Source organism: Vicia villosa, linkage group LG3, assembly GCF_029867415.1.
Source record: "Vicia villosa cultivar HV-30 ecotype Madison, WI linkage group LG3, Vvil1.0, whole genome shotgun sequence".
Lineage (NCBI taxonomy): Eukaryota > Viridiplantae > Streptophyta > Magnoliopsida > Fabales > Fabaceae > Vicia > Vicia villosa.
This window is the reverse complement of record NC_081182.1, coordinates 194,149,116-194,221,204: the sequence shown is the minus strand read 5'-3', so window position 1 is coordinate 194,221,204 and position 72,089 is coordinate 194,149,116. Positions and strand designations below refer to the sequence as shown.

At 34.2% G+C, this 72,089-nt stretch overlaps 3 protein-coding genes, 1 long non-coding RNA gene and 1 pseudogene across 4 annotated transcripts; all 5 read left to right on the top strand.

The window, feature by feature from the left end:
- Positions 1-30,947: 30,947 nt before the first annotated feature.
- Positions 30,948-31,953, top strand: LOC131659641 (F-box/FBD/LRR-repeat protein At1g51370-like; annotated as a pseudogene).
- Positions 31,954-38,364: 6,411 nt separating this feature from the next.
- On the top strand, positions 38,365-40,129 carry LOC131593195 (uncharacterized). Its single transcript, XR_009280776.1, has 3 exons — positions 38,365-38,536; positions 39,102-39,152; positions 40,053-40,129. It is a non-coding gene; the product is annotated as an uncharacterized LOC131593195 (long non-coding RNA).
- A 383-nt stretch (positions 40,130-40,512) lies between these two features.
- On the top strand, positions 40,513-43,887 carry LOC131659640 (uncharacterized). Its single transcript, XM_058928800.1, has 3 exons — positions 40,513-41,975; positions 42,159-43,046; positions 43,137-43,887. The coding sequence occupies exons 1-3, from the start codon at positions 40,513-40,515 to the stop codon at positions 43,885-43,887; spliced, it is 3,102 nt and encodes a 1,033-aa protein (XP_058784783.1).
- Positions 43,888-44,366: 479 nt separating this feature from the next.
- Positions 44,367-45,671, top strand: LOC131659639 (uncharacterized). The gene is made up of 3 exons (XM_058928799.1): positions 44,367-45,186; positions 45,277-45,524; positions 45,609-45,671. Exons 1-3 carry the CDS (start codon positions 44,367-44,369, stop codon positions 45,669-45,671), a joined length of 1,131 nt encoding a protein of 376 aa, XP_058784782.1.
- Positions 45,657-47,871, top strand: LOC131593192 (uncharacterized). Its single transcript, XM_058865472.1, has 5 exons — positions 45,657-45,812; positions 45,909-46,001; positions 46,088-46,195; positions 46,291-46,653; positions 47,523-47,871. Exons 1-5 carry the CDS (start codon positions 45,723-45,725, stop codon positions 47,667-47,669), a joined length of 801 nt encoding a protein of 266 aa, XP_058721455.1. The 5' UTR covers positions 45,657-45,722; the 3' UTR covers positions 47,670-47,871.
- The last annotated feature ends 24,218 nt before the right edge of the window (positions 47,872-72,089 follow it).

Genomic DNA, 72,089 nt, shown 5'->3' with positions numbered 1-72,089 from the left:
CAACTTCACCAATGCTACCATCACCAAGTATATGCAAGATCATTTTGATAAGTCGACAGAAGAAGTTTCTGACGAAGAGCATGTTGCTTTCCTCACCTACTGGCTATCATACTATCTGTTTTGTCCAGGATCAGTTCAGATTGCTAAAGCTTACATACCTTTGGCTATTCAGATTCATGAAGGTCGAAAGGTCTCTTTAGGTAAGCTTATTCTCGCTTATCTTTACCATACTTTAAGCATAGCATCTCTAAGGATCAAACGCCTGCACGAAACCCCAAAACAACTCTCTCTGTCAGGACCTTATTGGCTCTTGCAACATTGGTTGAATGCCACTTTCGAGTCACACGTTGGCTATACTGTCTCTCGATCTATTCTTGAGGTCATGTATGACAGGAGGGTTGAAGGTATCAAACTTGCTTTTCAAACTCCTCAAGATGAGTCTAACAGGCCTAACCTTCTCAAATATGTGAGATTGTTTTCTGATTGTAAAACATTCATAGCTTCTATGGCCCCTTTCTCCAACAGATGTTTTGGGCCAACTTGGTTTAAGGCTGTTTTCCCTGGAAATACTCCAACCCTTCGAGCTCAATTAAATTCTATTTGGGCTGCTTTTCTGACTCCAACGTTTCTCTCTTACCGTATTGAGTCGACAGGAAAGTGCTATAGGTTTGTAAGTTATCAACCAAATTTGGTCTCTCGGCAATTTGGTTTGAGCCAGATGCTACCCAAAAGCCTGTATTCCCATGACAAAGACATTTGTTATTCTGGTCGACCGTTCACGGCTCGTCAACATCTTGACTGTTTAAAGTTTCATAATAAACAATCTTTGGAACATCCAACTTTCACTTTTCAAAACTCTTACTTCACAACTAAAGAGTTCAGTGAGTGGTGGTCTGAATACTACCAACTATTTGATGGAGATTCTTTTATCAAGAAACTGAATGTTGCATTCGACAAGTTGGAGGATCAACTTACGATAAGTAAGTATTTTTTTTTATTGTTAATAGCAATGTTCTAATTTCAAATTTAGACCTTTCAGGGCCTGACCCTACCACTCAAGTCGGAGTCTCTGCTCCTAAATTAGGTCAAAAACGTCCCAGTACGTCGAGCAACACCACCACCAAGAAGAATAAAACTGTTAGAAAGGTATTTGTCTTGACCTTTACTCTTTCATCAATACTATTTCAACCTTTGTTGATTGTCATTTTTTCTCTTTAGTTGATAGTCTCTGCTGACTCAGAGGAAACTACCTCTCTACCAAATCATGAAAGTGACATTTTTTCACAACCCCCGCTTCCGACTCCACCAAAGCAACGGAAAATTATTAAAAACATTCCCAAAGTGGTTGTCGAACCTCAAACAGCTCCAACAATTTCTTCGTATCAAATTCTTACTGAGGTAACTTAACATTCTCTTCCAATATATTTCTTTCAATATCTCTGTTTTCTAACACTTTTCTTGAATAGAATGCACCAACTGTCGACCATACTCAGGAGAAAATTGTCGAAGTTGCTGAAAAAATTGCTGAAGCTACTCCTGACTCCAATCCTTTTAGCCCTCAAAGGACTGATGCTTTTGGAAGCAACACTGATTCGGCTAACACTCCAGGTCGAAGTCGAACAGATCCTCAGGACAAACCCATCGTCGAACAGACTCCTACCACAAAAATTGCTGAAGATGTCCCTCGACCAGAACATAATGCAGCTTCTCAGTCAAAACAACATTCTATTGCTGACGATACTAACTCCAACATTTCTCTTAGTCAGGAAGAGATTCTAAACTTGAAGAAGACTAATCCTTTGGAGGCTCTCTTTCGACTTCAGAAGCTGCGACCAAGCTCTTTTGAGATTCCTGCTCAATCGACCAATCCTGATGCTGAGATTGATGCTTCCCTTGTCGAAGCTATATGCCAGCTGAAAGCCCATCTGAACGAACCTGAGTTTCTCGCTGTTCTTGAGAGTTCTGAACATCTTGGTGGAGAAATTCCTAAGATCTTAGATTTATTGATTAAAGCTTCTCTTCCACCAGTTGTTGTTCAATTCTTCTTTGATTTTGAGGCGTACTTCGACCAACTTTGGAGGGACCTTATGACGAAGAAGAACATTGCCCTTCAGGCAAAGAACAAAGAGCGTGAAATGGAGAGAGAATGGGATGCCAGTACAGCTTCGACCAAAAAGGTTGAAGAATTTCAGGAGAAAACTTTAAGGTTTTCTGATAAGCAGGGAGAGATCGACAACAAGATTGCTGATTACAAAGCTCAAATTGATGAACTCAACAAAAAGATTCAAAATCTTGAGCAAGAGAAAATCAGTTTGGCTCAAACTGAAGAGGTCCCTTCGCCTGAAATTATTAACCAAGAAGTCTTGAAAGGACTTGGTCATGGTGAGAATGCACTCAAGTTGGAAAGTAACATTCGACAGCTTAAACAAAACCTGTCTCGACTTGACTCTAAGATTGATTTTGAGTCAACCAAGTTAGCCTATTTTAGGAATAATTTCCCTGCTTTGTAATTTCATTTTTTACTGACTGGCTATAATTTTGTAATGACCGCCAATGTGCTTTATAAGAACCTTTTGTAATGATTGGCCAAATTTTTAGCCATTTTAATATAATCTCTTAGTTTTTATTCTCTTATGTGAATTTCTTGAAGTATAGGTTTATATTTTTTCAAATATTTACCATTTATCCTCAAGATTCGACCATCTGAATTTAGTTCTTCAATTTCATATGCATTGTTTGAAAACACTTGCAAAATTTTAAACGGTCCTTCCCAACTTGGGGACCATTTACCCAATAACTTATCCCTTTGATCCATGGGCAGGATAACTTTCCATACATAATTACCTACCATGAATGTCTTCTCTTTGAATTTCTTGTTGTAAGCCTTCGCTACTTTTTCCTTTTGTCTTATTAACCTATCCAACGCTATTAGCCTTTCTTCGTCTAATTATACTAATTCATCTAACATCATATTCCAGTATTCGTCAGACGAGAGACTGTTTTGTCGTTGAATTCTTGTTGACTGTAGGTGAATTTCTGCAGGCAATACAGCATCATGCCCAAATGTCAAACGAAATGGGGTAGTCTTTATTGCTTCCTTTGGTGACGTCCGACAAGCCCAAAGGATTTGGTCGAGCGTTTGATGCCAATTTCTTGGCTTTTTCCCCACATGCTTCTTTATCAAATTTATAATAACTTTATTAGCAGCTTCGACCTGACCATTGGCCTGAGCGTAATATGGAGTGGATGTTAGCAATTTAAATCCTGTCTCTGCTGCAAAAGCTTGCATCTTTCGACCAACAAAAACTGATCCTTGATCAGTAGTAATAGTTTCTGGAATCCCATATCTGTAGATAATCTGTTTTTGTATGAAACTAATTACTGCTTCTTGATCAGCATTAACTAGTGGGATTGCCTCTATCCATTTAGTAAAATAATCTATTCCTACTAAAATGAATCTTTGTTGCTTAGAAGATGCAGGTTTGATTTCTCCTATTAAATCCAAAGCCCATCCTCTAAAAGGCCAAGGCTTGACAATGGCATGCAATTCACTGGTTGGAACATGTTGAATGCCTGGAAATTATCTGGCACTCTTGGCATCCTCTTGCATATTCAATACAGTCTTTTAGCATTGTCGGCCTATATAAACCTTGTCTAAACAACAGCCATTTCATCTTATGGCCTGACTGATGAGCTCCACAAACACCACTATGAACCTCTGACACAGCCAAATATGCTTCAGCTTCACTTAAGCATTTCAACAATACACCCTCAGCTGTTTTCTTGTATAAATCATTTCCTAATATCATATAGTTTAGAGCTCTATATTTAATCTTTCGATCAGTTCCTCCGACTGGATTATTTAGGTATTGGACCAATGGGTTTCTCCAATCAGCATCAGTCATATTGTCGATGGCAAAAATTTCCAAGGCATACAAATCTTTACTTTCAACTTTACTTTCAACATTATCACCTACCCCCTCGAATTTTGACGTCGACAATTGACCTAACTTGTCTAATACTTCATGGGTTTCTTTATTCTTGATCTCGACCATATCTTCTAACTTGTCTTTAGAAACTCTATACCCAGAAGCAATTTGTGCCAATTCATTGGGAATGTAATTGTTAGATCTTGGTACATGCAAGATCTCAACATGTTCGAATTTTTCTAATAAGCGTATCACAATTGCATAATACGTTATTAGATTTTCTTTGATGCATTTATACTCTTTTTTGATTTGTCGAATTATTAGCTCAGAATCACCTCGAATCTCAATTCGTGTTGCCCCTAAATCTATTAGGGCCTTCAAACCAGTTATCAAGGCTTCATATTCGACCTCATTGTTGGAGCATATTTCTTTCATTTTATAATGGAACTTTGTTGGAAGTCCTTTGGGAGAAATAATCAAAACTCCAATGCCTGATCCATTTTTGTGACTAGAACCGTCAAAAAATAGTTTCCAGTTAGTTTGTTCGACTTGATTTACAGACAATTCGACTAACCCATGGTCGACAATAAAATCAGCCACAACTTGTCCTTTCATAGCTTTTAAAGGAACATATGTTAAGGAAAATTCAGTTAGCGCCAAGGCCCACTTACCAATTCGACTATGCAAAATTGGTTTAGACAACATATTTTTAATAACATCAAAATGAGAGGACACATACACATCAACAGGCTTTATATATTGCTTAAGTTTGTTACATGAGAAATACAAGCATAAGCATAATTTTTCAATATCATTATACCTAGTTTCAGCATCTACTAGGGTTCGACTTAGATAATATATAGCTCTTTCGACGCCATTATCATCCTCTTGGGCTAACATACTCCCAATTGTCGAGCCTGATGCAGCTATGTACAATTTCATACTTTATGTCCTATTGGTGGGTAACAAAATAGGAGGCTTAGTTAAATAAGCTTTTATTTGGTCGAATGCCTGTTGATGTTCTTGCTCCCATTTGAATTGATCTTGGTTCTTGAGCTTCACAAGTGGTGAAAATATCTTCGTTTTGCCACTTAGATTTGAGATGAATCTCCTCAAGAAATTAATCTTCCCCAACAATGACTGGAGTTGTTTCTTTGTTTCTGGCGCCTTTAGCTCCAAGATTGCTTTCGTCTTATTTTGGTTTATCTCAATGCCTTTCTTGTAAACCACGAAGCCCAGGAAATCCCCTGCATGTACACCAAAAGCACATTTTAAAGGGTTCATTTTGAGTCCATATTTCCTCATTCGTTCAAAAGATTGTCGAAGATGGTCTAAGTGACCATTTTCAGAGTTAGATTTTATTACAATATCATCAATATAAACCTGTATAAACTTGTCAATAAAATCATGAAACATGGAATTCATGGCTCGTTGGTATGTAGCTCCAGCATTTTTTAAACCAAAGGGCATTACTACCCATTCATAAGTTCCTAAAGCACATGGGCATCGAAACGCCGTCTTAGGTACATCTTCGTCAGCTATAAAAATTTGGTTATAACCTGAATATCCATCCAATAAGCTGGGATATTCAAATCCGGCTGCAGAGTCGACTAACATTTCAGCAACCGGCATGGGATATTCATCTTTAGGGGTAGCCTTATTTAAATCTCTGAAATCTATGCATATACGAAGGCTACCATTTTTCTTTATGACAGGCACTATATTAGCTAACCATTCGACATACCTCGCAGTTCGAATAAACTTGCTTCTCAGCAATCTTTCAATTTCTACTTTGATTTTTTCCATAACCTCTGGCGCAAATCTTCTAGGAAGCTGCTTGATAGGTTTTTTACCTGGGTTTAAAGGTAGTCGATGTTCCACCACCTGTCGACCCAAACCAGGCATTTCGTGATAATCCCAAGCAAAACAATCTTTGTATTCTCTTAGGAGTCGAATCAACTTGGTTTTTAAACAACTTGCAAGCTTCGTGCTCACATATGTGGGCCTTTTAATGATCCCATCACCCAAATCGACTTCTTCTAGGGGATCTTGAGCTTGCATTCTTTTGACTGATCCTAATGGATCCATTTCGAAACCTAAAGGTTCATCATCGTATATCCCATCAAGTCGTTCGACTTGGTGATCGACTTCAGGACTGTCCTCATTTTTTACCAACATGGCCTCAATAGCCATATTTTTCTCTAATTCGGCTTCTAAAGCCGTTCTTTCTTTGTTTTCGGCCAAATAAGCCGTTATTCGAGCCAGGTATTCTGACTCAGTGGTCATCATCTTTGACTGATGTCCTCTGCTCTAGAGGACTTTCATGGTTCAATGGTTCATTAGGGTCTTCTTTATTCCAAATGAAACCATAATTTGGGTCTAAGTTCAAATACTTAGACACACTTTCATCAGAAGAATACACCTCTTCTGCTTTGTAGCAAGGAGCTACATTTGCCAGATGCTGGTCGAAGTGTCTACGACCACTTTCAGTTTTGTAATAACTTTGGTCAGCTTCAATATTCTCCACTATACCATCTGGTCTCCAAATGGCCACACGCTGATGTAAGGTGGAAGGAACTGCCCCTATTCCATGGATCCATTCTCGACCCAACAGCAGTTTAAAATTTGCCTGCGACGCAATCACCATAAAGATGGTTGATCTGACAGTCGAACCAACATCTAGTTTTACTTGAATCACTCCAAGTATTCCACTTGTCTTGCCCTCATAATTAGACAACACCATATTATGGGGCCTTAAATCTTTGTCAGATTTACCCACTTTCTGAAGTGAGGAATAAGGCATTAAGTTTACAGCAGCCCCACCATCGACAAACACTTTGTTTATTGGAACATCATCCACTTTCGCCCTTATGAATAAAGGCTTCAAATGATACATCATTCCTCGACCTGGCCTCTCAAACACAGCCTTTTGCTCTTCTACCACTCCTTTTCCCATTACATAGTAACAGACAGGTGTTTCTTCCACATTCTCGTCAGGAAGAAAATCATCTTCGTTCTCAGATACCTCAGATACTCTGTCGAACTCTGCTGGAAGTACAGAGACAATTCCACAGTCGATTAGCAACTCATCTGACTCTATGTCAAAGTTGTCGTCGACCTCTTCGTCCGACAGTGGAGAATACTCAGGCTCTTTTTCTGTATTGAGGATCGGAGCATTCCTGCAGCCAGTCTTTCATTTGCTATTTTAGCCTGCTCTTCAGTCAACTTCCTGTGAAAAGGCTTTGGCTGATAGTGAGAAAATCCTGCCTGCACCATTTTTGAATTTTCCTGTCCATTCTTATGGCTTCTTTGGTAACGCCTCCACTGCGTTCGAGTCATGGGATTCTTTCCTTTGTAGTTTGGAGATATGTAATCTTTTCTTTTAGATCCACTATCCGTCCAAGAGCCTTCAGCATTGGTTCCATCGCCTTGAATCTGCCATTCTAGGCGTTTACCTCTGAAGTTAATGGGTTTCACCCATTTGTCTTCAGGGACATCCGTCTTGGGACAGAAAGTCCTTGGTTTTTCAAACATCTTCCTGTATTCTCCAGCCCTTCGACCACTGTTTTCTCCTGTGTACATGAATTGACGATTCTTGCCTCGACGAGGATCAAACCTCACTTTGTTTGCAGCATCGACATTGAAAACAGCATCACACCTTGGGCATAATCCAACTTGAGTGTTGTTATTGTGGCATCTCTCAAGGAATTTCAAAAGACTTTCTTTTGGTTCAGGATAAACCATGTTCAAAACTTTGCCATCAGTAGCGCCGTTTTGCTTTCTAACTAAACCATCAGTAGTCTCGACCATCATCACATCAGCAAGCTCAGTATAGTGAGCCTCTTCGATTTGCAAAGGATCAATATCAACTTGCATTGATGACTTTGGCTTTTCTCCAAACTGTAACATTCCTTCTTTCAAAGATTTTTGCACCAAATCCCTGAAAAGGACACATTGAGAAGTTTTATGACCCAAGAAATTATGAAATTTACAAAATCCTCTTTTTTTCTTTTGTTCAAGAGGAGGATTTTTAAGTCCTGGGGGTACTATGATTTGCCCATCAGAAACCAACAAATCAAATATTTCATCACATTTTGTTATATCAAATGAATACGTTTTACTAGAAAATTTTTCATTTTTACTTTCAATCAGATTTTTATCTTTTGAGGCTTGAGCAATTTACAGATATATGGTGGCCCTGGCTTTAATTCAGCCACGTTGACCTCTCCCTCTTCGTATTCACTGTCGCTATTAAAGTCGAACTCACTTGTAGTAACATAAGCTATCTTTTCTTTCTTATGATATTTACTAGCTCTGGCTTTTTCAGCTTTTAGCCTTTCGACCTGGCGTACTCTATCTGCCAGTTGTGCCATATCTCTCAAATGTTGGGTGTCTAATTTCTTCCTTATGGAATAATCTAACCCACCTGCAGCCATTTCGACTAACTCATGTTCAGGAATTTGTGTGAAACATCTAGCTTTCAGTAACCTAAAACGGTTTAGATAGCCATCGACTGGTTCTGTACCCTTTCGCCTAACTCCAGCTAATTCTTTCAAACTAATTTTCGACTGTCCCATATAAAATTGTTCATGGAACAATCGTTCTAATTGGTTCCATGAGAACAAATATTGTGGAGATAAGGTCGTGAACCAAGTAAATGCATTTTTGGTTAAAGAACTTGGAAAATACTTCATCTTTAGATTTTCATTGTTTGCTATTTCTCCAGCCTCTGTCTGGAACCTAGCAATATGTTCGACTGTCGACTCGCCAGTCTCACCAGCAAATTTGGTGAATTTTGGGACTTTCCACCCCCTAGGCAATTCTGTTTGCCTTACATATTCTGACAACGGGGAAACGAAATTTGGTCTATGCAAACCTACATTTATTCCATTCTGAACTAAAATTTGTTCGACTACATTAGAGATATTATTGTGCCCAACATTGACATCTTGCTGGATGTTCCTAAGAACCTGGTCAGCATCTTGATGCCTTTGTACTATTCTAGGGATCTCTTGCTCAATTTGATCTCCTTGTCCTATAGGTTCGACCCCTCTCACATTCGACCCTTGAGTAGTCGAAAGGTTTGGTTGTGGGGGCGCTCCAAAGAAATTTGCAATTCTGGCCATTTGTCCAACCAATATTTCATAACTTTGGTTCGTGTTATTTATCATGGGAGTAAAAACAGTTCCCATTTGTTGAGTAAGGGCATTCACCATTTCATGATTACTTTCGTCTATTTGTTGTCGAATTGACAACATTGACGTAGTACTTAAAGATGGCAAAGCCTGGTGATTATATCCTATGTCTATAGGTCGACCCCCTGGATTTGATGTGCTTGTAGCCATCATGCTGTCAGAATATAATGAAGGATTTGTGTGCAAACCTTGCATCATAGACGTGGGCATTCCACACTGAGGGTTAAAACCTGGTGGAGGCATCATTCCATGAAATGGCGGTCGTAACGGATTAAACGGTGACCGTACATTCGTTGGTGATGATACCAATATTGCTGCCGTCGATCCACCAGTATTTGTTGTTCTAACTAGGGATGAATCTGCGGCACTTTGCGGTGTTGTTCCGGTCAGAACAACCCTTTGATTTCCAGAAAGATCAGAATTATTTGTATTAACTTCAGCCATGTTAGTTAATATCCGACCACTTCTTAATATCATACATAACTATTATACTAACAAATATAAAACAAACAGCAATTGACAAGTCCCACTGGGCGTGCCAATTTGTTTACCCAGAAAAATGGTAAACAAGCGCTAGTTTCCTTTTTAAAGGTTACTTTTGCGGAATCAACTAGAATACTCCAGGACTAATTGCTTTATTTTGTTATATTATGTGTACCTGGTTTGTATTAAATGCAACAGTGACTTTAAAGTAAAAGTAAACACTGAAATTAAAGGCTTTAAAGTAAATCAAAGCAATAAAAAAGCAGTAAATGTGCACTGAAAGATGAAATATAACGTAAAATGATTGCATTAATTAAACTGGTACGCATACGTACATTTCAAAGTTGCACTCTTTACTCATTATTGCATAGAGATTTGAGTTTACTTGTGTTTATGTAGAAAATGCGGACCCCTAAACTGATCCTATTGAACTTGCTTAAATAGTAAAAATAAGATAACTACTACTAACGGTTGACTGTCATCAGTCGACACGTGTCTTCGACATGTAGCATCTTCGATGTATAAGGCCTCCACGCGTCTCTTGTAACTGCTGAAAACCGTCTCCTTTTAACTTCTAATACCTCTCGACTTCCACTTCAGTTTCTGCAGCAAAATTCTTAAGTCTTCGCATACTTCTGGTCGAACGCTGAAGCCTCTGATAATCTTTCTAGTCGAACAACTTCGACTACTAAGCATTACTTAGCCAAACCGCTTTGACCCAAATGGCAATGTAGTTATTTAATTGAGGCCCAATTACCAATTTAGGGCCTTTCTACCAAATTGAGGCCCAATTACCAATTTTGAGTCCCAGTTGCCCATTTATTGGTAAGTCGAAATCCTAGGGTAACACTTCCTCAAACGTTTCCTGTTTGTCTGACACGTGTCCATCCATGATCTGCCCTTTCTCCCAAACGGTTTGTTGCGTTAAATAATATGGATATGAATTCTATTAATTAAATTAAATATTAATTAAAATTTTATTTATTATAATTGAGTAAAAAATGTGCAGGATTTGCAAAAGAGTTTTTTTTTCACGATACCACTTTTACCGACGGTAATAAGTTGTAGCTAAAAGAATAACTTTTCTGAGAGAAATCTGTTGGAAAATAACACAGCTGAAGAAAATAAATAAATAAACAGAACACAACCAACACAAGAATATAACGTGGAAACTCCAAAACCGGAGAAAAAACCACGACCGTTGTCTAAAAAGACAACCAGAGAATTATTACTATGTGAAAATTTTACAACACATAGACTTCTCTACTCTCACCCCAATCCCCTAGTACACCCACACTCTTACAAAGCAAATATTTAAACTAAATCTCACAACACTCTAATACAAGAGCATAAGAGAATAAAGAAAACCAAATATAAGCTTAAAGTGCTTTTTGACTAGTGTATCTAAAAACAAAAAACTTAGGTCCAATATATAGCCTTGGTATCCCCCTTGCTTCACCACACTAAGCAATATGGGACTTCTCAAATAGCTACTTTTTAACTTCCTTCTTTATTTAAGATTTCAGGCAACATTAGAGATACAATCAACCCCAACAATCTCCACCTTGATTGTAATGGTCTTCAATCTTCATTGTCTACACCGACAATCATAATTCTCATTGTCTATACCGACAAATTAAATTATCATACTCCACCATAAAGAGTACACTACACTTGAAACTATCATCCTGTTACCCTAGGATTTCGACTTACCAATAAATGGGCAACTGGGACTCAAAATTGGTAATTGGGCCTCAATTTGGTAGAAAGGCCCTAAATTGGTAATTGGGCCTCAATTAAATAACTACATTTCCATTTGGGTCAAAGCGGTTCGGCTAAGTAATGCTTAGTAGTCGAAGCTGTTCGACTAGAAAGATTATCAGAGGCTTCAGCGTTCGACCAGAAGTATGCGAAGACTTAAGAATTTTGCTGCAGAAACTGAAGTGGAAGTCGAGAGGTATTAGAAGTTAAAAGGAGACGGTTTTCAGCAGTTACAAGAGACGCGTGGAGGCCTTATACATCGAAGATGCTGCATGTCGAAGACACGTGTCGACTGATGACAGTCAACCGTTAGTAGTAGTTATCTTATTTTTACTATTTAAGCAAGTTCAATAGGAATAGTTTAGGGGTCCGCATTTTCTACATAAACACAAGTAAACTCAAATCTCTGTGCAATAATGAGTAAAGAGTGCAACTTTGAAATGTACGTATGCGTACCAGTTTAATTAATGCAATCATTTTACGTTATATTTCATCTTTCAGTGCACATTTACTGCTTTTTTATTGCTTTGATTTACTTTAAAGCCTTTAATTTCAGTGTTTACTTTTACTTTAAAGTCACTGTTGCATTTAATACAAACCAGATACACATAATATAACAAAATAAAGCAATTAGTCCTGGAGTATTCTAGTTGATTCCGCAAAAGTAACCTTTAAAAAGGAAACTAGCGCTTGTTTACCATTTTTCTGGGTAAACACATCCCAAGAATTTTTCTTCACGTCGAAACCTTGCTGAAAGATTATGGTACAACTCCCATGTTGGCTTTTAGGAAGTTCTTCAGCCATCGACACATCTCACCACACACCTTGAATCAATGGCAACCAATGCCCGTGTGTTCTGAATCCGCTAGCAATGATTTGTGCTTTTGCATGGTATAGCGGAAATACCATAAGGACTCACCTTATCTTCTAAAAAGGATCCCCATCATCTCCAAAAACAAGGGAGACATTGCTAGCACTTGCCTTAGAGTCTTTTTCAGTCACTGCTCCACCTGGACAATTTCTCTTTAAATGCCCAGACTTTCTTCACTTCCAGCACACCATATTATTTGCATGGATCTTCTTCCCATTAGCCCCACTTCTAGTTACCAACGCCGAGTTTGATGAAGTACTTTCATCATTTTTCATCCTCCTTTCTTCGGAAATAATTTTAGTTGCAACTTCTTCAAAACTCAACTTTTCTTTCCCATACATCAAAACAGGTTTGAGATGAATGTAAGAAGGTGGAAGGGACAAAATAAGCCTTAACGCTTTATCTTCATCATCAATATCAACTTTAATAGATTCAAGCTCAGAAATAATATTATTCAAAGTACTAAGATGATTAGAGATTTTTGTACCCTCAACCATGCGCAAAGTGTGGAATTGCTCCTTTAGCAACAAACGATTTGAGATGTCCTTTGCCTGATATAACCCTTCGAGCCTTTTCCAGAGTTCCTTTGCTGATGACAGATTCTGCACATTCGCGAGAACATTCTTTTCCAAACACAAACGAATTGAACTTGCAGCTCTCAAATCTAGTTCCTCCCACTTGTCAGCCTCCATGTTGGAAGTGTTTCCTTTTAGCGCCTTGTGTAATCCTGATTGTATCATCACATCCTTGACTTGTACTTTCCACAGGCCAAAGTTGATTCTTCCATCAAACTTCTCTATGTCAAACTTCATAGCACTTGAATAAGACATAGTAGTTGCGCGCAGACTGCAAACCGTGCACCAGGTAGGTTCCCAGGAAAGAGAGGTGGGTCACAACGGACACGCTTAAATACCAAGTCTTTCCTTAGCCAGAACCTCCCTAAACAACACTTTCACAGTACCGCCCCTTCTTCAGCACCTTCAAAATATCACAATTCTTTTCTTATGAGGAAGATCAGACAATGCTGCAACCACAGAGAATACTAAGAATTGTGATATCTCATCGAGCCGAAGCTCTGATACCACTGTTGGGAAATATCACAGCTGAAGAAAATAAATAAATAAACAGAACACAACAAACACAAGAATATAACGTGGAAACTCCAAAACCGGCAAAAAAACCACGACCGTTGTCTAAAAAGACAACCAGAGAATTATTACTATGTGAAAATTTTACAACACATAGACTTCTCTACTCTCACCCCAATCCCCTAGTACACCCACACTCTTACAAAGCAAATATTTAAACTAAATCTCATAACACTCTAATACAAGAGCATGAGAGAATAAAGAAAACCAAATATAAGCTTAAAGTGCTTTTTGACTAGTGTATCTAAAAACAAAAAACTTAGGTCCAATATATAGCCTTGGTCTCCCCCTTGCTTCACCACACTAAGCAATGTGGGACTTCTCAAATAGCTACTTTTTAACTTCCTTCTTTATTTAAGATTTTAGGCAACATTTGACATACAATCAACCCCAACAAAATCCTGACAGACAACTAAAACTATAGGTAAAGAAATATGTCCATCGGTAAAACATTAACCGACGCACAAAATTCCGTTATTGGTCACGCAGTATAGTGCACGGTCAACATGGTCGTCGGTGATTTGCAGTTTGGCTTTTACCTACTGCTGATGACATATAGTGACAAATTTTGTCTTTCACTACAGGTCAATTTTCTTGTAGTGATAAGAAGACATTATGACAAAACCAATGTAGTAGGATGTGTTCTTGAAGCTACGTGAGTCAATGGGTGTATGTACCACGAGTAAACTGAAAGCATTATTGCAATTAGTTTAAGTGAGGAATTTGTTAGGGTCACTAGAGTTACAGTAGAAATTGTCAAAATGCATTCAGTTAATAATTCCTAGTATTTAGAACATATTGGTAGGTTCTGACTATTTCCTTAGTTATATATCATCTTTTTAGAATCAGTAAAAATTGCGTTGTTTGTTTTATATTTTTTTTCATTGTAAGGCTTCCAACTGTTTTGCTTCAAATAAATAACAATTCATTTCATATATTTTCAGCGAATTGATTTGTGCTTAAGCTTACAATAATCCAAACATACTTTTTTATTCGAATTCACGAGTCCCCCAATTTATCTGGAGAACTTGATTTGGTATTTTTAATTAAAAAAAATTGATTCCAATAGATTTCAATGCAAGAGCGTGTGTTCAGCAACGTGTGCTACAAAGTGGGTTACTTTGACAAATAAAAATTTAGTATTGATAGAGTAATGTGAGTTGGTACTACAACATGCTGAAAACAGATTCGAAAAACCCATAGACAAAGAATATATGAGAATCTGGATCAGGGGCTGATGATTTCAATCAGCAGCATAATACAGAGCCTATATCATACAATAGGCCTCTCATACAATATATATATATATATACATATATATATATATATATATATATATATATATATATATATATATATATATATTTCAACAATAACTATAATAAGAACAATAATTCAGTAAGTCAGTTCGTAAGAAAATAAACAAATGTTAAACATGCTATCTAGTTAGGGATAGATCTCCCTAAACAAAATTGTGGTTATTATTGCATTAAACCTTATTCCAATCTCTCAGGAAAACTAATGCACCAAAAGATCTTCTAGGTAGTATCCTCCACCTTGCCTTTTCTGCAAAATATACAGATCGATAATGAAAACAGAACCAATGAAAAGGAAACCAGAAGCATGAAATACAAAGAAGTTAGATATATAATCTACATTCTAGCAAAACGAAACTAACTGCAGTTCTTTACTCAAATTAGTTGCAAAAATAGATGCACATTTACCTTGATAAGTCTATGATTAATTTATCTGCGGAGGGTGCATTTTGAAGCAAGAAGTCATCTATTCCATGAGGTATTGGCAAAGGTCCGTACATTTTTATTTTCAACGACTTCAAGTTACGTAGGCAAGGGAAATCAATAATCCATAAATCAGGAACTAATTTGAGAATCTAAGCAAGGAGAGTTCAGAGGAAATTAAGATCAATTTAAAGCAAGTCATGTTTAAACAAAAAATAATTAAAATATTACAGGCACATCTAAATTAAAGTACCTCAAGAGTCTTTGAAGAAACCTTCAATGATTCGATAAGAGCAAGTTGGGTTAGCCAATTGAGTAGAATCAAAGGATTTTTTGTCAAAGAACCCTATATGCAAATCAATATGCACATGTTTGATAGAAGATAGATTTTTATCGCTCTTGTTGAGTTTCTGAATAGGATTGCCGGTAAAATCAAAGCTACACAGATTTGTGGTAGATAACTCAAATTTGTAAGAATCGTACATTTTTATTGTTAAATTAACAAGAGTGGTACTTGATATGGAGAGGTTATCTTCATCATCAATATTACAACAATCAATGATCAAAGTATTCAAACATTTAAATGTCGAAAAGGGATCAACATAGCCTTTATCACCACTGTTGCGAAAGGCAAAATACCGTAAACTGAGGTATGTTAATGCTGGAAAATTAAGAGAATTTTGATATTCTCTCAAGCCATCCATACTGGAAGTAATTGTAAGAGATGTTAAAGTATGAGAAGAAAAGTAGAAAAGTGGAACACATTTACGACAACAACACATCACCATCTCTAATAACTTGACATTGTGAGAAAATGCATGTCTTTTTTTCATAAACAACTTATATATATATTGGGAGTACTAGGGGTACTCCAACCCATTACAAGAGCAACAAAAATTCCAGAATGTGAATAGAGGAATCAAAAGCATAAGAGTGGATTTTTATACAACTCATAAAAATTACATTTACTGCCCCCTTTTGAAACTGAAACAATCCACCACCATGAATACCACTGAATCATGAAGGAGAGCTCCTCACAATCAAACTTTGCATTGTTGAAAATTATCTCACTTCTTGTCTTCCATATGCACCAACAATATGCTAACCATATAGCATCAGCTAGCTTCCACTTCAGTTTGCCCTTCAACTGCAACATCCAGAATAACAAAAATTCGCAACAGTCCGACACGGGTTGTAAGTGAATACCAAGCCACACAGCAATCTTATTCTTCAATGGGGCCATGTGGGGCAGTTCACAAAAAGATGGATTGTATCTTCAACCTGCAAATCACAGAAAACACACAAAAGTTGTTGATGCTGAACAATGATGTTTCTCCTTTGAAGCTGACTCCTGGAGGGTAATCTATCTCAAAACAATCTCCACCCAAAAATATGTACTTTTGATGGCACTACTGCACCCCAATTTAAGTCCAAGCATAGTTTCAGCTCTACAGTTCGACTAAAATCCGGTTGAGCATTCAGTCTCTCATAGCATGTTTTTACCGTGAAGCAGTTAGAACTATCCAAGGGCCAAATGAAAACGTCTTTGGCACTCATCAGAGGGCATATCCCAAGCAAACATGCTTTTAGCTCCCCAAGTTCCCTTGAAGCCTCCCGCCCCAGGACTTCTTCACCTCTGATCACCAACCACACCCAAACATCTCTAATCCACTTTCCAAAATTGCATACATAGTCCTCTTTAAATAACAATTATTTCATCACTTTTTTTGGGATTTTGTAGAGTGAAAACTGACAGCTTGGCATATTAGTGAGTATGCTATTTATCAAAGTCACCCTACCCCCAATTGACACCAATCTACCCTACCAAGATGATAACTTTTCTTTTAATGATTTAACTACCGGATTCCAAAAACCTGTCCTCTTGTGATTTCCTCCCACAGTGAATCCAAGAAATTTAAATGGAACGTTATCTACCTTGCAGCCCAAGAAAACAGAGCAACCCTCAATCTGTATTCATCTATTCCAACCCCGTATAGTTTTCTTTTCTGCAGATTAATTCTTAAACCAGAAACGACTTCATATCCTCTCAACACAACCTTAAGAGTCCATAACCCCATACTTGTTAGCATTGATCTCAAATAATCCCAATATACACAGTCATAAGCTTGTGCAAAGTCAGCCTTAAAAATGAGACATTCCACCTTGTTCCTCTTTGCGTAACCTACTATTTCATTAGTGACCAATACGCCATTCAGAATTTGTCTTCCTGGTGCAAATGTCGTTTGGTTAGGAGAAATCAGGCTATCTATAACTTTCCTTAGTCTTGCAACTAAAATGCGTGAAATAATTTTGAGGAGGCCATTTAGAAAGCAAATTGGCCTAAAGTCTTCAAGCTTGCAAGGGTTTTCACACTTAGGAATTAAGGCTAAAACTGATGCAGTAATAGCTTTTGGAAATTTGCCTCCTTTGTGAAATTCTTGGATGAACTGTACTATTGATTCCCCCACTATATCCCAACACTTCTTTAGAAATTTCATATTGAATCCGTCTGGCCCTAGGCATTTATCTCCTTCACAGCTTGTGTTATTTCATCCATCGAGAACTCTTCTTCCAAAGACAGACTCTGTTCCAGGCTTAACTTGTTTAACATCTCAGTCTGTAGGCGAGCTCCTGGAGAAATTGCTTTCTTGAATTTAGCCTTATAGAATTCTTTAATAGCCTCTTTTACCTCCTCAACTGACTCTACACACATCCCAGCAGAATTTGTAGCTGACCCAATATAATTTCTCCTATAGCCAGCCTTCATTGTAGCATGAAATAGTCTAGAATTGTTATCTCCATCCTTTGCCCACCTGTGCCTTGATTTCTGATTTAGCATACTCTCTTTTATGTTCAAATTATGCCAAAAGGACTCTTGAAACATCCTTCTACTAACAAAGTCTGCTTCTGTTAATGTCATGTTAGTTTGTGAAAAATTTTCCTTCCATTTGATTCAAGGCCCTCCTCTTGGTTATAATCTTGAGTCACTAGTTGGGCCTTGTTCCTAGTTATCACTCTATGTTCATATAGTTTAATCCTAAAAACTCATTTGATACCTATGACTTTATGATCTTGTGGACGAGGAACAAGGTCTCATACGTCATTTTTTGTAAATTCGTTTAATTCATTATGCATGACTATAAGTCAATGCTCTTCAAGTAAGGCCTCATTTGCATTTTTTTGTTCAACTTGAGAGACGAAAGCAGAGTGATGACAATAGTTACTTATCTTGGAGCAGGTAGTTACTTCTTTTGTGATATCCCCAAGAATATTTCCAAATGGATAATTCTTGGAAGTTCTCCATTCCTATGGAAGATCATCATTCTTTTCTAGACTCTCATCTTTCTTTTCTCTAGACTCATAATCTTCCTCCTCCTAAATCTTCAATGAATTCGATTGATCATTTTCTTTATCGGTGTCCTTGAGTATGTCTTCTGTAGATGCACCTTTATCATGAAAAAATACCTTTCCCAAATTTTTTTGTGTAGGACTCATCAAAAGTAACATACTGACTCTTCGACAATAAGTAATCTCTTATTCTACACCCTATACGCTTTACATGTTTGAGAGTATCCAAGGAAAATACCTTCATCGGCTTTTGCGTCAAATTTTACAAGGTTATCCTTACCGATTATTTAGAAAAAACATTTGCATCCGAAAACATGAAAATGTGACGAAGTAGGTTTTTTACCCTATAAGAGTTCATAGGGTGTTTTGTCTAGTATAGGACGAATAAGTATCCAATTCAAGACATAACACGTCGTGGCAATAACATCAGCCAAAAATACTTAGGTAGAGAACTATCACTGAGCATTGTTCTTGCAACCTCCTCTAAAATACGAATTTTACGCTTCACAACACTATTTTGTTGTGGACTCCTATGAGCTGAAAAAATTATGCTCAATCCCATAGTTATTACAATATTCCTCAAAGATGTGGTTTTCAAATTTACTTTCATGACCGCTTTGGATTGCAAAGATATTTGATTTTAATTTGTTTTGGGATAACTTTGTGAAACGCGTGAAAGCCACAAATGTCTCATCTTTGCTACGTAAGAAGATGGTCCAACAAAATCTTGAGTAATCATCAACAATGACAAAACCATAATAATTTCCTTCTAGACTTTCGATCCGTGAGGGATCAAAGAGATACATGTGGAGAACATCATAAGCATATTATTCATCCAATTGCAATATATTTAGATTTCCAAAAAACATTCATCAACACACCTATTATAATCAATCACATCACCATGAAATAACACTGGAAATGTTCCAATCATGTTATATAAATGTATATATATATATATATATATATGTGTGTGCAATGCGCTGACACTATGCATGTGGTACAAATTCGTCATCGGATTAACCCATCTGACTGATCTAAACATCACTGAGATACGTCCCTGCCATCACTAATTCCACACAATGGGAATTATGCCATCCACTGATCCAAAACATCACCGGGATTCAGCCACCAAAATGAGTATGAATGCATGCAAAACATATAACTTACTTACTACCATCACTGATCACAATGAACAAAATCATCTCACGCCACAGCGCCGAATTTAGTATGTTCATATTCAACACCATTCAATCATCACGTCATACATCATCATAACAATCACACAATAACAACACAATCATATCATCACCACATTACTACATGTTACAATCGACAATATATGCACACAATGTATAACTTCACCAAAATTAATAAAATCGGGTTTTAAAATAAAATCGAGCCAATGCTCATCACACTATTTAATTATTTGGAAAACACACTAAGTGTAACCGGTTACCTTAACGATTACACCCGTTTTGCAACAACAACTTCGCTTTTGACAGCAATTCAGTTCCTGCAACTCAATCCAAATATTACCAATTCGATTATAACACTAATACAAAGCCAATTTCAGAGATTTCACATAAAATTATCAGGCAGCAAGTCTATCTAACATCATCAATCATTCATAAACATTCAATTGCATACGATCTATAAAATTGAACCCTAAACTTCAAAACCCCAAAACCTAACATACATCCCAATTGAAACAAACAATACACAAATTCAATCATATCATTTATGAACCGATAATAGATGATAATCGAAAGAGTCCCCCCTTACCTTAGCAAAAGTCTTGGTTCTTCATCTTCCTCTTCCAAAGTCTTAGCAAAAGTCTTGGTTCTTCATCTTCCTCTTACAATAGTGGTATCAGAGCATAGTCGGTCGTTGTGACCAGAGTCTTAGTGTCAGATATTCCCTTGTATGTGACTAGTGCGAGTTATCACTGTCGATACTTTTGATGATAATGGATTTGTTTTGTGATTAGCAGAACAATAGCTAAAAGTGGAGGAAGAAACGATTATGCTATCGCTGAAGCTTTGGGCATGATTGCTGGTGTGCTGGGAGTAAATGTCAATGGAGCTGGAATCGGTGCTGACAGGTAATTGGGGAGTTTTCAGAGGAACAATCCGCCATTGTTCAAGGGCACTCACGATCCGGAAGGTGCTCAGAAGTGGCTGAACGAAATTGAAACAATCTTCAGAGTCATTGATTGTGCTGAGAACCTAAAAGTGAGGTATGTCCATTTTCATTTGTTAAGGAGTGCTAAATTAAATACTTCAATGTTTTTTACCCCTAATTCCCCTTTGTTAAAAGGTAAAATTACATTCTTCCAACAAACCCAAAGAATCTTCCTCTTCTCTTCCACCCCATCCCCTAACAAAAAATTGCGTTGGATCCTATTAAACTCTTTCACCTCCTTCTTTGGCATTTTGTAAAAAGACATAGTGAATATGGTCAAAGAAGAAATAATAGACTTCAATAGAGTAATCCTACCTCCCAAATTGAGGAAGCGGTTTTTACAACCCCCCAACCGATTCTTCATTTTCACCAATAGAGGATTCCAAGTCGTATCCTTCCTAGGATCAAAACCAATGGGAATACCAAGGAAATAAATTTTTCTCTCCTCCATTTTACAAGAACTAGTGCGGCTTCCAAAAACGGACCCCTTGAATTAATACCTATCAATTTACTTTTATGAAAATTAATTCCAAGGCCCGACACAATTTCAAATGCCCGAATCACCGTCTTAATCGCCCAAACATGCTTCCACGTCCTTTCTCACACAAGTAAAGTATCATATGCAAATTAAAGATTTTCCACCCAACAAGAACCCTTTATGGCTAAATCCACAACTTCAATGGATTTCCTCACTAACCCCAAAAGACCTTCCGCATCTAAAACATAAAGAAAAGGTGAGAGGGGGTCACTCTGTCTCATCCCTCGGAACACTTCGAATTCTTTGGTAGAACTACCATTAACAAGGACCGACATCTTACTATTAAAAATCAATAACTCAATCCATCCCATCCATCTTCCCCCAAAACCCATCCTTTTCATCATATACCGCCAATAACTTCAACTAACTTTATCATAAGCCTTCTCGAAATCCACTTTAAAAAGCAAACAATCTCTTTCTTCTTTTCTATCATAATCCACCACTTCATTCGCCACTATAAGGAAGAAGATTAACACAATTTGATTCGCTACTTCTTGGTGTATATGGATTATGTGAAATGCAATAATCTTCGATAATGTTTCTTATAGTTTTGATAAGGTGTATTTCAATATTTTGTATTTTTCTTGGAATTGGTTAGCTAGTTCTAATCCGCTTTCGCCTCCTAGTTTCTACGATTGGTATAAAGTACCAATGGATTGTTTCAATCATGTGTAGCTTCATTGTATTGTAAGGGTTGCACCCCTAGTGCGAGTTCTTATAATCAATTGCCTATTAAAAAAAAAGTACTTTGTTGTCATCAAAACTCAAGGAGTATTACTCCCTCCATTCCTTTTTAATTGTCATTTTAGAAGAATTTTTTCGTTCCTATTTAAGTGTCATTTTATAATTTAAAATTATAATTTGTCATATATACCCTTATTTTTTCAATAACTCCACCTCAAATTTTTCAATTAGTTATTGGTAAAAGAGAGTGTATGATTGAATTTATTTAGAAAGAGAAAAATAAATAAGGGTATAGTAGAAAAAATAACTCTAATAATCCACTATCTTGGTGGAAGAGCTTTTTGCTAAAACGACACTTAAAAAGAAACAGAGGAATTAATAGATTTTGTTCTTACGACAATTTATTTGATTAAATTTTTTGATAAATTATGTGCGAGATTTAGGGTGTTATAGGGTAGGAGAAGGGTTATATATGATAGACGATATTGGGTTCGAACAACTTGGAACAAACACTTTTGAAACAATAAATATGATTCTTCAGCTTTGGATATTTGACTTGAATAGAACAACATACATTATTATTTTTATTTAAATTTTCTAAGAAGGATAAATTGTAAAACTAAAATAATTAATTATTTTTTATTTTAACAAATTTTAATTTTGGAATTGTTATAATAGATCTGCAATTTATTATTTAATTTATAAACTAATGATAGATACAACTCATTTTACATTCTAAAATGATTTTTTCATTTAAACTAAATCATTATTTTTTTATATATTAAAAGAAAATCCATAAAATTTGAGATGATTAACATTATATTTAAAAGAATATTATATTTAAACATCATTAAAAAAATAACAAAAGTATAGGCCGGTTCCTTTTAACTTTAAAAAAATAAACTTTTTTATTTTAAAATAATTTTATAAAATAATTTTATAAAATATTAAAAGTATTTTGAAATTTATTTTTTATAAATTGAGAGATTAATTTTGACGATTAAAACATGTTCAAAATCTTACTGTATTTATAAAAATATGTAACTCAAAATAGCTTTTAATGAAAACCTATTTTAAAAATGTTTACAAATTTAAGAAATTTTAACATCCAAAATAATAATAAAAAATATTGAAATATCTAAAATAATTATTTAAAATATGTTTTTAACAAATATTTGTAATTTTTAAAGAAGAAAAATATACAACACCATACAAATTATTTTTAAAAATTTGAAACGAAAAATCTTATATAATTATTTTTTAAAAAATAGCTGAAACAAATTAGAGCTATATATGATATTAATTCATTATTTTCCTTAAAAAAACAAATTATTATAACCTTAGTTTTAAAAGTGTAACAAACCAATCTTATAAAATTCGCCTTCTATCTAGATTAAATATTTGGCATTCAATCACAAGTTTTAATAAGGAGTGTTACTAAAAGACTAAATAATAAAATAATATTTGAAATTAGTGTAACAAACTATTCATATAAAATTAGTGTAACAAACTATTCCTATAAAACGAGTGTAACAAATTTTTTTGTAGACTTACTAAAATACTAAATAATAAATACGTTTAATATTTTTTATTCAATTTTATAAACAAATTTTTTTTGAAATTTATTTTAAATTATACGTGAGGTAACAACGGCAAATACAGTGTGAAAAAAAAGATGGTTACATAATTTAAAAGTCAAGTCAATAGATTTCAATAATTTATAATCTTAATTTCAAATCTCTTTAACAAACTTTTCCTTAAAAAAATAACAACCTTTATCTAACTCATCGACCTATTTAATGGAGTATCACAAAATTATAATCCATTCTTTAGACTCATTTTCATATAAAAAGCCTAATTCAGATAGTTACCACTCGCATAAAGTAAAATGAATCCATCCAAAGCAACGTTGTCATCAATATCAAAACCAAAGAAAAATCATGATTACAAACTCAAGGGTGAAAATATAAGTTACACAAGTAACAACATGATACTCTTAAAAACCGCAATGAAGAACTCGATGAAGAACAAAGGAGGGTTGGAGGCTAAACTTGCAAATAAGATGTTTATACAGTCCAAACGTGTATCAAGAACTCAATGTTTTCTTCGTCGTCAAAACTTTCAAACCAAGCCGTCTAGATTATCCAACATGTCTACCGTACAAGAAGAAGACTCGTCCGTCTCACCAATGCCATCTAAGATACACAAAGGTGAATATATAAGATACACAAGTAACGACATTATACTCTTTGATACGGCAATGAAGAATTTAATCAAGAACAAAAGACTGTTGGAGGCTAAGCTTGCAAATAAGAGGGCTATAGAGTCCAAACGGGTATGGACAACTCAATGTTATCATCGTCGTCAAAACTTTCAAACTATGCCGTCTAGATTATCCATCATGTCCACCATCCAAGAAGAAGACTCGTCCGTCTCACCAATGCCATCTAAGATACACAAGGGTGAAAATATAAGATACACAAGTAACGAAATTATACTCTTGAATACGGCAATGAAGAATTTAATAAAGAACAAAAGAGTATTGGAGGCTAAGCTTGCAAATAAGAGGGCTATAGAGTCCAAAAGGGTATCGACAACACAATCTTATATTCGGCGTCAAAAATTTCAAACCAAGACGTTTAGATTATTTATCATGCCAACCATCCCAGAAGAAGAAGAAGACTTGCCTATCTCACCATCGCCGTCTAAGCTATGTTAAGTAGACTTAGGAAAGTTTTGATAATATCGGTACCGTCCTAACACCCTAAATTCCCTAAGTATGTGTGTCCGATTTGAATAACCATTATGCCGAGACCTCGAGTTCTAAGTTTTGAAGTAGCCTCTTAAGTAGTTTATACTAGCAGTCGGCACCATCTTAAGCACGTCTACGTTTGGCGGCCGATGAATATAAGTGAATGATCCTGAAAAATAACGAATGAATGTTCGATTAAATTGAAAAAAAAAGGAATACACCTTCTAAGTTAGGTGACCCTCACCCGGTCATTTAGCCCAACGGTTGTTGATTCTAAAAAAAAAAAGTAACGCCCATTGTTAGTTGGTCCATTGGTCTCTGGTATTGGACTCGGTAGGGCGGATTACGATCCGATCCCCCACAATTGCGATGGGTTATAAAAAGGGGTGTGCCACTTTTTTAACCAGAACCCCGTGCTAATGAAAAGGATCATAGTCGCTAACCGGTTTCCTTACTATGAATGTGTACGGATAACGGGCTTAATGTGATTGCGCTAGAATGAAAAAGAGGTGAAAAAGAACAAAGAGTGTAGGTCGAGTTATAATGGTATAATTCGGATTGGTTTTGCATAGGAGGGAGTTTTTGTCTGCGAAATGCGGATATGTGTCACTACGGTATTCTTATTATCAATATCTATTACCTATCTATTTAACACTAGCCTGGCAGCCTCAGGAGAATTTGGTTTGTTGTTTTTTTTTCTAGTATGAAATCCTATGTAATGTGCATAATGAGATGAAATAAATTTGTAAAGTTTTATTGGTTAGCCACTTTTTTTTATTTAATTTTTTATTAAGCTTGCAAATGCATAATGAAGTTATTCACCGAAAATTGAACGACTTTGTAGCAGTTAACCTGTTAACTTTTAATTACAATAACTAACTAATGAATTTGAACACTCCTCGTGCTAAAAGCCAATGAATATAAGTGATTCAAGATCTCAGTAATAAAATGCTGACATATAGAACTAATGATATGCTGACATTTAAACCACACAATAAAATAAATAAAAAGTAGAACTTTGGTTATATGGAATGGGTCTCTCTCTTCACACTAAAATTTGACAACTTTTTTATAATCATATTGGCTTTTGCCACATTATCTTTTAAATATGTGAATGAGCTCATTTGGTAGTGAAAAGAGTGTTAAAAGAATGTGCAAGAGCTTAAATATTTTTTTTTAATGCCGTCTTTGAAATATTAAGATTATGTGTCTTTTACCTGTAAGTATACAAGTTATCATTTTTATTAGGACAAAATTTAGGTACAAATCTTTAGGTGTGGTTCTTATTATTTTCTAATGTATACAAAACTTAAGTACATGTGGTTCTTACACGTATGCAAATTTTTCCTATTTTCATTCATAAATGATATTCAAATATATTTGTCATATTTTTATTGGAAAATCGTAAGAATCACACGTAAAGAATTGTATCTAAGTTTTGTTGTTTTTATTATTGCTATTATCATTGTTTTTTAATTATTATTATTATTACTATTAATTTATTATCATTAGTTTACTATTATTATTACTCTTAGAATCATTAGTATTTGTATCTTTTTTATTGAGTCAAATTAAGAAACAACTTTCAAATGGGTGACAACAGGATCCTAATTTTCTTCTGTAAAAATCTTCCTTGCAAGCATAAACATATACCAATTTGTTAAAAAAAAATAATATCATACTAAATTATAATCTTACAACTTTTTTTCTCTAAAATGTTTCCGCCACATTTTGCACCAATAACAAATTATCATATTTTAATAATAATAATAATAATAATAATAATAATAATAATAATAATAATAATAATAATAATAATAAACCCACAAATCATTTATAACTTCCTAATTTTTAGTTAATTGAAAACATTATTTATTAGTTATTATTATTAAATAAAACAAACCCTAAAAAAGACTTTTCCACCAATAACAAATCATCATATTTATTAAAGAATAATAATAATTAATAATTAATATATTTAAACAAGTCACCATGTTCCATTGATCAATTAGCCAACTCCGCCCAAAAGTTATTGATAACTAACCATTTCTTTAATGGTAAACCCCTATAATTTACACACAAAAGAAAAATCTGGTCAATTTCTTTTCTATTCTTTTATTTAATTACTTAATAATAATTAAATAAAATAGTATTATATCCCATTAACTCATTATTATTTATACATAAAAAGAATATAAAAACTATTAACTCTATTAGTCAAAACTTTCCACTAACTCAATTCACGATCCAACCTCTATATATATTAATTACTATTAATGATTTAAGAAAATTTTATTAAATTAAAATATTTAGCATGTTGTCCACACTCCATAAAAATGAAATAAATCCCACTAAACCATTAACTCTACTTCCTAAATAAAATGATAGGTATTCTATCATTAATTAACTATTTAATTATAAAAAATAGTGCTTTTCTAAAAAAACTTCCTCAAAATTTAACTTCCAATTATCTCTTAAAACCATAATTATAGTAATTTCTATTTCTTTTAAGTTGTTTTTGTTTCCTCTTCTTTATATTAATTCTCATTTTTAAGCTCTGGTACAAATTTTGTAAGAATAGGAAATATAATTTTTAGGAATGAATTGTTGAAGAAGTTAGATTGTAAAAGATGGAAGTTAGAAAATAAATTTTTTAAAGTTATTTCTCTTTCTTCTTCTTCATATTTATTCTCTATATACAAGATATCTCATTTTTATGTTCTTCTAATATTATTAGTGTTTTTATATTCTTGATTTCTTATGTCAGCACAAATTTTGAAGGAATAAGAAATATAAATTTTAGGAAAGAATTGTCGAAGAACTTAGATAGTAAAAAATGGAGGTTAGAAATTGAATTTTTTAAGTTGTTTCTCTTAACACCTCTTCATTTTTTTTTATGCAAATCTCTCATTTTGAAGTTCTTTTTAATTTTATCAATGTTTGTTAATCCTTAATTTTTTTTTCTAGGTACAAATTTTGAAGAAATACATAATATAATTTTTATTAAAGAATTATTGAAGAAGTTGAATTGTAAAAGATGGAGGTTAGAAAATAATGTAAAATTGTTTTGTTAATTGATTTTTGTTATTCATAATTAATATAGTAATGGAGGTAAAGATTTTTTTATTTTATTTTGTTGTAGATTGTTAATATTTAATTATTTGTTCGTAGGTAAATATTTTGAAGTTCTTCTTATTTTATTAGTGTTTATTTATTCTTGATTTTTTTTAGGTACAAATTTGTTTATGAAGTTGGATTGTGGAAGATAGAGGATTAGAAAATGAAATTGGAATGTGAAACATGAAGGATTAGAAGATGAATGTTATAATATTATTTATTTTTTTAATTTTTTTTTATTGATTATCATAATATGTTATGTTGTTCTAATTTTATTAATGCTTGTTAATGATTGATGTTCTTCTATTTTTATTTTTGTTTATTAATTTTTGATTATATTTCTTTAGATACAAATTTAGTGTTACGAGACATATTTTTTATAAATCTTTCGTTTAAGAAGTTGGATTGTGAAATATAGAATTAAAAGATTACTATTATAATATTATTTTTTAATTTATTTTTATAATTCAACATTATGATATGTAATTTTATTCTATTTTTATTTATGTATGTTAATTCATTATATTTTTTTGTAGCTATTGATTTTGAAATTATTTAATGTTGTTGATGTTTATTACTTTTAAATTATTATATCATTCAATTTTTAGCTCTCTTTATTTCTATTTCTTACTTATGTTTACTTTTTAGTTTATTTAATTTTTTTTTTATAATTTGTGTGATTCTTATTAATTAATGATTTTTAATTCTATTATTTACGTAATATGTTGATTTGTAAAAATAGATTACTAATTAATTTTTTCAAAATATTTTTACACTTTGCATTTTTTGTAATGCTATTAAAAATGTGGTGGCATCTAAGGTGAGGGCTCACTTAAGTCCCTCACCGGTGAACCTCAAAAATAATATCATTAGATTTAATCAATGGTTAGAAATTAATATAAATATAAATGAGAACATATGCATATCTCACATGTAATCTTATCTCACTCTATCCCTAAAACAATACCTCACTTCTATCTCTAGAATAAAAACCGCTTGTTTTAAAAATGGGTCATGCTAACATGTGCCCTTAGGGCACATGTTAAAGATACTATAATTAGAAAAAGTTAAATATAATTAAATGTAATAAAGTTATATGTAAAATTTCGAGGCATTGAATACACATGTTTCAATAAAACATTTCTATAAATAACTTATTAACTTGTGCCCATGGGACACATGTTAGCTTTTCCCTTTAAAAATTATACGGTGAATCAAGGATAAATTTATTGTGATTAATGAAAATTGCATCCATATCTTCATCAAATTATCCTATTGAAATATTCCATTAAATTCTTTAAACCTCGGGTTTGGAAACATCACCTCCTGTAACAAGTGAAAATTTGAGAAAGTTTTTATTGGAGGCTAGCGCTTAATAAACCCTTTTTTGTTTTGCTTTAGAATTTAATTTAGGAGGAGAATTCGGTGGTAGCAAAACAAAGCCGGAAGAAAAGACAAAATCAAATTCTAAGTTAATGATTGGATGTGATAGAAGAAAGTAGTCAATTGAATAAGAATTTCATAAAATGAACATGGTTTCATGAACAAGTTGTCTTTGGGGTGTTAGAAATTCTCTTGAGTCCAAATTAATATATATATATATTTTTTTTTTTGCCTTTTTGGATGTGTCTTGTGGGTTAAAGGGCAACGTATATAAAATCTAACTCTTTCTAAACACAAACAAAATGGTAAAGCAATTGCCATTATTGTCCGTTCAATCTCATAATGGCACTGCCAATGGTGTTTATGCTAAGTTCTATTTTATTTTCATTGTTTATGCTAAGTTCTATTTTATTTTCATTGTAAAGACTTAATTGAGAGGACAAAGATATGAATACATTATTTTATTAAAAAAAATTGATTTGTAGATAGTTTCTTCGAGAATTTTGGTTAAATGAGAGATAGAGATGGAAATTAAAAAGACATGCTTCAAAATAAAAGCGGAGTTCAGTATTGCCTGTGGAAATGTGCATTGCTATCATTTTCATTTTGAATAAATTTTAACCATGGATTAAAACTAAAGTTATTTTTTATGTGCTACATCGGTGAGGGACTTAATTGAGCCCTCATTCTAGACTTTACCTAAAAATATTTTTTTTTTTCATCGAGTAAAAACTATTAATATTTTTATAAAATAACACCATTAATATTAAATACCTAAATTTTTTTAATAGTACTTTAATCAGGTTTACCGTTCATCGCACAAGTAGACGACTAGTTTAACTTTAAGTTTTGTTAGTTCACTAAATTCACGTAACAGTTACGTAATATTTTATAAACCGAACCGGAGAAAGAATCGTTAAAACATGCGGGTCATGGTTCAATCGGTTCAGCCGTGATTGAACCGTATATTAAATTTAAACTAAAAAAATAATTAAATATATTATTAAATATCCTAATAAAATTAATTTATATCATAATTTTTAAAATAAACTCTCAAATAAATACGATACTAATAAACAAGCTTACAAAATAAGAAGAATGCAATTTAAGACCTAATAACCAATCATAAAATTAGTTATGGACCAATATGTATATATTTTTCCTAATTGCTTAATTCAAAGCCATAAGTTATTCATCAGTAACATCTCTTTACAGACCAACATCGGTTATCCTGTGTCCACATATATTACATTATTTCTTCTCTTTCTATTACATTTGCATTGTCTTGTATCCTTCAATTTTGTTCTTTATTTTCCTTCTATACAATTTTAAATGTTTGCTATGATTAATTTTTTAGATTTAAACAAAGAAATAAAATGAAGTAAAACATACAAAAAATTATCTTTGATTTTTTGTACCGTCTGGTTGACAAAACATGTCCCAATTTTACGATTATTTTGTGCTTGAAGCAATTTTATCCAATTTATATACCTAACCGTTTATTGGTCCAATCCGAACCGGATTAGACAACGGTTCAAGGTTGAACCGGTTCAATCGGTCTGGTCAATCCGGGTTTTAAAATATTGATTAGTACTTTAAAAAATCAGAATATGAATGGAACGACATCTCTTGTTCTATTGTTCGCGAATACGTTGCCGCTACCGAAACGAGTTCGCTCGGCCTCTGAAACTCCAACGCCTGCGTTATTAAAACTCTTACCCAAACCCTAATTAAATTTTCTGATAATCCAATATATTGCTGCAGCAATGATGATAATCTTCTACTGTTGCTTCCTTGCCCCGTTCACATTTAGAGATGATGTCTTCTGACCGTTCATTTCCAACCGTCGATAGAATCAGCGACTTGCCAGTCTCTCTCACATTCTCTCTTTCCTTCCAACCAAATTCGCTGCAACCACAAGCATTATCTCAAAGAGATGGAAACCAGTTTGGCTTTATGTCCTTATTCTCAACTTCGATGACAAAACATTCAATGACTTTGCGACGTTTCGCAAGTTTATTTATTCAACCATATTCTCTTTGCGAGATAAAAACACTTCAATCCAATCATTTACCTTGAAATTAAGCTACTCTTCTCACTTCCAACAAAGAGAATTGAATAAAATTCTTAAATTTTTGATGCAACGAGGAGTCAAGAATCTTAACTTTGACATGTCTGGTAGACATTGTTATATCAAATTACCTCCTCGCATTCTCAGTTGTAAGACTCTTCAAATTCTTAAGTTGGTAAACATAAAAATGTGGGATTTTGATCAAGTGAATTTTCCTTGTCTCAAAGTTCTTCATTTTTATAGTGTTGATTTCACATCTTCTCAATATTTTGTGAAGTTTTTAAATGGCTTCCCTATTCTAGAAGATTTGTATGCAACATCACATATCTATCCGGAATCACTTGTTTTGGAGAACTTGAATAATTCACCTAATTTGATCAAAGTAAGGACTTATTATGATTTGGATAATCTGATGACTCTGGTTTGTAAGGCAAAGATTTAGCATATAAGTCAGATATGAATATTATGCTCCTGAGTAAGTGTTTTAGAAATTTAAGATATTAATTGAAATTTGTATTCTAACTAAATTTTTATTTATTTTATTGTATTTTCATTCTTATTTGATTGAGTGTACAAATATATAATAATTTTTTGATCAATATGCACATAAGATATGAAATATAGAATATACATTTATTTCTAATGTTCTATCGTGTGCAACTCACACAGATATATGGGATGACTTGGAAAATGCTTCCCTTGTTTCACAATTTGACACACATGTTACTTGATTCTTTTCATAGCTCATAATGAAGCACGGACACGATACGAGTATCGGATACCATACGTATCCGATATACAGCAATACGCTACTAATTGAATAATACAAGATACGATACGTATATAAAAATTAAAGTAAAATATTTAGTTAAATTATAGTCTAACAAAACCAAAATCATAATAGAACTTTCAATACATAACTATATTACTAAAAAACATTAAATCTAAGATATTGGTATAGTATCAATGTCGTCTCCTCCTTCGCCATCATTGGTCAATAGAGTGGCTTCCAAATTTGGCTCATCAAGAGACAATGATGCAACTTCAAGAGTTCCAACACCATCAAAACTTGCCCATGCATCTCCACCAATATCCCACATCTTAGTACCACCTTCTTTGCATTCTTCACATTTCCTACCCAAAAGCCTCAAATTTGTATGCACGTAAACCAAGTCTTCCGCTCTTTTAGGATTCCATTTGTTTCTTTTTAAAGAGTGGATGAATGAATAGGTACTCCAATTTCTTTCACAACAAGATGAAGAGCTAGGTTGCACAAGCTTCAAGGAGAGCTTTTGAAGAAGAGGAGCGGGAGAACCATGCATAACCCACCAAGATTTGGGGTCTAATACCCATCTATCTTAAATAGAGTTAAAAGAATCAAAACTATTTGATTTTGATGAGAAATTAGCATATTCAATTTTAACCTTTTTTCTTTCCTCAACCGTTGTAAATTTTTTTCGAAAACTATTATTCCTTTGTGTAGATATCTCTTCATCCTCGTGTGGAGAAACTCTATTTGGATCCTCACGGAGCCATTCATCACTATGATACCTATAAATGAAATAAATGTTAATACACAACTTATGAATTACAAAATGATAAAAAATAAATAATAAAAAAGCTAATAAATTGTTGGCCAATCTTACCTTGAATTTAGAGAGTGACCCAATAGTGAAGAGGGGTACAACTCTTAGTCGACCTATCAATTAGTATCGAATAAACAATATTATAAAATGGTGATTTTGATGTATCATTTAAATCTTTCCCTTAATGCCTATATATTAATGTCTTCACCTTATCTATCATAGAATCCCGCATCTTATATACCAAATGAAGTGTGGACTCATCGGTATCACAAACTCTAATCATATTACAAATAGGCTCTGTAAAATCAATAATATATGCAATTTTGTCCCACCAAACATCATTCAAAATAAATTCTTTTGTAGCTTGAGCCTTACCCATGTCATCCTCTCTATAAGAATTCCATTCTCCACTAATAACCATTGATTGCAAAGAACGCTTCAAGAATTTAAATCTTCTTAACATTATAATGACAGATGCAAAACGTGTGTCAAAAACATCAAGTAATTTGAAAGATGAGAATTGTTTAAAAATGACATTTCTCATAGAGTGGTTCATGATAAAATTTCTTACAAGAAATCTGAGTAATCCAATTACATTCAGTCCATACTACCTCATTTCTTTCAGTATTTTTGGCAGCACATATGTTCTTCAATGTGAGATTTAAAGTGTGCACAACACAAGGAGTCCAAAAAACTTTTGGACATGAACTTTCAATGATCATTCCTGCGGCTTTGCATATAGGAGCATTATCTGTAATAACTTGGATCACATTTTCTTCCCCTACTTCTTGTATAACTTCATCCATCTTATCAGCTATGTAGTGTTTACTCTTAATTTCACCTGAAGTATCCACAACTTTCAAGAATACAGGACCCCCTCCACTTATGGCCATAAAATTTATTAAAGGTCTTCTTTGACAATCTGTCCATCCATAAAAAACAATGCTAACCCCTTTTGAATTCCAAGTTGATTTCACGGGCTTAAGCAGTCTCTCAACATGTGTTTTCTCTTGTTGTAAGAGAGTTGTCCTCAATGCATTATATCAGAGGGAAGGATTTCTTGCAAGGTTAAAAGGAAATCGGGAAGAATAAAACATTTTGGCTATGAGAGCTCTTAGAGTCTCTCTTTCACTTAAATTAAAAGATTTTTCTAATGGACTATTTTTCCTCCTCTTCAAAGAAAGACCCTCTTGCCTTTTTTCAGTGGGTAATGGAACATGTTTAGGTTTCACTCTATTGCTAGCTAGTTCTACAATAGATTGTAACTCAGACAAATATTCTTCATTTAAACTAGGATACACAGAAATTGCGGTTCCATAAATTTTTAGCAAATGATTTTTGACTCTAGATTAAGAACTTGTAAACTCTTTTTGACAAAAGTTACATACCCATACCTTATTTCCATCTGCTTCTGAACCTTTAGTACCCTTGTTTGTTATACTAACATAACCCTAGAGATGACAGTGATCATCTTCTAAAATATTTTTAGAGAGAAACTTATTTGGAATTTTTGAATTTGATTTGGAAGATGTTGACATTTTGGTGTTTCAAAAATGGGAAAAATGGGAAAGTATGAAGAAGTAGAAAAAAATAGCAGAAGAGAAAGAAGTGTACGTTGCAAGAGAGAGATGAGAGATGGTGAATATTGGAAAATGTTACTCATATAAATAGCCACTAATGATCAATATTATTGGAATTGAAAACTTAGCTATTGCCTATTTGATTTCTTTCTTGATAGTAACGTACAAGAATTGTCTATTAAGATAGCTATTGCCTATTTCTTCTTTGATAAAGTAAATTGTCTAGGATGTTTATTATTAATAGTTATTGACTATTTTTTTATAACGTACAACTATTGCCTGATATGCCTAATTGGAAGTCCCAACTAATGATGAATAATGTCGAATTTAATTAAATAAGATATTAAAAATTGATATAAAAAATTATTAGAATAAAAATATTAGGAAATAATTAAATATGGAAATAAATAATGACTATTAAAAAATAAAAAAAATAAATGAAGAGTCATTAAAAAAATAAAATCTTGCAAAAAATCTGAAGATCACGTATCGGGACGTATCGGAAGCGTATCGAATTTTTTTTATATTTAAAACAAAAATTCGGACACTCCTTCGATTGCTCAACGATACGACATGGATTTTGAAGTATGGGTGCTTCATAGATAGCTCATCATGGGAGAGGAGGGACTGTAGGTCGTTGGTAGAAATACTCCCACATTTTCCCAATCTTCTAACATTTTAAGATTTGGTTACAATTTTCAAATTACCCAGGTAAAATTATTTGTTCAGAATGTTTGAAGGTTCCACCCAATCCCAGAATGTCTTTTATCACATCTTAAATCATTTAGCATTAAAGGGTGCACAGGGAGAGAATGTGAATTTGAGTTCAAATTTGTAAAATATATCATGCAACATTCCAAAGTATTAGAAACTATGACTGTCAGGAAGAGTACCCATCATGCCTACCTTGAAAAGGAACAAATGCTTATAAAGTTATCTTCATGTACAAGGAGCTCTACAACATGTAACCTCTTATTTGGTTGATGATGATTGTTTCGGCGTGGTTTTTTTTTGAAGAATGTGGTGGTTTTCATTGAAGAAATTTCTAGAAGTAATATCATATACTTTTTCTTTGAGAGACCAATTCATGTAATCAAAGTTCAACTTTTTATTTATTTATTTTATTGTGTGGTGTAATCCGGTTGTTGATTTTATGAATACGGGAAAAATCTATAATTATGATATATTTTGATTGCTAGTTGATTGCTCCAAACTTGAAACTTTTTTATTTTCTTGGTTGGTTATTGATGTATGAACACTTAATGTGCCTATTTGGTTGGTTATTGGTGTATGAACAATTTTAATATTAACAATAGAAATCGAACCAGGAAAAAGAATTGATGATAAAATAATTTGTGCTATTTTGTTACCGAATCCCTTCGGTTTAAGGTTACATACCGGAGTTAATATACTTAGCTAGATATGGTATTTATCGTAGATTCAGAACAATAAATAACAGACGAAATCTCAAACATATTATTATATATAAAATTAAAACGGTAAAGCATGTAAATTGTTAAAACCTGAAATTAAAATTGAAGCTTGTAATATTAGATGCAATCCTCCACAAACCGGTAGGCTTTTGCTTCTTGGTTTCTCTGATTACAACTTTTCGTGTTATCACCAACAACTTTCATTCATCGAATAAGCTTGGACATTGTTATGAAAGAGTAGACAAACCATATAATAAAATGTGTTTTTTTAATGAAATTTGAAGAACAAGCATTGTGCTGGTATTGGGAATCTAGAGCAAATGATAGAGAGTTAATATAGTTTATTTAGTATTTTATATTAGTTGTTGTTTTGTAATAATTTTAGAATGTTCTTAGGATCTTGTAAGGTTGTTGAATTGGGCTTTTATAAGTTTGGGTTTTATTTAATTATCCATTAGGAGTACTATATATGTAGTCCTTGAGACATTGAAAGGATTGTCAAAGAAATGAAAAAGTCTTTATTTTATTAGTTTATTTTAGTTGTCTCTTTTATTTCTCTAAGTTTTCCTTAGTTTGTTAGGGTTCCAAATTAGCATCCTAACATTGGTGCTTTCATCCATGTACTCAAATCCTCCTATGGAATATCATTTTCATACACCTTCATATCATCCATGGAGTATTCCTCCTACCTATCCCACAAACCCCTCATTTACATCTCCTAACACACCTTCATTTCCAGCTTTTCCATGGGAACTTTTTACACCTTGTTACACTCATGTTGGATCATCATAACCAAAGTTGTATCTAAATCATGGGTATTCACCACATCCACCTCATCCTAACCCATACTCATCATCTCCTTATTCATATTACTACAATAATTATCATCAACAACTCCAACCAACAAACACCTCTTTCACATTTTTTCATCAATATAAAATCCATTCTAGAAATAGAAGAGATTTTGATAAGTATCTCCAAGTGACTCATCCCTCTTTTAAGAAAAACTCAAAAAAAAAAATCACAAAAACCTTCTGATTCACCATTCTCTCTCAACACCAAACCCACACCCTATTCTTTCCCCATATTAAAACCCACCAAAAACCTTTTGCCACACATGTCTCAAAGACCTCTGAGATCGATGGCCACAACATCTTCACTTCAAGATCCGACAAATGGCATCATTTTCAAATGTTAGGATGCTAATTTGGAACCCTAACAAACTAAGGAAAACTTAGAGAAATAAAAGAGACAACTAAAATAAACTAATAAAATAAAGACTTTTTCATTTCTTTGATAATTGATAGAAGGGTATTATATTAGTTAGATGGGTAAAAATATAACTTATATTATTAGTATAGTTATTGGGCTTTTAGTAGTGTTTGGGCTTTTATGTTATTATTATCCATTAAGAATGTTATATAATGTAGTCTCATAGAGACATTTGAAAGGAATGAAAGAAATCAAGGTTTATTTTTATCTCTATTTCCTTAGTTTATTTTAATGTCTTTTTCTTTTAATTGTTGAACCCTAAATTGATAGTCTTGGTAGGATTAGCTTCCTATCAATTGGTGCTTTCATTTTCGATCTCACTTCCGCTTAAAATCATGACAATATTATTGTTTGATGGGGAAAAAGATGTCTATTAGTGGATTCTTTCTGTTGAGAAAATTTTCAAGGAGCATAAAACACCAGAGTCATTGAAGGTTTTGAAAGCTATTGGAGCATTAAGAGGTTCTGCTTTCACATGGTGGATATGGTGGTGTCGTGTTCATCGTCGATATAATTGGGATAAATTTACAACAGCACTATTATGGCGTTTCAAGCCGGAGTGGAGACTCATTTTACCTCTGGATGATGAAGTAGAGGAACACTACTAGAAATTTGGCCTACGGCCACGCTAAAATTGTCCACAGCTCAGAAACTGTGGCCACATATATGATTTAGCCATGATTATCAAAGCGTAGACGTATGTTATAGAAATATTGAATCCGGAGTGTAAAACTGTGGCCTGCATAACGGTAGATATTTTAAGCCGCAACTAAGAAACCGAGGCCTATAATTTTCAGTTCAAACTGTGGCCAAAACCCCCAAAAAAACCCCTCCAAAAGTTCCCTCCTTTTTTTTTAGTTTCCCTCTATATCTTTTAATATTTTCTTTTCTATTTTTTTTAATTAAAAAAAAGAAAAAAAATGAAAGAACACGAACAAAAACTCCATCTCCCAAAGCCATATGAACAAAAAACACGCACACTCTGAAAACTCCATCTCCCAAAACTATCTCGCTTCGCCGCTCCACCGCTCCGCCGCTGCTGCCACCTCTATCGCTTACAGGTTAGTTTCTTCATCTTCATCTCTGCTTTCATCTCTGCTTCACCTTCATCTCACGAACCCTAACCCTCTTCATCTCACGAACCCTAACCCTCTTCATCTCACGAATCCTAACTCTCTTCATCTCAAGAACCCTAACTCTCTTCATGTCATGATTCTCTGTTCGTGTTCCTCATCTTCTCTATTGTCTCCTCTGATTTTGTTTGGACCTAATATATATTTTGTTTTGCAGTTGAGGTACCAAAGCTTCTGGAGGCTTCCTCTATTCATCTGCGTACGATTATCTGGGTACGATTCTCTTCTCTGTTCGTGTTCCTCATCTTCCCTCGTCTCCTTTGATTTTTTTGACCTAATATATATTTTGTTTTGCATGTGAGGTACCAAAGCTTCTGGAGGCTAATACGGTAGGGTTTCTTTTTGACCTAATCTATGTTTAAACAAATTCTACTACTGATGTTTGGATAGTGTGATTTGATGCATGTTTTGTTTTGACCTAATCTACTGAGGGCTTCATTTTGACCTAATCTCTGCATTGTTATATCTGTTGTTGTTATTTATGTTAGATTTTGTTATGGTGATTTGAAACTGAGAGAGGCACTGAGTTTATGTTAGATTTTGTTATGGTGATTTAGGTTAGATTTTGTTAGGGTTGAAAACTGATCTGGATTTTAGGTTGAGAAAGTATGTTAGATTCAAGTTATAACTGCTATTTCCGTTATTTGACTGTTAGTATTGTTAAACCTAAAATTGATTTTCTGTTTGGGACGAAATCAGAATGCTAGTTATGCTTAATATCATGAATTGAATTGAATTTCTTGTGATTATTAGAAGAAATTCTTGTTATTATGATATGTGTATGTGTATGATAATTTATGAATTTTACTCTGAAACTCTATTATGCTGCAATATACTATAGATTATTCATTTGAAGGAAGTTTGTAATTATGTATTTTTTGTTTGTTTGTTTAGGGGAGGAATATTCTTGAAACAGATCATCCAGAAGGTCCTTTTGGCACTAAGGTCAGTGTTCTAACTTGTTTCTGAGCTCACTTAGATTTGTGTTTGCTGCTGCTTTCCTCTGTGTTGGATTAGATCTTGCTAGAGTTGATTTTGACATGTACTTTGTAGCGGAATGATTTGTGTTTGATGACCTTTAAGTAGAAAAGTGATTTTTTGGCAAAACTAATCTTGCTAGAATGATATAACTGATTCTTGGCTTGGGATTTGGGACTAACTAGTAACTACTTTCAATCCACAATACATATATAACTTTAGGATTCAATGTTAAAACTGATTGTATGTTTTAGTGACTTGATTTGATGAACTGATCATGTGCCACTACTATTGTGGCTGCTGTTCATGCTACTACTTAGTAGTTTGTTTCTTAAATTTTCTTGCATCAACTTATATTGGGTCCTATTAATGTTTGTGCATCTAGTAAGGAAGTGTTGCTTATGTTGTAATTAGTTGTTGTTTTTATTTGGCGTAGAATAATTCAATTATTGAAATGTCTACTTTAAGTTTCGGTATCTGATATATATATAGTCTGTGCTATTGTATGTACACTTCTTGCTCTTAAGTAGCCATTCAGTTTACATACTTTAAGTTTCTATCAGTATGTAAACTAAAAATCATGAAGCTGTGGAAGTTTCTTATGCATATTTAGTAAATGTAGCAGAAAGAGAAAGAAAATATTATAAAAAACATGAAATCCTCCTTCTGGTATTTGTGTGTAACTGCTACTGAAGGTTACTTAAAAGGCAGCATTTGTTTGTTTCAAACACAGGGCTATTGATTTTATAAATCTGTTATGAATTTGTGTGACTCTGTTATGAATTTTATAAATCTAATTTTGTGTATTATTAAGTTGCATAGCATAGCTGCAGTGTGGTTATTGATTTCTTTTTGTTATTGATACAGCTCAATTCCCTCAAAGGAGACGAAGGAAAGCGACAACTGCATTTTATTTGTGTGTGACTCCATTTCTCTGTTTTAAGGTAACAATTTGTGTTCTTTTAGGCTTCACCATATAAATTTTAATACGTGGTAGTATACCTCATGGAATGTTTTGATTCATATGTATATGATTATATAATTCCGTTGCCGTCTAAAAATGAATTTTATAAATCAGTAATCATGTTAGTGCTTTTCTTACCTAATTAGTTGTATATTAGGTATATAATGTATATACAATAATTCTTGCAAAGATTCTGTCCCAGTAATTCCATTTATATACAATAATTCTGTCCCAGTAATTTTTTGGTTGCTCAGCACATGTTTTGGTACTGTTAGTGCATTTTTTATATGAATTCAGTTTTGAATGTGTTATGTGTTTTGAATGTGTTATGTGTTGTGTTTCAAATATATAGATTATCAAGCGATGGACAAAGAGTGGACTAAATTACCGTGGTTTAGTCAAGAGTACATCAACGGTGTTACTCGATTTTTAGACTTTGCCTTCACTAAAGGAAGTCCTCAAGGAGGTGAACTTCTTTGCCCTTGTGCTAAGTGTAAAAATATATATTGGAAAACCAGGGATATTATTAGGGATCACCTAATAGCCAAAGGTTTTCTAGACGGTTATGACGTTTGGGTGCACCATGGGGAGAAACTACAAAGGTCTATGGAAATTGGTGATGGGATGGAAGATCAAGATGGATCACATGATGACATTCCTGGCTTATTGCATGACATATATGGAGATAGGGCAGAAGCACACGGAGTTGATGAAGGTCCCAATGACGAGGCTAGAACGTTTTACAGTTTGATTAAAGAGGCGGAACAAGAACTGTACCCTGGATGCAAAGACTTCTCTTCGTTATCATTCACGATTCGACTCTACTTGTTGAAATGTCTCCACGGCTGGAGCAATACGTCATTCACTGCCCTATTAGAATTATTGAAAGAAGCAATGCCTGATTTGAACATTCCGGAATCATTTTACAAGACAAAAGCCATGATAAGTGGTTTAGGCCTTGATTATAAGAAGATAGATGCATGCCCAAATGATTGCATGCTATTTTGGAAGGAGCATGAAAAGGACAATTCTTGCACTATTTGTGAAGCTTCACGGTGGAAACAAAATGCTGCAACTGAAGGATGCGAGTCTGAGCAACCCAAAAATGACTGTAGAGTTCCTGCAAAAGTTTTGAGGCACTTTCCGTTGATTCCTAGACTACAAAGGTTGTTCATGTGTTCAAAGACAGCTGAGTCAATGAGATGGCATGAAGAAGAGCGCTCAAAGGATGGAAAATTGAGGCATCCTGCTGACGGTAAAGCGTGGAAGGACTTTGATGAGCTCCATCCAGATTTTTCTAGTGAGTCCCGCAATGTAAGACTTGGCTTAACGAGTGATGGGTTTAATCCATTTAGGACCATGAGCTTATCTCATAGTACATGGCCTGTCTTGATGATGGTATACAACACACCACCTTGGCTGTCCATGAAACCTGAATATACAATGTTGTCATTGTTGATTCCTGGACCAAAATCTCCAGGCAACGATATCGATGTTTACCTCCAACCACTGATAGAGGAGCTAAAGGAGTTATGGGAATCCGGCATAGAGACATATGATTCTTCAATGAATCAAAATTTTCAAATGCGTGCAGCTCTTCTGTGGACAATTAGTGACTACCCTGCTTATGCTATGTTGTCGGGATGGAGCACCAAAGGAAAATTGGCGTGTGCTTGTTGTAAATCTAACACCAATTCGTTATACCTCAAACACAGTCATAAGATGTGTTATATGGACCACCGTACCTTTTTACCAAGAACTCATTCTTGGAGAGACGATGTCAAATCATTTAACGGAGAAGAAGAACATAGAACTGCACCATCCATGTTAAACGGGGCTGAAATTCTTGAACTCTTAAAAGATTTCAATAATGAATTTGGGAAGAAAAAGAAGAAAGTTGATGGCCCGTGGAAGAAGAGGTCAATTTTTTTTGAGTTGCCTTACTGGGCTCAAAATACATTGCGCCATAACTTAGATGTAATGCACATTGAAAAAAACATATTTGATAGTATTGTTGGAACTCTTTTGGACATCATGGGGAAGACAAAAGATCATATTAAAGCCCGTTATGATTTGCAAGAAATGGGAATTAGAGAAAAACTTCATCCAAGGGAGATTGGTGGAGGACGTTCAGAGTTTGCAAAAGCGTGTTTCTCAATGACTCCGCACGAGAAGTCAATTTTTTGTGGAGTTATAAAGGCTGCCAAGTTACCAGATGGGACTGCATCAAATATTTCAAAATGTGTACAAGTTGGTGACAAAAAAATATCTGGTTACAAGAGCCATGATGCGCATTTCATGTTACACTATTTGTTGCAAATCGCAGTAAGAAGCACAATGCCCAAGGAGGTGGCAACCCCACTAATTCGTCTTGGTTCCTTTTTCCGCTCTCTATGTCAGACAGTTATACAAGTGGAAGATTTAGATTACCTAGAAAATGAGATTGCAGAGATACTTTGTCAGTTGGAGATGATATTTCCTCCAAGTTTCTTTGACATAATGGTTCACTTGCCTATTCACCTTGTAAATGAAGTTATATTGGGTGGTCCTGTTCAATTTCGATGGATGTATCCCACCGAAAGATACTTGTGTAAACTTAAGAACTATGTCCGCAATAGAGCTTATCCTGAAGGTTCTATTGCCAAGGGGTATCTGGCTGAAGAAGCTATAACATTTTGCTCAAGGTATTTGCATAGCAATGTAGATACAAGGTTTAATAGGAAGAGTCGGAATTATGATGTTACCGATTCACTTGAAACAGATCCAGATGATTACTTTACAACTGCCGGTCGTCCTTTAGGGGGGGCAGGCAAACCCTTTCATCTTGATGTGAAATCAAAGGATGATGCCCATCGATACATCTTATTCAATTGCAATGAAGTTCAAATTTACATCAGGTAGTACAATAACTATTTGTCCTCCTATGTATTTATCTACTAATCCTAAGATTAGAGATATGTTAACATATAATTTGTTGACTTTTGTAGTGAGCATGATCAAAGTGTTAATTCAAACACTAACAAAAGGAAGTGGACCAAGGCCAAAACTCAAAGTAAAGAATTTAGTGAATGGTTTAAAACTCGTGCCCAGAATGATGATGTGCCATTACAACTTGAAAAACTTTCTAGAGGTCCTAATTTTGTTGCAAAGAGGTATCCAGGTTATGTCATTAATGGATATAGGTTCCATACTAGGAAACGAGATACAAATCGCAAAACTCAAAATTCTGGCGTAACTTTAGTTTCACTAACTTCAAGTTTCGCTAGCTCCAAGGATGGAAATCCTAGGACAGAACCCATCACATATTATGGAACCATTGTTGATATAATTGAGTTATACTACTATGGAAATTTCAACTTTGTATTGTTTAAGTGCGATTGGTTTGAGGTTGAAAAAGAGAAATACGGACTTACTTGTGTGCGTTTCAATAAGAAAATTTATCAGAATGATCCATTTGTGCTACCTTCTCAAGTTCATCAATGTTACTATGTCCAAGACCCTTTTGATCCAAACCGGCATTATGCTCTGCAAACAGTTCCACGAGATTTCTTTAACATTGCTGACCCGTCAAACTTACAAGCTGAAAGTGGAGAAAATAGTGATGGTGATGGTGAATTAAATTGGGTTAGGGAAGACATACCTGCAACAATAGCTGAAACACCTTATGAAATGAATGAAGCTGAAAGTGCTGGAGAGGATTTTGATTATGATGATACCCTATTTGATTTCATGGACTAATGTCAATCTATTTCATTTCTGGTGTAATACATTTCTTTTTTATTTTCCATTTGAACTTTTCATGTATTGGTTTTATGAGCTGTTTTCATTAGGAGAATGACAATATCATTAGAATTTCTAATGTAACTGATTGGATGTGTTGAATCTATTTCATTTCTGTTTTTGTAAATCCACTATGTGTTGAATCTATTTCATTTCTGTTTTTGTAAATCCACTATGTTTTGAATCATATGTAATTTATCTTCATGTCCAGTAATTTGTGAGTTATTGTTAACCGTTTGAATATTGCAAATTAGTGCTGATTGGTTAAACTTTGTTTTTTTTAATATTTTCCATGTTAACAGAAAATGAAGAAGGTTTCAAACTTGCAAAAGAAGACGGCTGCCGCATAAAAGGGTGAACAAGTTACCGCCAATTTTCGGTTGCCTCTATTTAGATCCAGTGCTGAATTGGCTAAGAAGTATGATATCAAATGCGAGATGGTAAATAATAATAACCGTGAAGGAACTAGTAAAGTGGGCATCCGACCTCCTTTTGTGCATGCATCTAGGGAACTATTCAACTTATCTAAGTTTGAAACTGCTGCTTCAAAGATTGATAGTTCGGCCGATGTGTTTTATCCAACCAAAATGAGGACAAGGCAGACAACTCCCAGAAAAGTAGGGGCTGAATGTACTGATTCAAGGACCATGCAGCAAGTGAATCCCAAAACAGGGCCTGAAATTGCTTCAAGGACCAGGCAGCAACTTGCTAAAAAAACAGGGCCTGAAATTGTTGATTCAAGGACCAGGCAGCAGCAAGGAAATGATAAGCAGAATCCTTCAAGTGCAAGTGCAAAGCAGCCACAAGGAAGTGCAAAGCAGCAACAAGTTTCAAGTGCTAAACAAGTTTCAAGCGCTAAGCAACAAGTTTCAAGTGCTAAGCAACAAGCTTCGAGTGCGAATCAGAAACGTCCTTCAATTGCGTCTCAGCAACTTCCTTCAAGTGCAAAGCAGAATACTTCAACTGCAAAGCAGCAACCTAAGGAGAAACGGGTGGCTGACACTGCTGATTCAAGGTCAAACCAGAATCGTATGAAAAGGGCAATGATAGAAGTCGATGGAAATTCCGGGACAGGGCAAGGAAGTGGCTTGAAGAAGACAAAACGAAGCCCAATGTGTAAATCGACATCCATTGAAGAATTCCTCAAAGAAAATGGGGAAAATAGTGAAGAAGATGAATGTGAGAATCTTGAGGAAGAAGAAAATATGATGGGTGAAGAGGAAAACACTCAGCAAAATGGAAGTAAACAAACTGAAGGTACGTACTAAGCTTCGTGTCATGCATTATTCTTTATTATTGTTTCATTCAAATTTATATCCCATGCTAATTATATTTTATCTAACACAGGGGCAAGTAAGAAAAGGACACGTGGACCAACTAAATGTTTGAAAATCCATGCTAGAAAGAGTGCGGATCGTGAAGAGGTGGTCTTAGACGATGATGGAGAACCTATTGGACCCAATGATCGAACCGTGACAGATTTGAGTTGTTTCCTTGGCACTGTCGCAAGGAATTCAGACTTATGTCCCTTAGTTTTTACTAACTTCAAAGCTTTGAAGAAAGCAAACAAGGACCGTATATGGGAATTTGTCACTGTAAGTGGGAATTTGTCACTGTGTGAATCTAAACATAAGTTGTGTTCCTTATTTACTTGTCACTAATTTCCTTTTTTGTTGTAGGATAAATTCATTATCCCTGAAAATGGACGTAGAGCGGTTTTCTCTCGCATTAATGATGCTTAGAGGCGTTTCAAGAAAGATCTCAAAAAGAGTTGTTTTTTAAAGTACACTACTATGAGTGAAAGATTGAAGCATCGTCCCCAGACCGTACCTGAAGTTCATTTCAAGCAATTGATATCCTATTGGAAGAACAATAACATCCAAGTAAGATAACAATTAGCAATTGATCAATGCTGTCCCTAATATTTAATTCTGTAATTTAACATTTGCTGTCCCTAATTTTGCTGTTTCTGAATGTAGAAAATTAGCAAAATCAATGCTGTGAACAGAGCTAAGCAAAAGTATATGCATCGGATGGGCCCAACAAACTTTGCGAGGATTCGTGCAAAACTGGTAGGGTGTTCATACATCCTTCAATTTACAATTATGTATTGGTTGAGTGATTCATATTTTGATGTGTTTATTATCAACCAATGTAGCGTGCTAAGAAAGAGGACGGAAAGGAAGTTAGCCAGGCAGAGATGTTCATTGAGACTCGACAAAGTCGAAAAGGAAAACAGCCGGATGAGGAAACTTCAAGTGTAATTGTAAGCCAGGCAGATTATGCCTTTAATCAACATTTGCCTTTAATCATTTATTTTTATAATGTGAATATTTTCTAATGTGAATATTTTTTAATTAGTCTAAGCTTCAAGAATCAGTTCAGAATTCAACTGAATCTGAGACATTTAACTCCTTGTTTGGGAAAGAAAAATCTGGACGAGTTCGTTGCTATGGAAGAACAATAACACCTACCATGCTTAAAAGAAAAGAAGAAATTCTGGTTATTAAAAGGCAACATAATGATGAAGTGGCTGGCATGAAGAGGGAGATGGATGGTATGAAGGCGCTATTTAAGACAATGATGAAGCAACAAAACCCACATATGAGCGACGACGAGATCTCTAATTTGATGGCAAGTGCTATGGGCTGTTCCATTAGTTCTACTGCTGCTCCTGCTGATCCACATTCGTCTGCATCAACTCATATTCCGCATTGCGAACAGGTATACTCTAAACTACAATAATTGCAGCATATGGCACTGTTTAGGGAACTGAATTATCAAGTGTTTTCTGAAATTGCATGGTTATCATGGATGAACAAGTGCATAGGGCACTGAATTAGAAACTGTATAGGGCACTTATTTGATGGCAAGTGTTTTCTGAAAGTGTATAGGGCACTGAATTAGAAACTGATCAATTATCAAGAATTAGAAACTGTATAGGGATCACATTAAGAAACTGAATTATCACTGAATTTCTGAAATTGTATGGTTGTCATGGATGAACAAGTGCAGGGATCACATTAAGTGTTTACTCGAAATGTTGTTTCTGTGCTTTATTTTATAGGTCTAACAAAGTAGGGTGACAATGACAAAGTAGGTCTTTGGAGTGCATTTTTGGAGAATCTATTAAGATCTGTACTTGCTTGTTTAGCAAATCATATCTCTTAACTATATAGAAGTAAAGATAAGAATAGAACTCATATTTAAACTATTACATTTGGCTTAACTAGAATAAAAATGACCAAATGAAATGGAGTAAAAGTGGGTTCTAACTTAGGATATACTTACTGAATTCAAGCCCTTGCGCCTTGATGGACCAACTTGTTTAATTGATTATTTTATTTCAGTTTGTAAGAATTCTATATTTCCATTGATTGATAGAGATAATTCTTAAGTGAGTTCTTCTGTTTTATTTCAGTTTGTAAGAATTCTATATTTCCACTGATTTGATTCTGAAATATGTGTATGAAATAGGGAAACGATTCTGAAATAGGTGTATGCATGATTCTGGTGGTGATGGCCTAAAACTGTCTTTTGATTCATGATTCTCTTTTGATTCGATTCTGAAATAGATGTTATGTTTATTGTAGGGTGGAGAGGAAGCAGATTGTGATGAAGATATGGAAGAAGCTTGTGATGATCATGAAGATGTGGAAGGAGGTTATGCTGAAGATGTTGAAGAAGGTGGTTGTTCAGAAGATGTGGAAGAAGAGCAAGGAGAAGATCAAGAAGAATAGTTGTTTTATGTTATCTAGCCCAGTTTTTAGAACTTTTTTTGGTTATTTTGGGATGACTCCATTTTGAGAGAAACTTGTGGTGGTACAACTTAAATAGTGTAGGGATCATGGATCAACTTAATATGGTTGTTTTGATTTTGAATTTGGGATGAAAAACTTAGTATCCAACTATTATTAGTGGATGAACTACTATTAATGTTAATTTTATTGTTAATTTAATATTGATATATATATTTATACATATATATTTATATATATATATATATATATATATATATAAATATATATAAATATATATAAATATATATAAATATATATAAATATAAATATATATATATAAATATAAATATATATATATTTATGTAATGATACAGAAATAAACCGTGGCAGATAAATGGTTTAGAATGCATAACATGAAATAAACCGTGGCAAATAAATGGTTTAAAATGCATAACATATAACAACGGTTTTAAATAGGTGGTCATAACCAAACTGTGGCTATATCCTGAACCAATACTGTGTCGTAAACGTTAAAATGAAACCGTGGCTTTACCATAAAGCCACAGTTTTTAAGTCATGGCAAGATCAAACCGCGGCCTTAATCAAGCTACCTAAACCGTGGCCTAAAAATGCCACGGTTGTAAAAAAGGCGTGGTCTATACCAAAAAACCGTGGACTTTACTTTAGGCCACGGCCGTATACTCCACAGTTGGATTTCCGTGGCCAAACCGTGGCGTAAGCGTTACGCCACGGTTATTTTGCATATAGCCTCGGTTTTCTGGGCGTGGCAGGAGGCCTTTTTTCCTGTAGTGGAACCACTGTATGAATCAACGGATTCCTTTTGTTCAACCAATGATTCTGTCGATCAGAATGAAGAAGAAATGGTTCAAGAATCGTCATTCTTGAAAGGGCAAAGCTGTGAATCACCAGATCTGTTCAGAAAACAAACGCAGCAACCCAATCTAAATGATGGCGAGAAAGAGCTACCGCATAAACAACCCATTTCCTTTGAAGCAACACGCCAGGAACTTCAGCTCTTGCATACGGAAAATTCCATTTCAACAATTCCTGTATACAAAACTTTTGTTCTTGAGACACTTTTGGAGCACCCTTTACCATCGATGGTAGAAGTGGAGGTTGTACCACTTGAAATTGTGGGCTCCATTCATGAACAACATAGAAGCGTCATTGTTGCGAGGAAAGACAACAAGTTCAACAATCATGCTCCGAGTCCTCTGTCTCCAAAACCACCATATTTGGGTTTTATGGAGATTCTGCCGAAACCCCCAGATCCCGGTTTAAAGAAGAAAACCACAAGTTCATTTTTCTCATCCACTTTCATTATTTTCAATGAGATCAAGCAACAACACTCAAAAACACAAGCTATTAACTTGCAACGTGCACAAGTTTTTTTCCACACACATACAAAGTTTGCAAAAATAGATGGCTTCCTTCAACTCGCATTGCCTTTCGATCCAGGTCTACTCTTATTGCCACCTTCAATCACGACAATGATTTTGGCTTTGTTTGCTCACAATTATTCTGTTCATGGGACTGATATCTTCAACACAATTATTCTCATCCACTTTTGACATTGTGTTGTAAATTTTTTGTCCATTTGCAGGGAATTGAGTCCTATTTATGTGGAACAGCACGAAGAGTACTGGGTGCGTGAAGTTACTGATGTAAAGAAGTTTCGATCAAATGTTATGGTAAGTACTGTGTTATGTTTACATGTTTTATTAGTAAAAGGTTGTTACATTTAGATGTAACTAATATTGTTTGTTCATGTGTCCAGAAAATTCTAGCAAAAGTAATAAACAACTATGTTCGTGGTAGAATTTCAGAGATAGTTCTATATGATATGGACAATGGAAACCCGTATTACTGTGAGGTCAAGAAAAGGCCAAATAAAAAGGAGATGTATTTGTATAGACAGTGGTTCGACTACGTAAGGGCAGCAAAGTTGAAAGAAGGAGATAAACTCCACTATGTCATTTGATACCCGCTAGTGGAAGATATTATGGCTAAAGTGGAACGTAGCAGTGCACGTTGATGGAGTTGTTGATTTTGCAAGCTGTGATGGATGATAAATAGAACAGTGTGTAGTTAGTTGCTTTTATGTTTGAATTATGGTTTTGTGTGTTTATGTATAAGATTTATGGAATTATGCATGTTTTTTAATTGAATTTTATTAGGTTTGAGTTGAATGTTTTATTTATTGTGTACATTTGGTAATGGCTTTATTTGCAAAATCGAAATATCATAAAGTGTTAATTTGAAGCATTGTTGAAATTTTGATTCACATTTATAAAGAAATGAAGCATTGGTGGTACATTGTGTTAGCATATTACATATTGTTGATCATTATAAGGAGTGAAGCACTACTTCTTAATGCGTTCCTATTAATGTTGACTGTCAATTTGAAGGGTTGGGTATTTTCTTTGAGCATACCAAGTAAACTTGTTTTATATTTTTTTAGTTTATGCAGTATTATAAGTTATTGACTATGTTGGTGACCATCCACACAAAACTGGCTATCCTATTGAGTATACAACTTAATAGTCAAGAATTGAATAGTCAATGTAATAATATAGGTTAGATAATAATATAGTGCAATATTAAAGAGTAATAACATATTTGTAATGAGTTATATTTTATGGGGATCTCAATATGGAGTCAGTTCATGGGTAGTGTCATACCCCAATTTTTGACCCTAAGATCATACATCATTTGCATTTCAATCATCAATCAAGATCACAATCTTGAGGTATCATTTTTCCTTTGAGGGGAATCATCAAGCACTTTAGCTTTTTATTTGTTTTATACTAACCAAAATCCAAAAATATGTATTTTGTCTCTTTTGTTCATAATTTACAGGTAAAAGATCGGGCAGAAATCAAAACAGTGCAAGAAAGCAAATTTTTGAAAATTTGAAGAAGGAAATCGATTTACCTAAGAAGGAAATCGGTTTCCCTGAGGCGAAAATTCAAAAAATATAAGGAGGGAAGCTTGACATCATTTTGGCACCAATTTTCTTTGATCATTTTTGTCATTTTACCAATTTTCCACCTCATCAAAATTAATTCCCTTCATTAAACCTTTTTTAACCCCATTTTACTATTTTTACCATTTAAATACCATTTAAACACAAATTAAACACAAGCTAATTACCAAATGCAAAAAGACCAAACTACCACTACTCTTTCTCCAATTCTATAAATAGAGACCTCTACTCTCTCATTTCACAAGCTTTGAGAGCCAAAAAACCCCTTGCAATTTCTCTCCCCATCCCTACCAAATTCACCAAAGCTCTTTGTTCTTTCATAAAGTTTGCGAGTCACACCTTGAACCTCACAAACTTTGAGCTAAGCCACCTTTCATTTCACTCTTTTTCTTCAATTGTTGAGAGATCAAGATTTGTGTTGGTGATTCTTGAAGTAGATCTAAGTTTTGTTCAAGATTTGGTAATTTTCTTCATCCTTATTCATCCATCATAATGTGGTTCTTTTGTGCTTGTGTGTGATGCATCTTTGATGCATCATAATGTGATTCTGATGCAGTTTTGACCGGCCTCGTTGTAGGGTGATTTCTACATAAATCACTTGGCGATCTGCTTAACATAGCGCAATATTTCGTGTCCCTAATAAAAAAGATCAAATATGGAAGAGAATTGTATGCGGTTGATTTATGGCTTATGGAAACTTATCGTGTAGTCGCTATGATATTATCAAGCTTCTGATAAGTTTCCACTGAATTTAAATCCGAGTACATCCTTCACTCACCATCGATCTTCATTACTAACTTTGATAACATACTTGACAAGTTTCAAGATGGTTATCTTTAACATCTAACAACTAACTTTAATTTCCGCAATTTATTATATTGCTCTTTATATTTCTCGCTTTATTGCTTTATTTTATCATTTCATCATATTTACATTCCGCCATTTTCTCTTTGTCCATTTGGACGTTTATAATTCCGCTATTTTCCTTTTGTCTATTTGGACATATGTTTATGTTTCCGCTATTTTCTTTTTGTCCACTTGGATCATACTTTACTTTTATGCTAAAACACTAATAAATAACAAAAATCTAAAAAACGTTTAAGGCTCTCTTTCGGACTATTGGTTACAATCCTGAGCATTTTGGAGATTCGGACTTATGGACTTAGGACCTCTGGACCTTTATTCTGTTGTTACTCCGCTGTTATTCTGTCTGTCTGGCATTGGATTTTTGTCTGTTTGTGTATGCAGGTATTTCCTTGAAAGTCCTTGATGGTTAATTCCAAGGCATTGAGATAAGGATTTTACCCGAAAACAGCCGTTACTCTGCCCGATTTTCGTCAGAATTTTAATGTGCTTAATGCAAAGTGGTGCTAAGATAATAAGTTCATCTGGATCCCCAAGTGTTAATGTGTTGGTATTGATAATTCCAAAGGATGGGAAATCTACCTTGACTCTTAATGTCAAGTGTTGGCTTCTTATTTGGTTAGACCGTTTCTTTCCTTAGCTTTTATTTTACGCAATAGGATAGCCTCTTCATCTCCTCCCCTTCTTTAGTTTTCAAAATCTTCTCCCTTTTTCCAAAATATTCTTATGTTTGTAAAAACTCTTTTAAAACCTTTCTTAAAAAATATCTTTTGCCCTTAGTGGCTTTTCTTCAAAAAGTTTAGACACGGCAAATTGTCGAAACGAGTGGTTATACCCCACGATTTTGAAATTGATTGATAAAATGAGATCTTTTCCGCGTGAGAGAGCTATTGGCATACTCGTTGATTTTATCCGAGTTGGAGCCCTTCTCTCATTTGCGATGCAAAGAACTTGTTTGTTCTCATGCTCAAGATCAATGGCTGAGTATTTCTCTTCGACGACGATAAAATGTTTATTCGTTTTTAAATGTAGGCACAAAGCTTAACGCTTTGCCGAGCTTATTTTAAAAATAAAACAAACCCTTTTTTAGCACACACGACACAGATTTTCAAAAAGGTTCCTGTGGAGTACCACAGATATGAGGGGTGCTTAAAACCTTCCCCTCATATAATCAACACCCGTACCTGAGATCTCTTTCTTGTTTTTAAAAAAAAACTTTGGGTTTTACGTTCTTTTCCATTTTCCTTTGGAAACAATAAAGCGCGGTGGCGATTTCAAACAAAATATTGATTCGGTCAATCCTATGGCTTCGATATCAGATTTTTCCCGCTACAGAAAATTGGCGACTTCACTGGGGATCCAGTTTTAAGTGTGTTAAGCCTATTTTTGTTTATATGTGTGTTTTATTTGTATATATTATTGTGTGCTTTGTTTGTTTATTTTCTTTTTTTTTTGGTGCTCGATGGTTCCTCTGTGATGAGATAAAGTTCTAACCCGAACTTTGGTGAGTAACTTGAGATAGGAGGTGGTAAGACCAATAGTTGCATGTCAGGAGCAATCCTTAACATGAGCATCATATGGTGGAACCCCAATCAGTGGAGGCCTCATGGAAGGTAGTAGAGGTTGTTACGAACCATCGTGATAACGCTATTACTTTCAATAGTGAGTGTCCGTAGAAGCTGAATGGCCTAGAACCTTTTTAACCCATCTAAGCCTTTTTTTAGGATGTAGCGCAGAAACAAGTTTGAGTACCAATTTGAGCTTGTTGTCATGCGATGCTACGCTCAGACGAGGTCTTTTTAGGCATATTATTGGCGTCCATGAGCAATTGTGCGAGCCGGTAGTATCCGATAGAAGATTGAAAACTCTGGGAACCTTTGTAGAACCTGTTTGGCAGGTACAAAATTCCCTAGTACATACCTTTGTGGGTGGTTCTTAACTTTGACTCCATGCTCGTGACGTCGAACCTTTGAACCCTGTTTGTGCGACCATGTGTGATCTTGATTGTGATTGATGCATAAACCATACATCCATGCATTCATTTGATTTCCAAGGAACTCATAGGTCTTTCTTTGTAAACATCATGAGTTTCATCAAACTCAATGGATCTTGGGTGTTGATGGGGTGAAAACTCTAATCCACCAAAATGGATGATTGATCTTGATGATAACTTGATCAAAGCTTTGATCCATTATAGGATTTACATCCTTCATGTTTTGATGTTTACAAATTAATAACTTGAATTCCTTGAAAATCAAATAAATAAATAAAAAAAAACAGCAATTGCATCATTTGCATACATACATCCAGGTTGTCCAGAAAACTCATCCTTGTCTGTCTCCATCTTCAGAGTTTGTCTGTCTACCGTCAAGCTGATTCCTCCACACAAGTACGGAACTAGAGCCAACGTCAGATTGAGAATGGAATACCAAGAGCAACACAATGCAGAGGTCAGAATGGAAATTGATGAGTTGAAGTCAGGCATGACCAAGCTAACTGAAATGCTGCAAGTTTTGATTGCTAGAGGAGAACCGCCTCAGAAGACTGTCATTGTTGAAGTCTCAAGTGCTGATGTTGACCCTCAACCTACTCAACAACCACCTTCTACATGGCCTGAGTTTGGTTTGCCTCATGGTTACACTCCTCCATATGAGAAGACTCCTGGTATTGGTCAATCTTCACAACTTGTGATTGGTCAGTCTGCAAATCCAATGTTTCATGCTTCTGTCTTCACTGAATCTCAGCCTATTGTGCACACTGTTGCTCAGCCTACTTATGTGAATCCTCTGTTTGAATATCAAGCTGCTCGTTCCCAGAATGGAAGTCAAGGAGATGCTGGAGATATTGAAGATGTCAAAGAGCAGTATCAGACTTTAGAAAAGCTCCTGAGAGCCATGGAAGGAAATGATTACTTTGGGGTTGCTGCTGAGAATATGTGTCTGGTTTCAAACTTTTTCATGCCTGTAAAATTCAAGACTCCTGAGTTTGAGAAGTATAAGGGGAACACTTGCCCAAGAAGCCATTTGACCATGTATTATCGCAAAATGGCTGCTTATACCCAGAATGATAAATTGCTTATCCATTGCTTTCAAGATAGTTTGGGTGGAGCTTCGCTGAAATGGTATATGGGACTTGAGAAGAGTCGCATTCACTGCTTCCAAGATCTGACTGATGCTTTCATGAAGCAATATAAGTATAATCTGGACATGGCACCTGATCGCCGACAACTGCAAAACATGTCTCAAAAAGAGAAAGAATCTTTCAAGGAGTACGCTCAACGCTGGAGAGAGCTAGCTTCTCAAGTGGAGCCACCTTTAGCTGAGAAGGAACTGACTGGCATGTTTATGGACACTCTCTCACCTTTCTTTTGGGAGAAAATGATTGGTAGTGTATCTTCGAACTTCACAAACTTGGTTACCATTGGCCAGAGACTTTAAGAAGGAATCAAGAATGGAAAAGTTACTCATGTTGCTGAATCTTCTGGTGGATCGAAGAAACCTTATGGAAACTTCCACAAGAAGAAAGAGAATGAGACTAATGATGTGTCTGATGACAAAAGGGGATCTCGTCGTAAACCTCAAAATGGGGATCAACCTTATGTAGCCGTTGTTGCTCCTGTGCAAGTTCAAGTTCCTCAACCTCAAGCTGCTAACCAGAATCAGATTCTTAATAGGGTCGACTTTGATCCTATCCCCATGACTTATACTGAACTGTGTCCTACTTTGGTCTAGAAAGGGTTGATTACAACAAGAACTATGCCTCCTCCTCGAAATCCTCTCCCTGGTGGTTTCAGATATGATCTTCATTGTCCTTTCCATCAAGGTGCAGCAGGCCATGATTTAGAAAGATGTTTCCCTCTGAAGGCAAGAGTTCAAGAGTTGGTGAGATCAAAGATGCTCTCTTTCAAGGATAAGGGTCCTAATGTTGTCACTAATCCTTTACCAGATCAGAGTGGCTGAAGACAAGTCAAAGCCTGATTTTCCTAAAGCCAAGTGTTTCATACGAGATAGCTCATCTTTGTTGTTGATTAGTCACTAGGCCTTGATTCTGTACTGTTTGTATTTACTTTATTGTGTTGTTTACTTTTAGACTTTGTTTGTTTCTGAATGGTGATTTTAATGAAATGAGCATTGCATATTTTGAATTCATTAACATCCACTGTGTTTATGTTTATACCTTCTTTTACAAAACCTTTTCTTCCTTTTGCTTTCTCTATCAAACTTGTGTTTTATGCAAAGATTGGAGGGAGGATGATGACAACGAAATACCCAAGTTGTTGAATTGTATGCTTTCAAATAAAACTTTGCTGATGATGTACAAGCATTGTTTCAATTCCCAAACACTGGAGAAATAAGGAAGTTAATCCCTTGTCAACCCCTCTGAGCCTTCGAAGTTGGTGTTTCTTTCTGTATGAAAAAACCCGCATTTTAAACCTGGGGCAGGGTAGTTCTCAATTAATTTGGTTGTGTATTCTATTTTAAGAGAATCATTCAGTACACCTTTCCACAAAGGTTTCAATCACAAGCTTTCCTCCGCATACATCAAAGAAATGTTGGAGATGCCAATCAAAAGCCAATGATAGTTCATCAATCATTAAGCAAGGCAGTCACTATCTTTCAAAAAAAAATGTATAAAAAAATATATATATACAAAGAAAAGCCTGCTAAGTCAAAAATCCAAAAAATGACTTAGGCAAAAATTAAGGCATCCCGCTGACTGTAAGTTCAAAAATAAACAGTTCAGGAAAAAGTTAGGGATATCAAAAGAAAAAGATGAAAAAAGAGAAGTCAATAAATTCCTCAAGCAAAATGTTGTGACAAAAAAAGGAAGAAGTGACTGCAATCTCAAAAGTTCTCTTTGCTTGTGAGCTATCATCATTACAAAGGTGCAATTCCGGAAGCCTCTTGGAACCTGAATGCATAAGCTGAATTAACTGAGTTTTAGGACTGGAGATCATCACGAAGACGGGGTGGGTACAATCAAATTTTGAGCCTTATATCCTTTGTTTCTGAAACCGTGAACCTGACCATGTTACAACCTTTAAAAGACCTAATTGAAGCAAGGTTTGTTTGAAAGCATACTACAACAAGGTTGAGTAACCTGACTCCCATGATATTTACCAATCATTTGTTTTGATATCATGCCTTTGCTTTATCTTTCACTTTGAATGTCTTAACCTTTATGTTTTGACCAGTGATTCCACTTTGCTTTACATCAATAAACATCATTCCAATATTGACTTTGATTTCAAAAATATGCTTTGACCATTGCATTAAAATTACCATTCTTGAATGAACATTTTATTTGCAAGTAAGCACTCATCTTTCAGGAAGTTCAAACAGTCGAGAAACTTGATCAGTGATCCTATCAGGGGCATGTTATTTCAAGATCCTGTTGTTCAGATGTTCAGTCAAGATTTGTTGATCAGAATATCCTTTCAAGACTTATATTGGGGCAAGTCGTCCCAACGTACAGTTCAAGTGAAGCCATGATCAGTTCATCCCCAGCACAGTTCAACTGAAGCCATGATCAGTTAACTTACAACAATTGGTCAATCAGTGGCAATATTTTTCAGCAATCCCCAAGCAGTTCATCAGTCCTTCTTAGAGGATCGCTAGTCTGATACGGTTACCAATGTGACAAGAAGTATGTCCAAGCATCTTCTTCGTAAGCAGAATTGGCAGAGTTCCCGTGTTGAGGAATCGAGTTCCTATCGTGCCTCACAAAAGAGTCTCCCTCAGTTGTAACAAACAATTGCATTACATTGATCATATATCATGCATAGAAAAATTAAACATCATGCATTGAAACAAATTTCATACTCATTTGCATTTTTCGAGGTTCTGCTGCTATCAACATCTTCACCTTGAGATCAAAGTCCAACTTACTTGGCACCTATCCAAAACAGATACTTGTTTGTCTTGTCCGTCTATTGTTGTTCCTTGATGTATCCTTTCTTCATTTAGTGTCATTCCTGGATGTTATGATTTCTCTCTCTTCTTTCAGTGTTATTCTTGAAAGATTTACACCATGTTTTATCTTGGTTTCCCTTCAATCATGTTTTATCTTGATTGTCTCTAATCATGCTTTATCCTGATCGCTTTCGACCATGTTTTATCTTGGTTACCTAATCATGTTTTACCTTGATTGTCATTTGGTATTTTTCAATCATGTTTTACCTTGATTGTCATTTGATGTTATCCAATCATGTTTTACCTTGATTATCCCTTAATGACATCCAATCATGTTTTACCTTGATGGACCTGTGATGATTATCTAATCATGTTTTACCCTGATTGTCCGTTGATGATTATCCAATCATGTTTTACCTTGATTATCCTTTGACGATATCCAATCATGTTTTACCTTGATTGTAATTCGATGTTGCCCAATCATGTTTTACCTTGGTTGTCATTTGATGTTGTCCAATCATGTTTTACCTTGATATTCATTTGATGCAGCCACATTCATGTAGGCCTCAGATATTCTCTTCTCGAAGTTCAATCATGTTTTATCTTGAAAGCTTTTGTCGACTGTTTCTTTCTTTTGTGAAGTCCGATTCTATTCCTAGATGACGTATACCTTTTCCCCCAGTGGAATCCTTTCTTATCTCCCCAGTGGTGTTATACTCCTCTCTATTCTATAATCATATTTGATGCATCCATTAGCATCGCATCATACCTTAGGTTCAAAAATTGTGTGTTTTATATTTAAGTCTCTTCAATTACGTCGAGCTGAGGATTTTAACCCTCACATCTCCGGATAGAAGAAACTTAAATAGGGGCATCTGTCATACCCTAATTTTGACCCTAAGATCATACATCATTTGCATTTCAATCATCAATCAAGGTCACAATCTTGAGGTATCATTTTTCTTTTGAGGGGAATCATCAAGCACTTTTAGCTTTTTATTTGTTTTATACTAACCAAAATCCAAAAATATGTATTTTGTCTCTTTTGTTCATATTTTACAGGTAAAAGATCGGGCAGAAGTCAAAACAGTGCAAGAAAGCAAATTTTTGAAAATTTGAAGAAGGAAATCGATTTACCTAAGAAGGAAATCAATTTCCCTGAGGCGAAAATTCAAAAAATATAAGGAGGGAAGCTTGACATCATTTTGGCACCAATTTTCTTTGATCATTTTTTTCATTTTACCAATTTTCCACCTCATCAAAATTAATTCCCTTCATTAAACCTTTTTTAACCCCATTTTACCATTTTTACCATTTAAATACCATTTAAACACCAATTAAACACAAGCTAATTACCAACTGCAAAAAGACCAAACTACCATTACTCTTGCTCCAATTCTATAAATAGAGACCTCTACTCTCTCATTTCACAAGCTTTGAGAGCCAAAAAACCCCTTGCAATTTCTCTCCTCATCACTACCAAATTCACCAAAGCTCTTTGTTCTTTCATAAAGTTTGTGAGTCACACCTTGAACCTCACAAACTTTGAGCTAAGCCACCTTTCATTTCACTCTTTTTCTTAAATTGTTGAGAGATCAAGATTTGTGTTGGTGATTCTTGAAGTAGATCTAAGTTTTGTTCAAGATTTGGTAATTTTCTTCATCCTTATTCATCCATCATAATGTGATTCTTTTGTGCTTGTGTGTGATGCATCTTTGATGCTATATTGGTCCTATTTGATGGTGAATTGATGGAAAATTCGTGCTCCAATTGATGTGTGATCATAAGGTGTTTGTATGTTTGCTTAAGTCAAGTTTTATGCCTCCTTATGCTGATTTTTTGAATGCTGCGTGCAGGAAATCGATTTCCCTCTGTAGGAAATCGATTTCCACCTTATTTTTTTTCAAAATTTGAACTCTGCACTCAGGAAATCGATTTCCTACCGAGGTAAATCGATTTCCTGCTGGTAGAATGTGGTTTTTTGCCTTTTTTATGCTTGTTTTGGCTTCCTACTTCCTCCACTTCATTAATATCATTGGATCTAGGATGTTGATAGGTTTGAAAGGACCAAATCCATAATATTAGATGAATGATATTAATGATAGTGTGAGTTGATCTTACTTTATGCATTTTATCTTCTTCTTCTTCTCCTTTTTTCTTTTGATCGATGAAAGTCTTAATACTTTGAGAATTCTTATGGATTCTTAGTAAAGACTAGATCGTTACCTATTTTCTTTTCGTGCGGTATTGCTTTCGGAGAATGATCTACATATCATTTCTCTCGCATGCATTAGCACATAAAGTTTTGACCGGCCTCGTTGTAGGGTGATTTCTACATAAATCACTTGGCGATCTGCTTAACATAGCGCAATATTTCGTGTCCCGAATAAAAAAGATCAAATATGGAAGAGAATTGTATGCGTTTGATTTATGGCTTATGGAAACTTATCGTGTAGTCGCTATGATTTTATCAAGCTTCTGATAAGTTTCCATTGAATTTAAATCCGAGTACATCCTTCACTCACCATCGATCTTCATTACTAACTTTGATAACATACTTGACAAGTTTCAAGATGGTTATCTTTAACATCTAACAACTAACTTTAATTTCCGCAATTTATTATATTGCTCTTTATATTTCTTGTTTTATTGCTTTATTTTATCATTTCATCATATTTACATTCCGCCATTTTCTCTTTGTCCATTTGGACGTTTATAATTCCGCTATTTTCCTTTTGTCCATTTGGACATATGTTTATGTTTCCGCTATTTTCTTTTTGTCCACTTGGACCATACTTTACTTTTATGCTAAAACACTAATAAATAACAAAAATCTAAAAAACGTTTAAGACTCTCTTTCGGACTATTGGTTACAATCCTGAGCATTTTGGAGATTCGGACTTATGGACTTAGGACCTCTGGACCTTTATTCTGTTGTTACTCCGATGTTATTCTGTCTGTCTGGCATTGGATTGTTGTCTGTTTGTGTATGCAGGTATTTCCTTGAAAGTCCTTGATGGTTAATTCCAAGGCATTGAGATAAGGATTTTACCCGAAAACAGTCGTTACTCTGCCCGATTTTCGTCAGAATTTTAATGTGCTTAATGCAAAGTGGTGCTAAGATAATAAGTTCATCTGGATCCCCAAGTGTTAATGTGTTGGTATTGATAATTCCAAAGGATGGGAAATCTACCTTGACTCTTAATGTCAAGTGTTGGCTGTTAGAACAAGATTTGTTCTGATCAATTATCTTAGTTTTGATGATAACAATAATATGAATTTTGCTTAAGATAATATGGTACTCTAATCCAATGCAATTTCCTTTTCAGGAAATATATAAAGAGTATGCATAATTCAGCGCTCAGAAGCTTTGTCTCAAAGGGTTCAGCATGCAACATCAGAACATGGTCTGGCAAGACATCAGAAGATGGTCGAAGCAGAATCAGAACATGGGTCTATGGAAGCATCAGAAGAACATGAGATCAGAAGCACTGAAGTTCTGATGGTATCACGCTCAGAAGCACTTCAAGGTCAGAAGATTAGAAGATGCTTTGCACCAAGCTGTTTGACTCTGATGATATTCAAACGTTGTATTCACAAACATCAGATCAGAAGGAAGTACAAGTGGCAGGCTACGCTGACTGACAAAAGGAACGTTAAAAGCAATTAAAGGCTACGTCAGTAGACACAGCGTGAACAAGGCTCGAGGTAGTTGACAAAAGCGTATAACATTAAATGCGATGCTGTACGGAACACGCAAAGCATTAAATGCACTCAACGGTCATCTTCTCCAACGCCTATAAATATGAAGTTCTGATGAGAAGCAAGGTTAACGATTCTGCACAAAACAACTCATATTAACTTGCTGAAACTCTGTTCTACTCAAAGCTCAGAATCTTCATCTTCATCAAAGCTCACTACATTGCTGTTGTAATATATTAGTGAGATTAAGCTTAAACGTTAAGAGAAATATCACAGTTTGTGATTATAGCTTTTAAGAAGCATTTGTAATACTCTTAGAATTGATTACATTAAGTTGTAAGGAACTAGAGTGATCGTGTGGATCAGAATACTCTAGGAAGTCTTAGAGGTTATCTAAGCAGGTTGTAACTAGAGTGATCGTGTGGATCAGAATACTCTAGAAAAGTCTTAGAGGGTATCTAAGCAGTTGTTCCTGGAGTGATCAGTGTGTGATCAGAAGACTCTGGAAGACTTAGTTGCTGACTAAGTGGAGAACCATTGTAATCCGTGCGATTAGTGGATTAAATCCTCAGTTGAGGTAAATCATCTCTGCGGGGGTGGACTGGAGTAGTTTAGTTAACAACGAACCAGGATAAAAATAACTGTGCAATTTATTTTTATCTGTCAAGTTTTTAAAGCTACACTTATTCAAACCCCCCCTTTCTAAGTGTTTTTCTATCCTTCATTGGCTTCTTATTTGGTTAGACCGTTTCTTTCCTTAGCTTTTATTTTACGCAATAGGATAGCCTCTTCATCTCCTCCCCTTCTTTAGTTTTCAAAATCTTCTCCCTTTTTCCAAAATATTCTTATGTTTGTAAAAACTCTTTTAAAACCTTTCTTAAAAAATATCTTTTGCCCTTAGTGACTTTTCTTCAAAAAGTTTAGACACGGCTAATTGTCGAAACGAGTGGTTATACCCCACGATTTTGAAATTGATTGATAAAATGAGATCTTTTCCGCGTGAGAGAGCTAGTGGCATACTCGTTGATTTTATCCGAGTTGGAGCCCTTCTCTCATTTGCGATGCAAAGAACTTGTTTGTTCTCATGCTCAAGATCAATGGCTGAGTATTTCTCTCCGACGATGATAAAATGTTTATTCGTTTTTAAATGTTTTCCCTTTAAGCGGAACTACATTAGCTCTGACTTCTCCATTGCACCGAGGAGGTATGTAGGCACAAAGCTTAACGCTTTGCCGAGCTTATTTTAAAAATAAAACAAACCCTTTTTTAGCACACACGACACAAATTTTCAAAAAGGTTCCTGTGGAGTACCACAGATATGAGGGGTGCTTAAAACCTTCCCCTCACATAATCAACACCCGTACCTGAGATCTCTTTCTTGTTTTTAAAACAAAACTTTGGGTTTTACGTTCTTTTCCCTTTTCCTTTGGAAACAATAAAGCGCGGTGGCGATTTCAAACGAAATATTGATTCGAGTCAATCCTATGGCTTTGATATCAGATTTTTCCCGCTACAGGTAGTAAATGTATTTTGACGAGGAATATAAATAAAATGAAAAAAATGTTTTAATTGATGTAAATGAACAGAAGACTAAGTGAATAATTCCATTGATAAGTAGTGGTCGGTGGAATAGCAACAAGTATGGGAAGAGTCCATTTAGAGTGTTATATAAGTTATGTGGAGGAAGGTTGAAAGCACTATTTTAAGTACTCATCACTTCTTAGAAGGTCATACAACGGTAGTTAACGTGCGTATCTGTAACAAAATGGAAGGAGAACTTACTGAACCAATGAAAGGAAAAAGTAAAGATATGATTTGAGTGGTTGTTTTGTTTTACTGTGGAACTGCAACCCTGAATATATCTTTGCATGCAGGTGAAGAAAGTTTATTGAAGAAAATGAATGATGGGAAATCGGTGTCATCTGATAATTCAGTGTATGTTTAATATTGGATAATATTGTGTAGATGTTTATATGTTTTGATTTAGAAGGTTTCATTACACATTTGTTAATTCTTCATTTTGTGATTTTATTTTTTGTTTCAGATGTCATGATATTGATGGTGATAGCTCTTATGCAGAGCAGCCAATGGAGTTCAAATATTGTATCTGGAAGAAAGATGTGATTAATGGAATGAGGTCTCAGTCATGTCTTCTTGTAAGTTAGTTTTGAATTTAGACATATTCTGTTAAGACTCAAAACGCATATAATTAATGTTGTTTTATATTAACATTGCCGGAAATTCATGAGCATGTTGTGAAAACTGGTTGTCTAAATGGTTCAAGGTTTGTAGATTTGATGGACTAGGAAAGAGAAGTTAGGTATGAGTGTGAAGTGCATCGGGCTGAAAAGGGTAATTCAGTTGAGATGTTTTTAGGGCGTGGTTGGTACAAATTTGCTAAGGAACGATGTCTATCTGATGGAGACTCTCTGGGGTACAACATTAAGGATCGTGTTAGCAAAGAAATACTTGTGATAATGATGAAGAATTGAACAAACATGTGAAATTTCGGTCTAAGTTTTTTTGTATCCGTTTTTTCTTTTATCTATGTAATATGACTAATTAATATATAATGTTTATTTTAATTTAAATGATTTGTCATAGATACATTGAGCACAGATGATTTCATGACAAAAGGATCATAAGATAATAGTTATACATGAAGTTAATGTCGTATAAGGTAAAATGCTGGTAGTAATAGGTATATTACCGAGTTTACAGAATTATTGACTTAAATTTGTGAAAATCAGACATTGTTAAAAACCTCTTTGTACACAACGTTTGTAGTTTTCCCCTTGAACTTTCGTTGTTCATCATGTATCAATATTTAGATTCTCTTTTTTGTTGTTACTCTTGACAATGCAACATAAATTTGGCCGTGAGTAAATACATCTCTTGGTTAGTATAGACCGACGTTATCCAATGGCAGTCCTTGGGATTTGTTAATCGTCATAGAATAGGAAACCATAATTGGGAATTGACTTCTATTTAGTTTTAATGGCCATGGTGATTGTGATGGTGACATGTCCATTTGAGGTATGTAAACTAAATTTCCCAAACCTTAACCTCTAATTATTGAAGCCTCGAGTACATGGGTCGCCAGCTTTGTTATGCATAGCCTTGTGCCGTTACACAAACCTTCAGATTGACCTATGTTCCTCATGAGCATTACAGGTGTTCCGACCTTTAGTTTTAAGTGATGGTTAGACAAACCTGATGTACGGAGGGAACTTAAAAATTCTAGTGTGAGGATATCAACTACTGTGGGGTCATGAGTTTTAGACTTATCCACTGAATTTGCGCTATAGTAGTCTTGAATATCTCCTGTATTGTTGATTGAACACAATTAGTAAAAGCATGAATGTTTATGTATGTATGTATATATGTTTATGTATGTATGTATATAGATAAGTATATAACGTGTTAGATTATATATTTTCTTAGGATAACCTGGCATTAAGTTAAGTATATGGTCATTGAGCAGATCAACAATTTCCAGTGTAGAAGCCTGAATTGCACAAATTTTAAGGTAATAATTGGTTTCAAAATTCTAGGTGAAATCAGGGCAGGTGCTATTCATAATAGCCATAATAGGATCATTGAATTCTGTTATCAAAATATCAGGAGGTATGTCTATTTTGGCGATGCCGTCGTTAGACATTTAGACATGTGTTCTCATAGAGAAACAAATTACTACAATCTTAAATTTAAAAGTCTAACAAACTACTCCTCGTCAAAAACATAAAAGTGTAACAAACTACTACTATTCTCTCTAATTTAAACTAGTGAGATGCCCGTGCGTTCGCACGGGTATTGGCGTGGTACATACACTTTTGTTTTCAAAATGTAATAAAAATATAAATAAGAAAAACAAAATTATTTTATCAAAGTAGTTTATAAGTTTTAAAATAAAAACAAAATTATAATAAGAATGAATAAACACATTGACAAAATTACTTAACCAATCAAGAAAGTTTCTTATTTAAAAAAATATTTATATTTGGAGCATAAATATAGTTTTTCATTTATATAAATATTTGGATCAACCATATTTTCCCATTTGTAAATATTAAACTTATTTTGACATTATTTGTAAAAATACTCATGCAATCATATAGTTTTATAAATATCAACTAATAACATAGTAATTGAAAATATTATTTTAACTGTATACATAAATATTAGTGTCATATTTGGATCAAAAGACAATTTGTTCTCATTTACAAAAAAAAATTAAGTTTCACTGATTAATTTAAAAACAAATTTTGTCATTAATAAGATTAAAAATAAAAATAAAATCCGTCATTAATTTAAAAATAAAATTTTTCATTAAAAATAAATTAAGATCAAAATATACTGTTGTTATGCGCATTTCTTTCTAAAATATATTAAGAATTTTACAACTATAAAATAACTCGTGGATTTGCACGAATTCTGGTCATATAAATATTATTTGTGTTCTGTCATTATTTTTGTTATTTATAATTATGAATAATTAGAAAATAAATAAAAATAAACCTCTTAACTAAAAATATTAATATTATAAATTTTTGTATAATTAAATTATACAAAAATAAAAAAACTATATTATATATATATATAATATAAACTAAATTAATAATTAAATTGACTATTATTTTATAAGCAGTTAAGTTGACTATTTAACATTTTAAATAATCAAGATGATTATTTAATTTGTGTGAAATTATAAATTTATTTATTATTATTGATTTAAGTTTCTTTTAAAAAATAAGACTCATTATAATTAAAAAAAATAAAGCTAAAAAAGGACAATCACAAGTATTGAGAAAGCTTATGATCGAGTAAGTTGGAACTTCTTGGTTCATGTTATGCAAATAATGGGTTTCGGAAAAAAGTGGATAAAGTGGATGGAGGCTACTATATTTTCTAGTGACATGTCCGTTTTGGTTAATGGTAGCACTACCAACGAATTTAAAGTCGAGAAGGGTCTTCGCCAAGGGGATCCCCTTTCTCCCTTTTTATTTGTTTTGGTGACAGAGGTGTTAACGACATTAATGAGAAAAGCAATTGCAATAGGTGAATTTCAAGCTTTTAAAAGTAATGGGGAAGAGGAAATTAGTATACTTCAATTTGCGGACGACACAATATTAATAGGAGAGGGTGATTTATCTAATTTGTGGAGCATGAAAGCAATTCTTCGTGGTTTTGAGTTAATGTCGGGGTTGCGGATAAACTTTCGTAAGAGAAAATTGTACGGTATTAATGTGGCTGAGTAGTATCTTGAGGTGGCTTCTACTTTCCTATCTTGTAAGATTGATAAGCTTCCTTTCAATTTTCTTGGGGTGTTGGTTGGTAAGAGTCCGAGGAAGATTTCTATGTGGAGGAATTTAATCTTGATGTTGAGAAAGAGGCTGGCTAAGTGGAAGGGCATTCATTTAAATGTTGTCGGTCGGGTGTGCTTGATTAAATCCGTTTTAAGTTCTATTCCTATTTATACGCTTTCTTTTTACAAGGCACCTTCTCGGGTCCATAAAGAGATTAAGTCTATTCAAAGGAACTTTCTTTGGTGCGGTAGTGATCATAATAAAACTATTAATTGGGTCCGATGGGAAGTTGTGTGCAAATCCTGCGACGAAGGAGGATTAGGCGTTAAGAATGTGGAGGTTATGAATTTAGCTTTATTAAGTAAATGGAAATGGAGGATTTTGAAAGAAGAAGAGGTTGTTTGGAGAAGTGTGCTTGAAATAAGATATGGTGATATTAAAAAGAAGGTGTTGATAGGAGATGTTTCGGTGCTTAGTAAAAAAGACTCAATTTGGTGGAGGTATCTTATAATTTATGACAATTATGAGTTTCTTTTTTATCAAAACTTTTCAGGTGCTATAATGTGTAATCTTGGAGATGGTAGAGACATACCATTTTGGTATGCTTGCTGGGCGGATCCACAGCCGTTGATGATTCTCTTCCCGGATCTTTTCGCGATAGCAAGAGACGATGCAATTTCTGTGGCTGATTCTGGACGGCCAACTGCAGCCGGCTGGCAGTGGCGGACGGACTGCTTTCTTTAGCCAACAAACAGCAGCAGCGCAATATCCATTTCCTGGCAGCAGCTGGTGGATTTCCTAGATGGTTCGGAACCTGCAGCAAACGTTTCAGATGCTTTCAAATGGAGACCGGATAAGGAGGAAACTTTTACGGTACGATCTTGCTATTCTTGGTTTTAAAAACTGTCTGGCAATGGTATTCAAGATAATATTATCAAAGCTTCTTCATGCATCTGGAATATTTATGCCCCTTCTAAGTTCCTTTTCTTTGGATGGAGGATTATTCATGATAGAATAGCAACAAAGGATCATTTGGGCAAGAAGGGTGTTTTAATTTTAAATGATTTAAGATGCGTTTTTTGTTTGATGGAAGACGAAAACTTAAATCATTTATTAGGCAAGTGTCGGGTGCTGAAACGTTTATGGTTAAAGATGTTTGAGTGGATTGGTGTGCTTGGATTTCTTACTTTGTAGGAATTCACCAAATTACCGTTTGTAGTTGAGAAGGTGAAGAATATGGTCAATAGAAATATTTTGGAGGCTATTTGGCTTGCAACGCGTTGGAGTTTATGGACGAGACGTAATGATTTAATCTTTAACAAAGCGAAGTTCAGCTTCATTGAGTGTTGGTCGGATATAGTGGATTGATCTTGGATTTGGCTTTCTCCTAGTCTCAAACTCAAACATAATTGTAATAGTAATTTTCATGTTTGGCACACTTTACCGCTTTCTTGTTTTGAATAGCGGGGTTTAGTTGTTGGCTTGTATTCGGGCGGAGCACCCCTTATGCTCCTCATTAATTCCATTGCCTATTAAAAAAAACAAGTATTTATAATTTTGATGCGAGAGAAAAATACTAATTTAAAATAGGTATAGATTTCCCAATAAAGATTTACAATATCCATCTTATGATGTTTGAACTATTCAATGTGATATTTGCACTATTTAATGTCTGAATCAGGTAAATCGATTTTGAAAGTTTTTACTATAACCATAGCAATAATATCAATAATAATTATAATAATGATGATAAAAGACATGAAATTAAAATAAATAATAAAACATTTTTCTTAAAAAAATATAAACTGGCATCTGATTGTATTCTTCCTCTCTAAACACTTCTTATACATAGATCTACATCCTAAAAAAACAAAAACAAAATGACAAAGATGTTAAAAAGATGGGAGAATACACATATGTATAGATCTACAACCTAAAAAGAACAAACTTTAAACCATTGATGATGAACTTTCAAGAGGAAAAAATTGAATCCGATGCTATTTCAGAATAATAATCGTCGGCCGCCGGGAACCAGCAACGAGGAAGAATCCATAACTGAAAGTAGAGATTTTTAGTATCAAAATGAAGAAAAAAAGTAAACAAAATGAAGATGAAGATGAAAAACATAACATATTGTTTGAACATAATTACATGTCAAAACGAAATCCATTAGAGTCGAAATCAGAACAAAAATAAAAAACAGAATAACAAAACATAGCGAATTTGTAATATGAAAATCAAACAAAGCGAATTTGTGATATGAAATCAAAGAACAACAACCATCAATGGCGAAGCCATAAAAATCATAAAGTCTAAGCAAAAATTTAAAGACCGCAGATTCAATGTATGTAATATATAAATAGTCATTAATAAAAAAAAATAAACTCGTTATTTTGTCAATAAAAGTATAGTTTAAAACAAAAGAGATGAAACATAACCTTACAATAGCGTGTTAAATAAAATTACGAGGCAAATGTCTTTTCGGGTATGTTTGGATTGATGGAATATGATGGAATGGAGCGGAATGGAATGATATAAGTTTATATTCCATCGTTTGGATTGATTAAAACAGATGGAATTGTGTTGTATTGGATGGAATGCATTTCATTCCATTCCATCACTTTCCACCATTTTTTGTACCCTCTGATTTGGGCGGAGTTAAAAAATTACTCTATTCCATCGTGAAGTTCCCAAACAATGGAAAGACGTATTTATTCCATCCCGCTCCATTCTATCCTGCTCCGTTCCATTCCGCTCCGTTCTTTTTATTGTATCCAAGACTTTTTTGCGGTGAATGTTCGAATAATATCAATATTATCAAATGATTAAATATGTCCCGCTCAGTGTAACATACCATCAAGGAATCAAGGATAATGTTACTTCATTTACTAAAGTGATATGCCAAGGATAATGTAACATGTCGTTATTTGATTATAATCATTATACAAACTACCAACGTGAACTATCAAGCCTTGAGATACATGTTTTTAATCTTTATATCCGCTTTTAGTGAAAACTTCAAAACCAAAGTGATTGGTCCTCTCAGATATCTTAAAGAGAAATAATAAAATGCATAATTGATCTCACTGTATTTTAAGCAGGATGGATCCTTACTTTTTTGAGACCCGAGACTAATTGTAACATCCTGATATTTTGTATACAATAAAAATATTCTCTTAATAAAATTTTAATGATTTATTTATTTAATCAACAATATATCTTATAAATATATCTTATAGAATAATTAAATTTTAACTATTTATTATTATTGTTATATTTTAGTTATTTATTTTATAAATAATTTCCTTGAAAAATTAGTAATATTATAATAATATAATTATTTGTGTACGTAAAGTTACCATAATTTATTGAATTTAATAATTAATGTTAAGTGTCAATATTCTATATTTTTTTAAATATAATGGTATTTAAAATTGAGTGTTTTAAGAAATGTTATTTTAATTAAGAATAAATAATAACCAAATAATGAGGATAAAGCATCAATGTCCAAGTGGCAGAATGTTCTCACATTTGTATGGAGCAGGGTTTGACTCCTATTTGCATTAATATCTAATTTTTTACTTTTGGTAGTTTTGAAAAAAACTAAAAAGTTATTACACATCATATCGAACTCACGACAATGAGTTAGCAAAATGAAGTACCGCCGCTGGGACAGTTTTCAAATTCAAAAAATAATATATATAAAATGGTTTATTCATATTACTGCCAAAAAAAAATGGCTCGAGTCTGGGCATATGCCCAGCCTAGTCAGGCCCAAGAACAGTCACTGGTAACCATAAAATATACTGAGTAATAGAAATAGTATATATGTATCAGAGTTTGTGGGTTGTAGTCGCATATTTATAGGCTGAAGTTTAGAAAGATTTTTGTAGTATATGAAGGTAAAATTTAGATACAAACATATATATATATATATATATATATATATATATATATATATATATATATATATATATATATATATATATATAAAACAAAAAGCTTTCAAACTTAAGTGATTTTAAATTTGTAATATCCAAAACTATTATATCAAAGATTGAAATATTTAAAATATTATTTAAAATATAATATTTTAAATTAGTTTATTTTAAGAAATATTTATATTTTTATAATAAAAAATATACAACACCATACAAATCATTTTCATCTTTTCAAATTTAGAAAAAAAACAAATCTTATATAATTGTTTAAAAAAACCTGAAACAAACTAGGGCTATGATATTAAGTCATGTGTTCTCATAAAGAAACAAATTAGTATAATCTTAAACTTAAAAGTGTAACAAACTACTCCCCGTCAAAAACATAAAAGTGTAACAATTTACTCCTATTCTCTCTAAATTAAATATTACATTCAATAACAAGTTTTTATAAGATAACTGATTTTTAAAACTAGTGTAACAAACTATTCGTATAACACGAAAAAAATATTTCAATTATAGTCTTAATTTAAAAAATCTTAACAAACTTTTCCTTTAAAAAATATCAGATTTTATCTAAAATTCTTCCTATTTAATGTTGAACCACAACTTTATAATTCATTCTCAAGCCACATTTTCTATAAAAACTACAAGAAAAAGCCATAATTCACCTAGTTACTACTTGTATACAGTAACATGGATACATCCAAAGCAACCTTGTCACCAATATCAAAATCAAAGAAAAACTATGATTACAATAGCATGGGTGAAAATATAAGACACACAAGTAACAACATGATACTCTTAAAAACGGCAATGAAGAACTCAATGAAGAACAAAGGAGGGTTGGAGGCTAACCTTGCAAATAAAATGTTTATAAAGTCCAAACGTGTATCGAAAACTCAATGCTATCTTCGTCGTCAAAACTTTCAAACCACGCCGTCTAGATTATCCATCATGTCTACCATACAAGAAGAAGACTCGTCCGTCTCACCAATGCCATCTAAGATACACAAGGATGAAAGTATAAGATACACAAGTAACGAAATTATACTCTTGAATACGGCAATGAAGAATTTAATGGAGAACAAAAGAGTATTGGAGGCTAAGCTTGCAAATAAGAGGGCTATAGAGTCCAAAAGGGTATCGACAACACAATCTTATATTCGCCATCAAAACTTTCAAACCAAGACGTCTAGATTATCTATCATGCCAACCATCCAAGAAGAAGAAGAAGACTTTCCCATCTCACCATTGCCGTCTAAGCTATGTTAAGTAGACTTAGGAAAGTTTTGATAATATCGGTACCGTCCTAACACCCTAAATTCCCTAAGTATGTGTGTCCGATTTGAATAACCATTATGCCGAGACCTCGAGTTCTAAGTTTTGAAGTAGCCTCTTAAGTAGTTTATACTAGCAGTCGGCACCATCTTAAGCACGTCTACGTTTGGCGGCCGATGAATATAAGTGAATGATCCTGAAAAATAACGAATGAATGTTCGATTAAATTGAAAAAAAAAAGGAATACACCTTCTAAGTTAGGTGACCCTCACCCGGTCATTTAGCCCAACGGTTGTTGATTCTAAAAAAAAAAAGTAACGCCCATTGTTAGTTGGTCCATTGGTCTCTGGTATTGGACTCGGTAGGGCGGATTACGGTCCGATCCCCCACAATTGCGATGGGTTATAAAA

Coding starts and splice junctions, on each gene's coding strand:
- LOC131593192 (XM_058865472.1), top strand. CDS start 45,723: ATGAGTGAAAGATTGAAGCATCGTCCCCAGACCGTACCTGAAGTTCAT. Junction 45,813..45,908: donor GGAAGAACAATAACATCCAA/GTAAGATAACAA, acceptor TTCTGAATGTAG/AAAATTAGCAAAATCAATGC. Junction 46,196..46,290: donor AGGAAACTTCAAGTGTAATT/GTAAGCCAGGCA, acceptor TTTTTTAATTAG/TCTAAGCTTCAAGAATCAGT.
- LOC131659639 (XM_058928799.1), top strand. CDS start 44,367: ATGGTAAATAATAATAACCGTGAAGGAACTAGTAAAGTGGGCATCCGA. Junction 45,187..45,276: donor TGGAAGTAAACAAACTGAAG/GTACGTACTAAG, acceptor TATCTAACACAG/GGGCAAGTAAGAAAAGGACA. Junction 45,525..45,608: donor GTATATGGGAATTTGTCACT/GTAAGTGGGAAT, acceptor TTTTTGTTGTAG/GATAAATTCATTATCCCTGA.
- LOC131659640 (XM_058928800.1), top strand. CDS start 40,513: ATGGACAAAGAGTGGACTAAATTACCGTGGTTTAGTCAAGAGTACATC. Junction 41,976..42,158: donor CATAGAACTGCACCATCCAT/GTTAAACGGGGC, acceptor CATATTTGATAG/TATTGTTGGAACTCTTTTGG. Junction 43,047..43,136: donor GAAGTTCAAATTTACATCAG/GTAGTACAATAA, acceptor TGACTTTTGTAG/TGAGCATGATCAAAGTGTTA.